Below are 72,089 nucleotides of genomic sequence, written 5' to 3'. Positions count from 1 at the left end.
TGCAATTTGAGGCATTTCCCATCAGTACTCAGTCACTCTGTCTCCCCACACACAGGCAGATCACTTTTTACTGTTGGGTTGACTCCAACAACAAGCTACACTATGTGTGGAAATTAGCCAATGAGATGGTATCTCTCTACATTTCTTTCATGGTCAGCACATACAGGCGGAGGATTTGATATTTACCCAGGGACTTCCCTATCTGGAGCTGCTGACAGGTCCTTTTGCCAACATACACACACACACACATTTACGCATTGTTTGAGTTCCTGCCTGCACTGGGCTGACAGTAAGAAAAAACTGTATTTCTTACCTTGAATTAAGGGAAACAAATTTTTTTTCCAGGTCAGTGAAATTGGCTTTTTTCCTGTACTGATTTATTTAGTGTGTGACTTTTGCTCTGCACATATTAATGTGAGCTTGCATGTACTGTGTGTATGCATGCCTGTATGGTTTATTGTGTGGGTGTGACTGTGATTCATAAAATATTCACCTGTTCCTCTCCTACATAATGCAGTAATGTTCTTGCACACCGAACTCATTGCCTACAAACAAGCAGTTTGTCACTCCTGACCACTGTCAGCTTTCTCTCCTTTTCAACTGAAGTCATGCATAATTACTTTCAATTTCCACTTATGGCAGATGTTGTTCCAACTAATTATACACTTAAACAACAGCTGTCCATCTTAAAGTAGGAGACAAGTATGGACCTCAACTTTTATCGCACGAAAACCCCCTGCGGCTTAGCTGTCTTTTCATAAATATAAGCACGCTATAGAGAATTGAAACATTAGAAATAGAACAGAAACAAGAGTTTTCCGTCATATTCTCTCCCTCTAGTAAAACACACGACGAAACAGTCGAACAAACTTTGGTCAATATAGCTTTTATTTCAGCAAATCATACATACACTGTAAAAAATGCATCTGTATCATAACTTTTAAACACTATCAGAGCTGTGATGACAGTGTGTGATTGGCTGAGAGTGGCTACAGTGTCTGAGGTCATTAAAATGATTTGCATGTCATCACACTCATGAAACGGCAGACTTTGAGACTGAAATGTTTTCCAGTTCGTAAAGTGAATTGAAATTCCAAGTTAAAAGGAATTAGGGGAGCAAAAAAATAATAATTATCATAATAATAATGATAATAACAGGAATATTGGACAGTTAAATGGCACTTTTCAGGTCTTAACATGGAATTTCAACAGATGTCTGATTCAAAATGACAGCAGATTAATAATTGAAAATTAATATAGTACAGCAGGTCCCAGGTCTGCATAACCAGTCACAGGACTTATCAAGAATACACAAATCTGGGATGGGTTTTTGTCATCAACCCTGACAGATATACACTATAAGTAGTTAGAGCAGATCAGGTACAAATCAAGCTTTTCAAACAAAAGTAAAAGCAAAAACACTGTAAGATGATAATCTTTTTTTTATATAAAGCTGTCTAAACCAAAGCTTCCTCTAGCCAGTGTACTAATATATAAAACATTTTCAAATCCAGCAGAGTCTAAGTGTTTACTTAACTGCTAAGTATCTCTGTGCTTCTCTACATTCTAGCTATCCTATGTTGATCTGAAATCTGGCCTATGTAACACCATCTTAAGAGAGACCCAAAACACAAGCCATACCAAAACCCAACAAGTGTCTGAGCTTGACAGTAAAGCCACTCTTTATGCAGTGTCATGACAAGCTTAAGTCTGTCAGGTAAGCACGCATCTCCAACTACTACTGCCATCTGTCCTCACCAGTACAAGGCACACCTTCCCCTTTATCCCCGGCCAGACATTATCAACGGTATCTGCATGGCTCTGTGGTTTTATTACTGTGCAAGAGATTTGCTCTGTTACTGTGTGCTCAATTTGCGCTCAAGTCCAAGACTTTAACTGTATATCTGAAAATGTAAAAACACCATGTCTTCTTCTTTCAGCTCACTGACATATTAAAGGTCAGTAAACATTTTTATCACACAGATTTGTGGCTTAAGCAGTTTATGACTATATAAGCGTAGTTTCATCTGTACACGCTTGGGGAAATTTTTTAACCTCAAGCTCCGTTGTGTTTTTGAGTTCCACAAAGGTTTAGCCTCTGGTTCTACAGACTGAAACAACATCACACAGTATTAGACATGCTACGACAAATCTGTTTCATCTTCTGTATTCATCCAACGATGGATTAGAAAAATAGATATTCTTTTTTTTTTTTTTTTTCCCCCAAACACAACCGCCCAAGCAGTAATTTGTCTTTCCTAGTTGCTGGGCCTTTGAGATGATTTGACTTGATCTGTGTCTCAGTGAAAACAGCTAGCATGTCAGTTCTGATTGTTATCCAACTTGCACTGTCTTTTTTTTTTTGTTGCCTTAATTCCCCTAATGAACCATGTCTAACTCTTATCTTGTTTTTCCACACAGTTACAGTCACAGTTACAAATCGAAATCAAAAGAAACCTAAAGAGTGCAATATTCTCTTATCTACATCATCAGCATCCCACCTATACACAGGAGCGTTTTATAGGAAGGATAAGGAGGGTTGGGTGGGGGAGGAAGAGGATGAAGGAATGAAGAAGGGTAAATCTCTTTAACATTGCGCCTCAGGCATCAACACACTCAGGCATTGGGGTGCTGCACAAGGACAGGACACACTAGAAGACATGGACTGTCCAATGAAGGGAGAGGTCTTTGCACAAGTGACCAAATCCAAAGCACCGGAGTGGTTGTCGAAGGTAGTCCTTGTCATAATTCTCTGGTTGGCTGACACACAAGTGAACACGTGCCATTAACCAATCATATTTTATACTTAGACAGGAAGAGAAATCATAAACCTTTGCCAGGATTGTTTTTTTGTTGTTGTTGTTTTTGTTTTTTTTAAATATGAACAAACAATACACAGAGAGGAGTCCATAGGCTGTTAGTACGATTAAGTATCTGCCTGGGGAGTCACCTAGAAACGTGCAGTTTGACCAAAAAAAAAATCAGTTTTCACTTTTTCTTTTTTCTCATATATTTTTTTTTTTTTTTTTCTTTTTTTACAATTACGACAGGTATTCATCATTTTCGTCGTCATCATCCTCGTCCTCATCGTCCTCATCGTCCAGCCCAGCATGGTCGGTGAGGACAAATGAATCTTCGTCGTCATCGGTAAAGAGCGAGTCTCCGCTGCCGAGGTCTCCGGAGGACTCCAAAATCACTCCTGGAGATGGACATAAACCACAAATACAACCATTAGCTGGTTATCTAAGCCCCATACAAAAAACTGGAAACAGGACAGTACAAATACTACATTGTGGTAGGCTATATAACAGATTTAATGTGACACATAAATGAAAATATATAATATCTCTAAGTTATTTCCCCCATGATGCTTTAACCACAAAAACACACTGCATGTCTTTATTCTCTTATACAAACACATAAACATGACTCCACAGTGTTCGACCTACCACAGTCTGCAGCGCCATGGGTGCGTGAACCAGCCACCTCGTTGCCATAGCGATCCACACACCAGCACTGCCCACTGCTGCTGTGACACTGGTGGGACCTGTAGTAGCCCTCCTCATCACAGGACGGCAAATACTGGCCTACACATGCAAGCCAAAGCACACGGACACACACGGTGAGTCAGGATGAATGCTCCTTTGTGTGTGTGTGTGTGTGTGTCTGTGTGTGTGTGTCCTGCTACGTGTGCGAGGATGAGTGTGTGTCTCACCAAGGAGCTTCTTTCCTGCTTGCTTCTTGTTGATACTGGACAGCTCTGCTTTACAAGGGGAATCTGAAAAGAAGAGACAAGAGACTCTGGTAACAAACTGCAGAAGTCTGCTGTTCTGTGAATGCATCTGTTAGTGTGCGCTTCGCCTCTTTTGTGTACTTTCTGCTTTTGTCATGATGTTTGCTATCCTGCTGTCTGTGCTTTTACAAGTACAGCGCCAGTGACTCATCACTAAATGCTGTTTCTTTAGCACCCAAAGAAAAAAACAAAGAAAACTCATTTGTATCCTATCCTTGGCGTCACACAACATTGTTTCAATGCATGGCTTTCTATTGTATTGTGCTGCATTTTACTGTATATCACAGATTGCAGTAATGTGCATTTCAAGGAAGAGAATGACATGCTGATTGGCTGGAAGGTGTCTATAAATTTAGATGAAAGTTCTGGTTTATTGCAACCTAGGATGTCTTTTTTCAGCTTTGGCCGTGGTTCCTGTTGGTATTGATACCACTGGACTCAAAGTAATTGCTGAAATCTGGTAAGAGGATGAGTCTGCAACGGTGACGTCTGACACGGCAAAAAACAGCAGCACTCAGATCAGACGGGTTGTAAATCTGATCTAAACCACCTTACTTGGTAGGTTTTTTCAGAAAGTTACTGTATGCTGATAATAATTTCTCATTGTGCAAGACAACTGTAAGTATGACACCAGCTATGATCCTATAGTTGGTCTACGTAAAACTGGAAATATGGGTGGAAGCTGTATGTAGTGTGAATGTCCAGGTGTGAATGCCTTTAAGTCTTAGGGATTTTGCGTGTGAGCACATGTGGATTCCGCACCTGTGTACCTCTGGAAGCACGTGCACCACTCGGAGCTGGTTATGACTTTGTCCGCATGTGTATCACAGGACCTGAAGAAGGCATCAGAGCAAGGCTCGTTCCTGTCCAGGTAAAGGCTCTTGATCTCCGATTGGTCCAGCTGGAGGTCGAAGTTTGTGTCCAAGCGGGAGAACATCCAGCCCAGAGGGTCCTTACAAATAGGCGATGCCCCCACCTCAAACTCTGCAGACAGAAGAGAGGGGTAGTCAGATGTTTAGAGTACGAGTGTGTCGATGCATGATTTCCTTGTCGATGCTGATGCCATGTGACTCACTGTTCTTCTCTGGCTTCTGGATCTTAACTCTCTTGTGGTTGCTGTTCTCATGCAGCACTCTGAACCAGTCTCTCAGACGACTCACCACCTCCTTCAGGTCCGGCTCACTGCACACTGAGGAATAGTAACAGTAATGATTAATGATGATGAAGTGATACTTTATTGTCCCTCTCCTCCCTTATGGAGATGAGAAGTCAGAGTCAGCTACACCACAGCTGCACTGAAACCTTGCCACGGAAGGTGTTATAATTAAGAGGAATTTACTGTTTATTTTGCAAAGTATCCCGGCTTGCAGGGTTCAGACATGCGTGCCAAAATGTGTACCTTTCTTTTCTGCAGAACTCTGCTCAGCCTGAGAGGAGCACGGACACATGCCAGGACACTTCTCAGCGATCTGCTTTCCTGTGATGCACGCCTGGTAGTCAAGCTTACACTGAGTAAGGGTGACAGAGACAGAGGCAGAGACAGAAGGGATCAGACAGAAGTGAGAGAAAAATGAGGATGTGTGTCTCATCAAGAGGAAATGAAAAATCTGACATGTGGGTTCAGCTGTCTCTGTGATGAGCTACAGATGATGTGATGGTGTGCATGTGTACCTTGGTGGAGTAGGTGTGGCCATCAGTTCCACAAACGGGAGAGGGGTGAACCACAGGGCAGGGTTTGCACTTTGACCCTGGACTCTGGTACAAATTGGGATCCTTAAAACTAGGAGGAGATTCAAAAAACACAAACACACTTGACATTTCACTACATTTAATGCATATGAAACAATTACAAACAAAGCTTCGTCCTTCATTGCAACACTTTATTCTTCCACGCTTCATTCAAAGCCTGCGTTTTTTGCCTGTGAGTCTTGTGTAGCTGTGATTTATCGTCTTGTTCTTACATCAATTTCTGAAATGAGACAAGGATTTAGGATTTATATGCGATTATTTTCCGATTTGCTTGCAATGTGTATCCATAATTGTGTTGTTGCTAAGAATGGGAAATGAGGTCAGTATGGCGTTACTGTCCTCTGTCCAGTCTGCAGTGTCCCAGACAGACACACACACGCATACAAAGCCCATTCATATCACTTGGCAGGACTTTGTGTCCATTGTAAGGCGGTGCCAATGCTGGGGTAATTGGACTAAACAGTAATGTCACACAACAGTCACAAGAGAGCAGAGCAACCAGTAGTCAAGCTGGAAAAGGAGAAAAACAGCCGGCCCTCTGGTGCTGTGGCTTATCATCCAACACGAAAAAGTGAGCAGGGAAAAAAAAAGATGGAGGAGGAAAGTGATTGTGAGTGATGCGTGTGTTCTTACCTAACTCTCCTCTGACTGACACAACTGGGTTTCTTATAATCCACAGCCACGCACACCTTGTGGCGGCCACATTTCACCTTCAGACACGGGTCCTTGGATGGATCAAGGCCTTAAAAAAACAAACAAACATCCATATTGTATAAGATCTCTTTTAAGTGTATTTATGTGTATTGTTCATTGTCTACGTGACCAGAGCGTAGCCTCCCTATTTGAAGAGCTTTTCTAGAAAGATGAAGCCCATGAGCACAGACAGAGAGAAAATATCCCCAGGTTACATTTTATTTTTACTCTTTGAAATTGTAGATCAATGATTCTTTGTCGAGGCATGTACGTCCTTTCATTTCAGTGATGTGGACATCTGCTAGAGATCTGTGTGTGTGTGTGTGTGTTACTTCTAGCCACAACTTACACCACACTGGCAACGTCTCTCTCACGGTGAACTCAAAGCCATAATACCTTTAAGTATCCTCAAAGCTAAAAACAGATGGAGCTAGTTATAGAGGCTCCTTCTGACCCCACATCAGCTGGCGCTAAGTGTCAGTCCCACTGCATGCTCTTACTGAGATCCTCAAACTGATCTGGTATCAGATCCTGCAGCCAAGAGCCACATTGGGCTTTCAAGGTAAGAGCGGATTTCAGATCTGAATCTCAGGCAGAGGGTGTGATCTTTGTTGTTAAAGATGAGCTAGCTGTCCCTGGCCGCACGTCAGCGCTCGCAATGGCACCTGTGAGCACAATCTAAGACCCTCAGCTGATCTCAGAACAGTTTGTGAATGACCTCTGCTCTAAAGAACCTTACTGTAATCCCTCGGCAGCTTTGGCAGATTATCCTGCCTCCATCCTCCAACGCACTATCTAATGCTATTGTTTCCCCGACATGTCTGTGTGTGAGTGTGTGTGTGTGTTTGTGGAGACATGTGCGAGTGTGTTTGAGGATACAGTGATAAGTGAGAGTGAATGTGCTTGTATCCTGGCGTGGCTAGATGTGTGTGTGAGCTTATCAGAGTCTGTAATACAATGGGAAATGACAGGCGACCAAATAGAGAACCATCCTGTGGTGTGTAGCTACAAAACATAGACACTCGTGTGTGTGTGAATGTGAAATGTTGTCCACAAACTCCTCTCTGTGCTATTTTATTATTTATTTTACTGTCGTCCGAGTCTTAATGTTAATTGGTCACCACATGTTTCAGGAGACATTTTTTTATGGCATCTAAATTCCAGGGAATAGACAACATTTAAGTGAGACACATGGTTGTTTGAGGAAGGTAAATCAAATGCTGAGCAGATTTCAATGAAATTTGGTTAGTTACGCAACGCACCAGGAAACAAGTGATTAGATTTTTAGAGATGATGGGTGATCATGTGGCATCTGTCAAGATCTTAACTTTTTTGCTCGTGACTCCAATTTTTGTTTCAACTGTTACTCTTCTGTTTCATCCACTTTTAATTGAATTTAGTGCATAACATATTTATATATATTTATATTTATATATATATATATATATTTATATATATATATATATTTATTTTTATTTTTTTTTACTTTACTTTTCTAATATGTCACACTGTGTTCTTATAACTGGTTGCCAAATAATTCCTTTCTTGACCTTTCTGAAATAAATTTCCATAATTCTTAAATGCGATAAACAAATGAAAAACAAAAACCAAATGTAGATGCTCGTCTCTGAGCAATCCTGCAAAATTTGATGGTATTTCATCTGTGGGTGGTATTCAGGGTGCCATTACTAAAAACTTAGGTGGCAACAGCTCAGTATCAGTAAGTGTGACTCACTGTGAAACTTTGAACAGCCCATGTTGATTCAGCCCTGATCTATCCTCTAGAAATCATGACTATGGCCAACCATAACTGTTTATCGCCACTGTTTATCCATATGCAGATGAAACCTAATTGGTTTTTTTTCTTGTGTGTGTGTGTGTGTGTGTGTGTGTGTGTTCATATCACAGCAGAAACACACCCACCTTGATCGAAGGGCTTGGATGGAGTCCATGTGCCAGGCTCCTAAAACAGGGTAAACCAATATGAAATCATGATATTACCAATCACCTGACACCCATAGTAAATAATACATGACAGATACAGGACCATTAAGCAGTCATACAAACCTCCACTTCCTTTAGAAGAAAGCATTACGGAAACAGAACAAGAAATTCATTTTCATTAGGATGTCTTTTTGAGTGAAAACTTTGCATAATGAAATACACAGATGGAAACACACCAACACACCGTGAATTACAAACACATGGTGCATCATGCATATATTTAGTCCAGATAACACTGATGTGTTGACGGCAGTTATGTCCTGTCATGTGCAAAATAAGTGTGACCGTGTGTGTGTGTGTGTGTGTGTGTGTATGCATTGCTCATCCCTGATGCCACCAAATGGAATTGTGGGTATGTACCATTCATGGCATGTGCACACACAAATGAGAGAAGCTCTGAACTGTAGAACAGACTAAAATTTTACTAAATCGCTTCCAGGTTTAGGTTCAGGTTTCAAAAATGTAATTTGAAGAGGATTTCAATTACTGTACTGGCTGTGACAGTCTTTCAAAGATAAATGAATGTGTTTAGCTATTTACAGTCAAAGTAATGGTTTAAAGCTTTCAGTGTTTGTAAAGTAGAATTTAATGCCAGGCTTATGTCTGACAAAAACCTTTCAGATTCGAATCATGGTTAGCCAATAAAATGTACATCGTGTTACTGAGCAGAAAAAAATGTATTGACTTTTTGGAGCCTAATTTATTGTAAGATGTGTTTGATTGACTCCTTATTGTTCTTCATTAACACTAAAACAACTCATGTTCATGTGACAATTTTAATCAATTTGAGTTATCAAAAGCTTAAATATAATATAGAGCAAAAAATAAGACACTACATCGTGATTCACATCAGGATATTCCTAGAGATATGTATCACTCCTCCATGTAACAAGGCTGTTTCCTTTATTCCCTCAGTTTTAAAACATTCCTCGTCACAGTAAAGCGACTACGTCCTTTGCATGTGGATGTGTTCTCACAGTCTAAGGAGTGCTCACATTAGAGGTGAGTGATTTGGTGTCTTTTAATAGAAGGACAAGATGGAGACACGCCCGTCCTTTCCTCTGTGTCTGTATCCACCGTCTGAATTTAGAGAGCTCACTTCTGCTTTCTCTCTCCGCTGTCTGTCTCTGGTTAAAAAGACACTGCCCTGTCTTCTCTCTCATTCTGTCACAGTGATTACCTCTACTTGTTATCTCATCTGTTTCTCTATTCACTACACACACTTGTTTTTTGCCACTTGAGAAGCAGCTTTGACTTGCAGTCACTTAACCTGCTCATAACCCCAAGTCTTACACAGAACGACTAAGTCAGACTCTGCTGTATGATAGTTAACATTAAAAGTAAATGACAAAAATAAAAAATGAAAACCCATGTGAGAAAATGAGTCATGAAATAGTCACAGCACAGTAACTTGCTAAAAATTAAAAATGAATTCAAATATACACACAATTACTTGCTTATTTCACTAATCTACTTTCTGGTACACTTGTAGATTATTATCAAAATATTACTTGAAATTGCAAGCATAAAGCTTTGGCAGCTAGTTATTGTAAGTCATTCTCCTTCTCTCTATATACAGTAGCCTCATTTGTCTCTGTCTTTTGGTGAGTCTATTCACTCGGTGTGTGGTGTGTGTGTGCGTGTGTGCGTGTGTGTGTGTGTGCATGTGTGTGTTGACTCATTCAGTTCTATATGCCAAAACAAATAGGAAAAAGGAGGGAAGTAGGGAGAGATTTTGTTTTTATCAGGATAAATCCCACACTGAGTGAACAGTGTTTTATCCACCCAGTAAAAGCTCTGTATTGTAGATTTGCACATTCTGCTGTTGTGCGAATCTCCGCCGACAGCATGTATGAAATTCCAATTAAGGGTAAAATTCAGAACTGTTACTAACATTGACAACTCTGTCTTCTGCCTTTGGTTTTCTTTGGGTACGGTTCAATAATTTCTATTATTTATGCTACAGTATGTGCTGCGGTAGCAGAGACAGAAGAGATATGAACTGTGAATCAGTCATGGCACAGGGAAGCAAACCACAATTATAAAGCAGTTGTCTGAAAACTAATCAGCCAGGTCTAGTAGCGGTGTGAATCATTCAAGACACAATTCAGTAAATGTCATAGCAATGCTTTTACTGCAGTGATCACCTCTTTCACTTTTGTAAGTCAAAACAGAATTCATTAGGTATGAGATACAATCATAATGTATGTATATCCTGCAACTACCAGGTCCACTTTTCAGTGCCGGTAGTAGGACAGGAAGTGTGTGTGGGCATGGTTGAGTGGACCGGTCAGTGAATAAACAGGGGTGTATGATTTTATAAAAAATGCACTACTATATTGTCTTTGGTTGGAGCAAACTGTAGCAAGTGTTGTTCCTAGGTCCTCAAGCTTCACCAGTTTGCAGTGTTACAAAAATTCAGCAATTGAAATTAGGTTTTATGGACTCTTGCATAGTTTTATATATTTAAACGTATATGTTTTTTTTTTTATTATCATTATTTTCTAACAAGCTGTCAATTTTTTTCAGGAAGCTGAGGTACATTAACACCTTGTCTGCATGAGTTTGTGAGATGCAGATTGAGAAATGTCATTTCCTGTATTGTCACCCTCCGTGGAAACAGACACAATGGCATAATTACTGATTATGATATAGGAACTTTTTTTCTTCTCTCTTTTGTTGTTGCATATGTGGTAGCTATTGTTGCCTAACCAAAAGTAATGGATTACATTTTCTTTTAGCACATCAGTACAATTAAATCTTCATAATTTATAATCAATACAACAATGCACTAAAATAATTGCTCTACCAATATACCTGCTTCCTCATTTAAAAGACTGCATGTTAGCTTTTTACAACTGGAAAAGATACACGGTGACATGGTACACGAGCCAATCATTTTTCAATAAGCGTGATTTGAACTGTCATTGATTAATTTCTGACCATACCTTCTTTACGGATCTACACATTGCATTCTTCAAGATCTAAATAAGAGGGGAGACCATGTTTGTTTTGAAGCTGAGCAAAGATAAAGCCAGACAGTGAGGTACTTTTGTTTCTGTTCAGGATGGTTCCCTTCTAGCAATGCAGACGGTGGAGACTGAATAATGAGAACATTGCATTAATGGGGCCAGGCCCTCTAGACCAGTCAAGACAACAAAAGTGCTTGCAGTCTGATTCCCTTAATGGAATCAACAGATACACACAAACACAGAAGCACAGCAAAACACACACATATGCCCCCACTACACACACACACACACACACACACACACTGAGTTCTACAAACAAACAAATTTATAACCACAACAATGACTGTAGTGCCAGAATCTGTCAGCACTACAAAACATCAAATAACTGGATGTGCACTTGACTGCACATGTAACCAGCCACCCACTTTTCCACAGAAACCACAGAAAAACCTAAATTTAACAATAGGTCTAATGGCCTCCTGAGTGTACTCTAAAAATAGCAACTTTTCAATTTATCTCTCCATCTCTTTCCACCTCTGTTCTTCTCCCTCCCTCACAGTCATAACAGGCTTTTCCCCTCATGTGCACACGTATACACAAGCAAAACCATGTGTGTGTTCAGCCCTGTTGGCTAACATCCTAATTTTGCTACTGTGCATTAGGGCTGAGCAATTAATTGAAATATTATCAAAATCGCAACATGGCCGAGTGCAATATCTAAATTCCTTTTTTTAATTAAGGTAAAATGTGCCTCAACACACCATCATAGCTGAAGCATTGTGGTGTAAAGAGATGCTCCAGCCTACAATACAGACATGGAGGAACATGCTTGTTGTAGCACACAGCTTGGCAAAAATCCATCATTTCTATATTTTTCATCATTTCATGATCCAGTTGTGCATATTGATTTTCTGTGGCTTTATCTGCATGTCTATAGAAACAAGTCCCTGTGAATAAGCTGTTCCGAACAACCACTTTTCTCACCTTTACTGTAATTCAGATTTTCAAAGCTTGATCCTTTCTAATTGCGTCCTAATGACTTCCTCCCTGTTCCTGGCTCCTTGCTGCCTGCCCACTAACGTCTAACAGGGAAAATATGTGCATGTTTTCACTGTACTGGGTCTACTTGTCTTGCTCAAGCTTGTCGCATGCATGCACGCATGCACAAACACACACAAATCCACACTGAGGTGCTTTGAAGTGGAAAAGGCCTCAAGCTCTCTACCTTCTCTACATCATTCACCCTCCACAACACAAACAACACAGGACAGACATGCATGGAAAAAACAGACAATGAGAAAGAGGAGAGAACAGGATAGGAGAAGATGACATAATTATGAGGGTGGTCTAAACAAGAAGTTAATTTACTCTTATACCATACAATTAAGCATCGCACACATCATTCATTGTGTTTTCCTATCAGTCACACATATCTCAGCTTATCTTTTCACTCTGTGCCAGTGCTACGCTAGCCAAGGTCCAGCAAGACGAACAGAGTGCCTAGAAAAAGTGAGATGGCACTGGTGCAGGACAGACAGCCCCAAGCTGCTCCGGCCAGCCTAACAGGACTTACGGTAGGCTCCATCAGTGGCCAAGATCCTATCTAGTGCACTTAGCAGGAGACCCACTTATGGCTCCCACTGAAATATGAAAGTGACAGTAGCCTACATGCCTAAAATGCAAATTTTAAATCATAGTTAAGCTAGGTTTGGCACCGATGAATGAGTTAAAAAAAAAGAAGAAGAAAAAAAGCAGGTGCATTGGATTGAGAAAAATGTATACGATCCATTTTGGGTGCAGGATTAAGAAAGTGGCTTGGAAAATAGCTTTGAGTTCAACTAAAAATTTTCATTTTGAACAAAGATTTGCTGAAACACATTACTGACTGTAGGAATACGCAAAGCAATGGATGTTGTCACATTAGCAACAGTAGGAAAGTTTGTGTGTAAGGCCTAAGCCCATGCTAATAGTGCAGCTAGCTTGTTTCAAACTAGTGATCTGCTAAATTGTGCTGCAACATTAAAACTTGAAGAAATGTCTCAATTACTGAACCCTGTGTAACATCTTGGCCAAGTTTGAAATTCTTGAAAAATAATATAGATTGTATCTAAAAAAAAAAAGTATAATTGACATGATTTGTTCACAGGCTGTTCAGCATAACAATCATTTGCAGCTTTCCTCTGAAAAATGCCCGCCTCAGCTGTGCCTTCTAGCCTATGTAACAATATTGTAACAGTATGATGTATGTTTGTTACACTTATATTTGTACAGGGGATATATGGCCTCTGTGCCAGAGGAAACATTGTAGCTATAGAAATGTAATTGCCAGCAAAGATGCATGAAAAACAAATAGGCTGTGTTTGCAAGACAGTCTGTAAATGCTTCTTTTGTGGCTTAGTTGAATACATTTATATACAGTTAGGCCTATTGATTAATTCCTATATGAAAGAATGCAAAAACACAGTTGCATACAACAAACTGGGACACAGCAGTAAAACAGGAAATGAAACTCACGCATACATACAGACCACATAATGCTTGTGCTCTACCTTAATCTCTAATGTTTTAGCCTCAAGGTTAAAACACACATATAAATGCACATAGATCCTTCACTTTACTGTCAATTATCCCACTCTCTTTCATAATTTCATTTATTACTGTACCTTTCTCTCAGTTATCTATCTATCTATCTATCTATCTATCTATCTATCTATCTATCTATCTATCTATCTATCTATCTATCTATCTATCTATCTATCTATCTATCTCTTATTCTCAGCTGTCTCTATATATGTCATTCTCTCTCTCTCTCTCTCTCTCTCTCTCGATCGATTGAACACACACACACACACACACACACACACACACACACACACACACACACACACACACACACACACACACTTACTGTATATATACCTAAACAAGTACAGCTCATCTTAAATAGCACAGCAAAAGGCCAATCACATTCCCTCACTAGCATTCCGTCCTGACACCCTATTTGCATAATCCAGATCCAATAGCTGGACCTGAGGTCCATCACATGGGTCCACCTGAGCTGATGGATTCAGGCGCTTATGTGTGGCAGGCAGGGAAAGCGAAAGATGAAAAAGCCTGTTACAAGCCAAGTGAAAGACAGGAAAGGACTCTGATATCTGAAAACTGTAAAGAATGTTGCTCATGTTTTTCTCTGTCTGACACCAAACGTATCAAAGATCCCAATCTTGAGGAAAAATCTATGGAAGTAACCACTCATTACATAAAACAAGTACTACTGTACTGATCACTACTGTCCTTTATCTATCATAATATACAGTATATTTTATTATTCCCTAAAGAATGTCTCAAGGAATCTACGAATCCCAGCAGTATGTAAGGGCCACACACACACAGCAAAAACAAACATTTTATCACTGAATGACTGATGTTTAATGTAGAAAAGGAATCTTCATGACACAAAAACATGACTACATTAACTCTGGCAGCCTGGCTACATGATCAGAGGCTGTATGGTATGCGTCATGACAATTAGCAGCAGCATTACCGCACTATGTGGCCTTATATAAACATGTCAGGGTAATGGTGGCTGACAGCACCTTGATGAAGTCCACTAGTGAAGATGCTCACCAGCAGCATAATAAACGACATCAGGTCAAACCCAATCACTGGTTGGGAGAGGAGACCACTGAGACATATTTAGTTTACAGTGGCATCTGTTACAGTAACATTCCTTTACATTTCCACAGTAACACACTCTGTGGGTTTACAGTAAACTTGTTTTTCCACTTTTTGGTTTTTGGAGGCTACCATTTTGTTTACATGCCGTTATATTCCCAATTGAGACCTATATAGCTGATAGACAAGACACAGATTTTAATATAGTGGTAAAAAAACAACGACAACCCAAAACACACAAACTACCTGGCCTGACTCTTTATTGCTTTGCCCTTCATCACCTCCTAGCAGGTGTTTATTCCTGACTAAACAGCACAACCAGACCAGACCAGGCCTAACTGCTGCAGACTCCCTCCATGTACCTGCACATAATTAGGCCCATTTCGGGGACTCGGCTCTTCCTCTCTCGGACAGCCAGGCGGTGCGTATGTATGTGTGTATGTGCGTGTCTCTGTGTGTGTGTGTGTGTCTGCAAGGCCTCTGCTATCTCAGTAAAACGGGGACTGCTACCGCGTATACACATTCACAGACGGTGATCGTTAGTGTATTTACTGTATTCACGGAGCGGGTAATGAACATGTGACAAACAGCACAACGGGCCCCGTGACGCGTCGCCTGGACACAACGAGAAAACGAGGAGCGCATGATCACAAACCAGCAAAAGGTGGCTATAGGGAGACAGGGGGGGTGGGGGGGGTGGTGTATAATATGGTGGTGAATAATATATACCATAAATATTACTCACATCTCTGAATTTATCCCATCTCCCAGGGATCCACTTATCATCCAAGAAATTGTCGGAGCGAGCAGAGACGTGTCCAAAGGCGACCGCGCACACACACAGCAAGGCGACGCTCAGCATCTGCGGACACATAACAACAGCACGGCGAGAGAGAGAGAGAGAGAGAGAGAGGACATGGGATCAGGTTGTATAGGACGCCGCAATCGCATCGCAAAACAAAGACAGTTTAATGTAAGCTGCTGCATCACGTCAGCGATGGACGATGGATATAAAGATACGAAGGTGTTTTTCCACCTACCTTGTCGCATCAGCTGCTCTCCAGACTGTATGTGCTCGCTGCCGTTTTCTGTCACTAGTAATAGCAGCCCTCTCTCTCTCTCCCCCACCTCTCTCTCTCTCCGTCTGTGCGCAGCGGAAAACGGGAACGCGCATGGCACCGTGCGCGGGCCCTGCGCTGTGTTTTCATTTTTTTAAACCTCTCTCTCTCTCTCTCTCTCTCTCTCTCTCTCTCTCTCTCTCTCTCTCTCTCTGTGCCTCTCTTCCTCAGTGCGGTAGGAAACGGTCCTGATGGCTCGCTGTGGGCCGTTATCAGGCCACCGCTTAAGTGTTTCCCACTGATTACCTCTTGTGAAAAAGAAACGGAGCAATCATGTGATAAAGATGAAAGGGAAGAGAGATTCATAACAGGAAAAATTATAGGATGTTTCAAAAATCTTTCAAATTAGGCATGGGAAAACAAAATAAAACGCATAACAACCTAATAGAAAGTCACCATTAACTCATTATGGCATATTATATTAGGCTACACTTTACATATATAGGGGAAAAACCCAAAGTGCTGAGCCTGACCTCTTGTGTTTCCTTTATTTATGCCATGATGTTTCTGCTCTGTTACAACCATCACACTGGAGCCGCTCAGGCTTGTTTGTACAGTAATGACTCATGAAAGAGTTTTGCTCACATTCCTGGCAGAGGTTAGCTCAGGACTGTAAATTGATGCTACAAGATAACATGGTTTCCATCAGAAATGCACCTAAATTGCCCCACTCTGGATGATTTGTGGAGGTGGGTGGAATTGTTCCTTGTTAAGTTGGTCCTTTCTGGGACATGCAAGCCCTGAAAACATCCCTCTTCTTCTTCCTCCTCCTCCTCCTCCTTCTCCTCCTCCTCCTCCTCCTCCGAATGGTGTGTTTCAAGAGGGAAAATTTGTACTTGATTGTACTTGGCTTCAACAGGACACCACAGGGGCTTTTGCTGCAGATTTGGCACACAGATAGACTTCAGGGAATTATTCTTGTATGTTTGAGCGTTACTAGCTCTTTGTGGGTGTCAAATTAAAGGAATAAACAGAACAACTTCAGTGCTCCATATTGGCACTGATTCTCCAGGTCTCTGCAGCTCAGCTGGAGGAGAGAAACTCCTTTCTTCTAAAAGATTTTTCCCTCACATCTGTGTTTTTAACATGTCTGTGGAGAGTGCTATCGAACGTGTTAGGTGAAAATCTCCAATAGACGGTTAACTACACCGCTCCTCAGAGACCCGTATCAACGCATCTTTGTTTTTCCACTCATTTAGTGGTTGAACAAGGTCAAGAAATGGTCAAAAACCATGCAAACACAGAGAAGGCAAGCTGGAGCGTATTCAAATCACTAGGCTCTTCACCGAGAAGTCTGGTGGTCAGGCAGGTCACAATGTTATTGTGTACAGTTGCTGTAGAAACCAAACTTGACCTGGGCTTCGCATCTTCATCTTCACAAAAGGCTGTAATTTAAAAAAAAGAGGAGTGTGTTTGTGTGTGTGGGCATGTGAAAAAGATGACAGGGTGCAGATATTTGAAAGTCAAATTAGGAGTATAAAGTATGCACCACTGAATCACAGAACACGAGCACCATGTGGGGTGTTGCAGCTGAGATGCTAAATGGTCAACTGCTGAGAAGCACGCACAGGGTGCAGGCAGGTTGGGGTGGTGTTTGATGTGTGTTCACTCCAACCGGAAGTGTGCAGCATGTAAACAGGAAACTGATAGTAGAGAAGCTGCTGTGGTTGGAGGAGCAGGATTGCTTTGTTCACTCAGATCAACCCATGGTGGCCTGATCTTGGGTAAGATGAGGTAGTTGTGAAGACGGTGAGGAAGTGGTCTTCTTTCTTTCTTTCTTTTTTTTTTTTTTTTTTTTACAGCTTACTGTTTTATGACATTTGTGCAAATGGAAGCGGTAAAAGAGGTGTTTTGAGTGTTTGTGTGTGTGTGTGTGTGTGTGTGTGTGTGTGTGTGTGTGTGTGTGTGTCTTCCAGCCCAGGGGGTTCATACATTATTCAGTCTCAGACATTAAAGATGTAGATGTGGTCAGAGACATATGCAGGAGAGACACACAGGGTGCTCACACACAGGCAGACAGACACACAGACAGATCTAGACAGACAGACACACATACTCACGCACAACCTCTGTTGTAATGAAAGCCTGCATGGATTTTTCCCTCCACTCCAGTTTAGTTTTCCGTTTTTGTTCTCCTCTAACTACATTCATGGACATCACACATTGTTGACTCGTTTGCTACACAGGCCACTGAGAAAAGGAAGGAGAGGGGAGGGAGTTGAAGAAAAGTAGGACAAAAACAACATAATGTGTGAGTGTGTGTGCCTGTATGTGTAAGCGTGTGTGTGTATTTGGACAGGAGAGCATGACACGTGTCTCAAGGAGTGGAGATTTCACAGCCCAGTGACTCTGTCACTGTGCACCTGCTCACTGAGACGGTGGGAGGGAGGGAGGAAATGAAAGAAAGAGGGAGAAGAGGGGAGAGAGTTTGGGGTAAAAAGAAGTAGAAAATCCATCACGAGAGAATTAGTGTGAGTACACCAAAGGAATTTAATCAGCATAATTGCAAAAAAAAAAAAAAGAACTAAACAGAGAGGTCTTCCATGGAATAGAATATAGCATTTAAATAAACCCACAGTGTATTGCGGCCACTATGTCTACCATTCAAGCATGACATCCTTGTGTGATATATGTGAATCTCTTTCCAAAACCATGGTTAAATAATGTGCTGCTGTAACAGTCTTCATTTCTCCGGGATAGTTTTCCACAAGATTGCAGAAGCTGATGTCAGGGACTTGCCACAGTTTCATTCCACATTCAGCTACAAGAACATTAGTGAGCTGAGGCGCTAACATTGACCTGGACCACAGTGATCCGAGATCATCCCTAAAGTGCTCAATGCGGGGTTGAGATCAGAGCCCTCATCAGTTGACATCTCAACAGCAAACGTTTCTTCATTAGATACTCAAAGGCATCGTCACCACACAGATACTGTAAAAGCAATGTCATCAGCCTTTTTGACATAGACATAGACGGAAAAGTATGGATACTCCTCATAACATTTATGTGTGACAGTGAGTCAGCCTGCATGTGAGCAAGACCCTGAAACTGAGGCAACTAACTCTGACCATCATTCATTCAATTATATAGGCTACCTCTATGTATTGTGACATGTCAATATGTAATCTGGAAGAAAGTGAATTGCAGCACTGTAGCATTGATCCAAGTGCATGAAAAACTGCTAATGGGATGAGTGTCACTCAGAATGATTACGTAAATTACAATGTTTGAAATAATCAAGCCTTATACTGTAATATTGAGTGGCATTCATTCTTTTTCTTTTTCTCCCTTTCTTCATTTGTCTCTCTGAATAATGATGTAGAAAGAAAGGTAACAAAAGGATCAACTGAAGATAAACTCAAGTGTGACTGCAGCTGTAACTGGATTTCATGTAATGTCCATTCTTCAGGTAAATGCAACATCTGTATGGCTGTTCTGCAACAGGTCTTGTGCTAAATGGAAACAGCAGTGTTGCTTGTATGAAGATATTTCTTTAGGTTTGTAAGTCAATTAAATTGTTTTGTCCAGAACTATGTGTGTGTAGGTGTGCGCGCATGGATATGTAGGTGTGTGCGAGTCAATTTAGTTTGAACTGCCTGTGTGTGTGTGTGTGTGTGTGTGTGTGTGTGTGTGTGTGTGTGTGTGTTTAAAGGAGAGAGATGGAGAGCGAGAGAGGAGTGGTGGGGTGGGGTGAGTGTGTTATCTTGCAAAGCAGACGTTTTGAGCATAGCTGTGACTATAAGGTCAGTGTGAGTCCTGTGTTTTAGCCCCAGGATGAAACGCTAATAGCACAATAATGACAGAGAGGGAAACTGCAAACAGAAGATAAGGAAGACAGAGACAAAATGGCCATCGCTGAGAGGGTGATTACAGAGGCAGAGTGGGCATAAGAGAGGAAAAGAGACTTAAGAGAGAGAGAGAGAGAGGGATAGAGAAAAAAGTTGTTAGAAGGGAGATGATAAGCTATATGGATGGATGGATGTTTTGACTTGTGGACCCCTGTAAATTGCATTAGAATAATTTTCCAGATGGCCACCCAGCCACCAGAGAAAATTATATATCTGTCATGGTTGTGTTTATTATGATGTCTGTTTTTTTGAAAGGGAATGACAGCTATTTCTGAACAAAGCCATCACGTCCATGTTCCATGACTTGAAATATGGAAAAGTCCCACGTTTCAAGTGCGGAGGCCTAATAAGAGGTCTTTCATCTGGGTCTGGAGCCTGAATCACATGCTACATGTTAAAGCTGGTGCATATACAGAGTGTCTTTGTATGTGGCTCAGGGAGTAAAAAGACAAATAAGACAATTCCAATAGAAAGAGTAGGGAATGGCTGAATTTCACTTTATACCATGCAGCGTTTGTGGTTGATGGTGTTTGTTTTCCCCCTTGTGGTGATTATTGCACATTACACTCCTGTTGTTCCACTGCAACAGCTTTAAAGTGCAGATACTACAGTATGTACACACTCAGTGTTGACTTTATGTGCCTATAACATTTAATGCAATCCAATCCAATACCTCAGCCATATTCTTTATGAATACAATAATGTTCAGTTCTGAGTGACTTGATTTTACAAGTAGCAGAGCTAAATGTTCCTAATGTGAATTTGTGACTGTTATATTAAATTGTAGAAGTACAGATAATAAACTGATAATTTGGGCTCTAAATCAAGTCCATGCAAACACAATTAAGATTCTAATGTAGATATTGTATGCACCACATAATAACAAATATAAACAAATATAATATACTCAGTCCCTCATGTGGAATTTTGTATTGAAAATCAAGGTTGTGTCATCAATTTTGATTGATTAAGCAACTACAGCCAACAGCCCTGCAATGATGTTACCAATAGGAAGTGGACAATGCTGAGTTCAACATTTTGAGCAGATTATGTTGAGAGGTGTTCCCAAGAGGTCTTTGTTATCTCAATTGTTTTGAGCCCCATATACTCTACATACACGAGGGGCTAGCACTGAACTAAATCACAACACCACATAACACAAGAACACTACAAGACAATAATCACAAAGTTTGCATTTATTAAAAGTCCTTATAGTGTTTAGAAAACAGAGTAAGGTTCATGACCCCATCGCCTCCTTCTCTTCTAAATAAGCCACAAAACGTTACCTCGACAGCTTCCCATTCATTATCATCATTCACAGAACCTCTTTGCATAATAACAGGGGCCTTGTTCCAAATTGTCACAACAATGGTGCACGAGCTTGACTTTCTGAATCCAATGAACATTCTGCATTTAATGCGCCAAACATGTTTAACAAAATAACCAGTATGGTTTCTGCATGGCTCAAACCTCCTATGTCACATGGTCTCTACAACATGTTCTCTCACTAGGGACAAAGAATAAAATAGCACAAAAAAAGTGAAACTGTTGCATTTGGTGTCATTTGGTGACACGGTTGCTCATAAAGTTGGAATCATAGATTAAGTGTATATCTACTCAAAACTATAATGATCAATCTCTTCCAAACACATCACTGTAAAAAAAAAAATTGAACCACAACCACCTTTATAATAGGAATAAAAAGAAGAATATGTCTGAAAACATTATTCAAATTATTCCAACTTTATGGGCAACCATTTTGATGTTTAATTTTCACACTGATGATAATTTTAAATAAACAGTGTCTTGGCTTTTCTCCAATTTTCTGACTGCTTAGCTACCTCTATAATTAGCTTCATTAGCTTCTAAAAACTAACTCCTCCATGATGTAAAACACAATAGGCTATAAACACAACGGTCATCGCCACAGACTTTTATGTTGTCCCATTATAGTCGAGAGGTGTTTTCTGTGTTTTTATTGTGCTGGGTATTTACCGTATCGTTTCAGTAATCCTCTAAGATCTTGGTAAAATATTAGAAAAACACGCTCCAGTCCTTGAATATAATGGATTTTGTACATCCCACCCCTCTCAAGAGGACGGAGCTCTGTCGCTCACTGGGAATTCCTGGCCTTTAAAACATAATGTCTGAATGACTAACATGAATCTTGTGAAGAATCTCAATGTGAGTGAAGACATCTGCGGTTTTCTGAAAAGACCCAAAATGTATAGCTTCAACCTGATCCATTCAGGTTTACACAACACATCCAAGGGATCAGAAATATCAGGATTCAGTCCAGCTCTTTTTTAAAATTGTAGTCATTTTCTCTCTGGATTACAGTCACCGCCCTCATGGGCTCCTGGAACAAGTCTCCAGTTGCTCTATCTAGACGGCTGCAAACTTCACTTGTTAAACCTGCCTAAACTCTCCCATGTCAGAGTGGTCAGCTATGCATGTGCACCCTACGGACATGGCTGTTAGAGGATCAGGACCCCGATCATTTTTTTTTTTTTTTTAATACATATAAGTCACTTTATTCATATTTTTCCACCACCAGCTGCTTGACTGTCCTTTTCCTGTGCTGACCAGGCTCATCACTTCACACAGTCATGACTCCTGACCCCTGGCTTCCCAACGGAGAAATATCCTCCTCCCAGAAAACCCAACCCTCAAACTCTGCCAGAGAAATTCATCTTCCATAACTTTTCATAAGAGCCTCTCTCCTCTCTGTAGCTCTCTATAAAAAATATTCTCCATAAAAATCTCCCCTCTTTCCTTTGGTTTTTTATGAATTTCTTCCCAAATTACTCTGTCTGTGTACTCTCAGTTCTCATTTTATTAGGTAAAACAATGCACTCTAATCCTGCAATTGATCCTCCCTTCCTGAAGTTTATGATGTTTTATTTGGATCAGTTACAGAGGTGTTGATTCAACTGTGTGGTTATGGTGGAGGCTGTGGTGTGTGTTGCTCTTGAATCATATTATGTCCAAACCGTAAGTCACTGAGGGCAGGGAAAATTATAGACAGACCTCCAATCACCACAAACTACAGCCTCCTAAATGACCATAAAGTTGAATCAACACCTTACTGAACAAAAACTATTACCTTCATAAAGGCAGCGGTTATTGCAGAAGTGTGGTATTAGACTGAATTAAGTGCACTGAATATATTTTCAACTGGGTGCGCATAGGCCAGGGACATGCTTGAGATAGTTGATCATGATATGAATAATTAAAAACATTATTTTCCTTCCCATTCTTGTCATCCATTTCACACTTTTAGTGGCATTAATTTTTGTTTCAGCTTAGCAGTGCATTCCACTTATGAGTCCAGGAGAAATAAATGAAATGGAAATTTACTCACTGATATTTTAATATCTGGCAAATGGCTAAATGCCCATTGTGGAGCGTACACGAAGCAGCATCAGCACATTTGCATGAGCTATTTAGAATAAAGTCAGGGACTTCCTGCCTACTTTATTTTTTCTTTTAAATCAGAAATATAATATTTGGCCCCTTAGGGCATCCCGACCCTGTCAGCAAACAGATACCTTCCAGAACATTTTTTTTTTAAGGTCAGGCGTTTCAGGAATGGATGATTGGGGAATAAGGGATTCTTACATTTTAAAGTATAACTTTCAATAACACCAGTCTCATTACTGCAGCAACAACAGCTCTACAGTATGTTGTTGTTTTACAAGTCTGCAATTAATCACAGCACCACAACTGACATTCAAGTTTAACCGGAATACACAAGCATTTAATCCAAGTTTGTTTATAGAACAGGTAAATTCACATCATAACTCATGTCATAAAACAGACAGAGCTTATGTCAGTCACTACCATTTCATATCTGTCACCAGAATGAGTTTGGATAAGGTGTGGTGGAAAATAAACATAACCATGTTCTTTGTTACTGGCAGTGTTAGTCAAGCAAATATGGAGGATCTTGGCATGTTTATGTTTAGGACTCCATAAACCTGCATCCAATACACAACCCCTCTAGAGGAACTGGTCCCATCGGAAAGAATGAGAGGACAACCACAAAAATAATGATGATGAATGGAGATTGATGCAGTTGCCACAAAGACCACCATACATGATCCAGGGTGTAAAAGATGACATTTAGTCATCATTAGGATTTAAAAATAGATGTTGTATAGTATTAACAATATGAGAAGAGCAACATTTTTTGTAAATCCTTCATCTTTTCTTTTTTTTCCCATCTGGCCAGTGGAGCTCTTATTAATGAATCATGTAGCTAGAGGAGTCTTCAGGTGAATTCAGTGTTATGTGTGTAGCCCCTATCACAAATTTGAGCTTCACAATCTGCAGGGCATGTGGCAGTCTACATCCTTCCTTAGACTCCTTCTAATCACCCCTCACACACCACAGCAGAAAAATGTGAATGAAGAATTCATCATCCTAAGAATTATAGTACCTGTTGATCACCTGCTGTAGGTCAGTAGCTCAATAATATAATATTAACTTCTGTCTAAGTGACATTGGTGCATACAAGATAGAGTTCAGAGCTCACTTCATTGTAATTGCATACTTTGTCCACTAGGGGACAGAATAGGGAAGCAGAGTCATCTAAAGTTTAACCCAGTTCACAAATAACAAACAAAACAATTGGAAGATAGTGGAAGCCTACATAAATAGACTTGTTTCTACTCTCCAAGTAATCCATTTGATTAACTGAGCTGCAATGTTTCTTCAAGTGCTTTGTTCTCCTTTTATAATTCTATTTTATTCCTAATAGACAAGCTCAAAGTAGTGGCATTACAATATAAGATTAATTATCAGTACCCAAACTGTGACCTTATATTTTATTGCGTTGCCCTGAACAATCCAAGCGCCCTCTGCTTCCTCAACATTGTCCATGTTTTTCCCTTTTTTTCCCTGCCATCTCTCTTTGTTTGCAGTCTCCTTGTCAGACTTTGCCTCTCAGCAGCTTTTGACTTCTCTCAAAACGTGCAGGTCTTAGCACCCCCAGCCCCAGCCTGCCCTCACCCCTCTCTCTCTCTCTCTCTCTCTCTCTCTCTTTTCTCACACACGGACACACACCGTGACCCACCACAACTCTCCACGGGAGAGTTCTGCCATGCTCTGTATATTGGGTGTCCCAGGATGATTAACTATTGATACGGAGCTCAGGTAACACACCTGATATCTCGGGGCGGGGGGTGGGGGTGGGGGTGGGGGTGGAGGAGTGGGGGAGGGGGTGGGGTGGAGAGAAAGAGAATAGCATAGCGAAAGCAAGGGTGAGGGAGGGGAGAGAAGAGAAGAGAGAGAGTGAAAGAGAAAGAAATAGCGTATGGGGGCAAAGTGAGTGAGAGTGAAGCCAGGAGCCAGACAAATGGTGAGAAAGCCACAGCAACAATACGCTCCACCTGTACACACAAACACACACACACACACACACCTTTTTGGATTGGTGGGGACACTGAGGCTGACTAACCAGTGGTTGGGTGGCACACTGTATTGTGATGACTCAGGGCATAGCTGAGGAAATGGGATGGTGAAGGCAGTGAATGTATCGAAAGACAAGAACTGTGTGTGTGTGTAGGGCAGATGCATAAACAAATGGATCACTGTTGTAGAAGAAACATCCATTTGTCCTTAACTACACTGACATTATGGCTCCGCTCTCCAACCCCCACCCGGCCCTTACTAATTACTTTGCATCCCCTTCAGGTTAAGTGTGTGTGTGTGTGTGTATGTGTGTGTTTACCATGTAAACAGACCTACTTTTCTGTGTGTGACAGTTAAGTCCCTGCACCAGCATAATCACAATGAACTGACTCCTTCAGTCCTTTATCTCCACCTCTTCTCTGTGTGATAAGCATCAGTCGTCCCCTGGGTGTTTGCAGTAGGGAGTTAACCCAACCCTTTTCCCAACCTTCCCTGGAGGAGATTTACAATGGTGCAACAGCTTTTTTTTTCTTTCTTTCTTTTTTTCCCACTACCACACACCTAGAGCACACCTGATTGTTTTGTGTTTCTGTAAATAAATGAGTGGGTGGATGAATAAAGACGAAGCAATTTATAACACAGTCTTTGTGTTGAGCCACAAAATACACATTGCACACTCAGGTGGTTTAATAATGTGGCTCGGCACAACAGTTTAAAGTGGATAGCTCATTATCTCAGTGATTACATATTACACAGCCTTTTCCAGGATATGGTTTAGGAAAACAGAGCGCTGAATTCCAGCACCATTGGGAACTTTATCTTCTGCCCTGAGTCATCAATCTTTTAGAGGCGCGTGCCGCACACACACACACACACACGGATTGTGAGTGGGTGAAATTAGATAGACAGACAGATAGACAGACAAGTTAGAATTGAGAATAAATAGCAATCATTTCCCTGAATTTAGACTAATCAAATTTGATTCAGAATAGATAGATCTATTGTGGGAAAAACTGGTAGTTGCAACAAAATCATTTACCATTGTTTTTGTTTTTTGTGCTACCAACACCTGGGATATAAAGGAGCAGCCTAATACATTATATATTACATTCACATTTCAAGAATAATCCAACAGGTATGTATGGCAGTGAGAGATGATGAGGTCAGCTCTTTTATCAACAGACCGATGACCCACAGGCTTCACTCTCTCATCCCACCTGCTGACAGTATCAACACGGATGCAGTCAACTTGTTGAAGAGGCAAATAGGACCTGTGGGCCGATACTCCCCCACCCTCACGGACTACCCTATGTAGGTTTGTCCCCCCTGTCTGCCACTCCCTTCCTGTCCATCTTGAAACGCCTCTTTCAGCCACTGTGAAAGACGCTGCGACTCAAATGTTCCCTCTGTGCTCCACACCCTGGACCCGTTTTATTTTGCAGCCGCTTTTTGTCCCCCTCAGTCCTCATCACTTTTTGTGTTTTCCCTCCCCGACACTTTAAATCCTCTCGGAGAAAATTAGGAGTATATACCACCCCTCTCTACTTCTGCTGGGCGACGTCCGAGTAACAAGGTAAGGCCAACACACAAATGAGCGTCGCAACAGGTGGACCGTAAACACAACCTGTTGTAGGCGACTCTACAACATAATAGACGTTTTCTTTCTTTCTTTTTCTTTCTTTTTTTTTGCTATTATATTTTGTCGCTTTTACATTTTCACACGGGTAGTCTAAACTGATATTTATCGAAGAACTGTTCCGTGCAGCTCGGCTATTTTCACTGAGCGCTCAGGTGAGACGGTCGAAACCCCCAGAGACACAGGTTGCTGCGTTGCGTTCACGTCCTTTGCGAATTTGGAAAATTACTATGGGCGATACATTGTCATGATGATAGTTGTGAATTCAGAGGTTGTTTGATCCTGGTATCAAGGAGATTATCTTTAGGATGTCAGTCTAAATTACATGTCACGTGGTCACATTGCATATTGGCAGTAGCTAAAAATGATTCTTGAAGCTTTTTTTTTTTTTTTTCAAACCGGACTGTCAGCATAGCACTTGAGCTAACCTACTGTACATATTTTGGGTGTGTGTTCAGCTCCATCAAAGCAAACATTGTTATAAAACATGCTTTCTTGCCAAGTTGCGCTGTCATAACACTGTAATTGAGATATGGAAATTGTAATCTTTTTGAAATCGGTATGAAACTCCATGTCCTGTGGGTTTTTAAAATATCACAGTATTGTTTTTGGCTTTACCTACTTACACTAAGGACACCTGCGCGGCCGACCATGTTGCATCCATGCAGAACGATCACCTGACGGTTTTTGTGTGTGTGTGCTTAATCTTATTTGACTCTACAGGCCAAAGTTGAAGAAGGTGATCCTGTTGTCTGATAGGTTTTTGTGTACAGGGGTCAAGAATTGTTGCAATTTGCTGAATATATTGTGTAAGGATATTTTATATTTTCATGTATTCTTTTATATTTTACTAGGCTACTTACTGAGACACGGTTTCCTAGGTTTTTTTTTTATTTGCAGTTGCTACATTATGGTTATTTAGATACCACTGACCTGCTCCTGTTTTATTTGTTTGTTGGCTACAGCATGTATTTGCTCATGGAAAGAAAAGAAGTCTGTCCAACCTGTTTTTGTGTGTTGATGGTTGTGCTGTAGCAGAGGGAGGATGAGAGGAAATAGTAAAGTAGGTAAGCTGACATTTCAAGAAGTAAGTCAAATGTAAGGGAGGAGGTCTGAAAGGTGGAATGAATGGGGTTGAAGAATACAGTGAATTTCTGTCGGGTTTGAAGTTTTGTTGAAAACAGCGAGTGATTCATTGAGTTAGTATGGAGGAGCAGAAGGCCTTGTAGGCCCCTTTCCAGTGGCATATCCATTGATATGGGTCTGTGTAGTATTTTGTAACAACTGGTCCGGATGGAAAATGAGAACAATTAATTTAAGATAACATATTTAAACGACATGCACGCAGTTAATGAGTAATGTATCCTCACTGTAAACTTAATCTAGACACCTTTCTGTCAAATGCTGATAAAGCTTGAAGAGATAAGGGCACACAGAGACCATGTTGCTATTATAAACAGCTTCTCATGTGGCTTGACATGGGAAAGTCTAGTGTTTTTTTCCTCTTTTAGTCTGTTTTCACCAAAATTGAAGATACAAAGGATCTTGACTTTAGCTTAACAAAGAAGGATAGTCTCTGTAGATGTTGAGCTGCTGTGCCTTTTCCACATCCAAACACTGTTGCAGGCACCTTGTTGTGTGTTAATATCTTAGATTAGAATTTTATTTTTAATAGAGTTGAATGGTACAGTACAGTTCAGGATCTCGGTAACTTATACAGCCATTTGTAGATTCCAAGTCTGTCTCTGACCTATATGCTCTTTGATCTGACAGCTAATGTGAACTGTGCAGCTAAGCACTTTTACTTAGGTCTACTTACTTTATATTTCCCTTCAAATTACTTAATTTGGGTTCCAACTAAACAAAGATATTTAAGATTAAGTTATCTATTTTAAAAAACGAGACAAAACAGACAACTTGGACTGACTTGTGTTTAATTAATATCAGCTCTTGGAAGTCACAACTCCCCTCTCAACAGGGTGTACTGAGCTAATGAACCCCTGCTGTTTCAGCAGCCAGGCTGGTCCTCCTGCTGTGCTAAATCAAGAAAATGTTAATCTAGATTATGGTATTAGAGAGCAATAATTACTTTATAATTACTATCTTGTGTGGTTTGAATAGGCAAAAAGTCTCTCTGCAGATGCTGTAATTGGTTTGATTTTCCATTATAAACAACAGAAAGAAGCAATGGAAGTCAATTAATTTCAGATTATAACAGAGTTATGGTCAGAGTCGGAATTACTTATGTTTTGTCTGTTCAAAGTGGTAGTTGGTTACACTGAAATTCCCCATTATGTTCTTTTCATTCTCAGTCTCATTCATTTTGCACAATAAATTCATCTCTGATGTAATTTTCAACAAGTGTTGATCCAGTTGGTGTAAAATGCCAGGGAGGTAATAATCAGTATCACAATAGATAGCTTGCATCACAATATGGTACAAGATACTGTGATTATACTATAAAATACCCAATTTGGTGCTGCATTACTGCCACACATGTGTAAATCAAAACTTTTACGGACTATGTTTTTCTACAGTTTGCTGGTAATAATAATCAATACATTGGGCAGTGGTGTGTCCAAATTAATTAATGAATACCAAAAAGCAGCATTATTTATCACACATTTATTATTGTTGATATATTCACAAATTTGACATGATCGAGAGAGAGTGAGATTCTTGGGTGAAAACGTAAATGCAGAGTTTAAATCATCAAAATAACAGCTTCTGTCTGCAGGTGACTTGTGATCTAAGTCTTATGCCTAATATACAGTGCTAATTAATCAGCTGTAGAGGATTGACATTTAAATATCATATAAAAATATTAATACATTGATGTATCTCTTGGGTGTCACCTGCTGACCATTAGCTGCTATACCATGTTAAAGGCTTCTCCTTACAAACTTTAGAATATTTTTTTCTGTCGTTTTAATTTTTGTTAAATCTTGTTTCTCATCCTCTCTTCATCCCCACATTGTTTCGTATCTTTTAATTCTCTTAATCCAGATAATTTGCTCAGCTCTCCCTGTGCGCAAGGTAACCAGACCCCATTGTTAGTAATTTAAGTCATGACGCATCACAGTCCTCAGTAGACAGTGGCTGGTTTCTATAGTTACCATCAACAGTCTGGGCTGAGAAGTGTTTGAAATGATATCCTTGGGATAATGCTAAACAAAATTGTGGCCGCGCTGATTCCTATTCCTATCCGGGCCTGCTGTTTGTTGGGAGAACCTTCATACTGAGCAGAAGCAGGTGGTTGGTATGCTACATAATCCTGTGTAGATGTTATCAGGAGATGCTCAGCAGAAACAATATGCGCCATGCTATTTGATATAGATTGAGATGTAATGAGAATGAGAATGGAGAGGGTAATCATCTGATGATAGAATATGATGTGATAACCGGAGGGACGGCAGGAGAATATAACCACTTAGAGCATTCAGGATGACGGGTACAACATAAATGGGCCACCGGTGAATCATATACAGACGGAGCCATAACAGTCACATCTATATCCACACCCCTGTTAACATGCCACCTGAAAGGGACTAGGTCAAAGTTAATGCAGATTTAAACCTAATTTTGTTGCTTATCTAGCTTTCACAGTCCATTTTAAGGCTCAAAAGTGCTTTGCACACACATTTGTAATGGTTATGCAAGACACTTCCTTGTACCTTTGTACATTTTCCTTGGCTTTGCATGAGATTAAGGCACGGTTTGAATAGTGAGTGGAAGAATGGATAGAAGGATGTGTTCTTTACAAGGAGATGTTAGGCTATGGATATTGTCCAAGTAGGTTGAAACTTTATTCATCTGCTGCATTATATTGTTAGCATTGTGTAAAAAACTGTGTACAACAAGATGAAGGAGCACTCCCTGTTCAGGCCATAGATTTGTTTGGTGCATTGATTACTTAGTTTGTTCATGCGCCAGTTCAAAACCATGATCATGCATTTACTTGTGCAACATTACATTATTTATTTTCCTCCAAAGGTCAAAGCATTCCTTAAGGTGTAACGCCCTGTGGACGGAGAATGAGAGTTAGTCATTGTTGATATATCAAAAAAGACCTGGATAATTGATGGTTCTCCGTCAGAGGTCCAGACGTGTTGATGATTAATCCAAGTAAGAGGGAGAAGGAGTGTAGGCATATAGAGCACAGGCTATGACATGGTGCAATGATAATGGTTCTTTGTGTTTGTGTTTGAGAATAGAGCGGCTGGAGGTTTAGAATGACGCTGGTGCTACCCACACCATGTCAGTGACGACTGTGCACAATAAGAGGGACCAAGAGGTGGAATTGAAATACACAAAAAAGAAAGGCAAAGGTTAATTAGTGTAGGTTGAAGTTGTATTCTCTCAATAATGTCTCAGTGTAAGGCAGAAATTAATTCAATTCAGTTCAGTTCTTCTTGAATTTTAATGTGAAGACTTTTTAGCCCCCATCATGAGTGACAGACAGAGGTAGACCAGAGTGAAGTTCACAGTTTAGATACAGGTTTTAAGACAACAAACCATGAACATCTGATGAACTGTTCTTTTTTTATTTTTATTTTTTCACCTTCTCTGAGTCTTTTTCAGCCACATTTCTGACCCGATGTTAGGCTCTGCTGTATTTTCCCATATAATAACCACTGTTAAATGTGTAATGTATGTATGATGTAAATCATCTAGGATGTTTCTCTATCTCTGGAGCACCACTGGCAAATACTGTACTATTGATGCTTTTTGATGACTGTCCTCTGTTTTCATTTTGAAGTGCTAACTTTTCTCCTTTCTTTATGATTTCAGCCATGCTACTACCTTTTTCACTACTCGTCCTCCTCGGCCTCCTCACCTGGAGTCCCAGTGCGTCATGCTCTAAAGTAATTGTGGTCCCGCCCATCATGTTTGAATCACACCTCTACATCTTCAAGACTCTGGCCACGGCTCTGAAACAGGAGGGCCATGAGAGCCATTTCCTAGTTTCTGAGGGTCGTGAGGTGCCCCCGTCTCCTCACTACCACCTACAGCGCTATCCAGGGATCTTTAACAGCAGCACAGCTGACAGTTTCCTCCAGTCCAAAGTCAGCAACATCTTCTCAGGCCGTCTTACATTTCTGGAACTGTTTGACATTCTTGACCACTACTCTCAGAACTGTGATGCCGTTGTTGGCAACGCTGAGGTAATGACCCGCCTCAAGGAGGCTAAGTTTGACCTGCTGCTGGTAGACCCCAATGAGATGTGTGGTTTTGTGATAGCTCACATCCTGGGCGTGCAATATGCCGTGTTTAGCACAGGCCTGTGGTACCCCGCTGAGGTCGGTGCTCCAGCCCCGCTATCTTATGTACCTGAATTCAACTCGCTGCTGACAGACCGCATGTCTCTGCTCCAGAGGATCACAAACACAGCTGTTTACCTGGTGCAGCGCTTTGGAGTCCATTATATCGCATTACCCAAGTATGACCGGATTATGAAGAAACATGGAGTCAAGCCTCAAGTGGCCATGGCTGACTTGGTGCAAGGCAGCCGGCTGTGGATGCTGTGCACTGACATGGCTCTGGAGTTCCCCAGGCCCACCCTGCCACATGTGGTGTACATAGGAGGCATCCTCACCAAGCCCCCCAACCCTCTGCCACAGGTCAGTACTGAGAGACACACAGACGGCTGATTACCACATCATGAGACAGACAGAAATAGTAGTTGTGTTGTGTCATGTACAAAAGGTTGAACACATCCTTTCACCCCTGAGTATCTGTCTTGTTGAAGTCTTTCCAGACATTGGTAACATCCTTGATAAAAATCCTTACAGTACGTTATTTTAAATCATGCTGTCATTATAGATTACAGTTTATAATTTTCTGGAAAATGAATTGGTTAATTTAAAATGGATAAATGACTAACCTGGCACTGAACCACATCGATTCAAAAGTCATATAAAATTCCAGTGGAGCCAGTCTAACGTTTCCTACAGAGGCCTAATACACCCAGGGATGTTCAAGGGATATAAAAAAGGTTTTATCATCTCCTGTTTAGTAAGTTATATTTCTTTCTCTCTTACATATGGTCACATTGTCCAATCCTTCTATGGAGTCAGTGTCTATGTGTCTGATAAGTTAATGCTCATTTATACTTATACAGGATCCACATGCTTATGCTGGAACATAAAACGACGGCTCTGTTGCACTGGTGACAAAGGTCCTGCAACAACACAATGACCAATTCATAGGGACCGAGTTTGACTATGACATTATGCAAATATAGGGTTTCACAGGAGCGGTCAAAAATCCATATCGTTACGCTTCTTTGGAGAAGTTGATCCTCTTTGTTACTTTTAGCCCTTTTCTTACATTTCCTTATAACAATGCAGTTGTGTGTATGAATAGTTCTGTAAAACTGGAAGAGCCTGTTCCTACCTTGGTTTTTTTAACTTGCATTTATCTATCAATTTTCAGTCATCTGTTTAGTTCAGGTAAACGAATTATTCAAAAGCTATTGTGAAAGAATTCACTCATGGAAAACGTGGTGGCGGCTCTTATCTCATCCATCCCATTCCTCAGAAAAGAATCGTGAATACATTGTGTGATGATGCACACTGAAAGTTCACGTAGAGTTACTGCACATATCTCAGTTCATTTATTGACAGCCTGTCTTGCTGGTTTCTCTTCTATTCATATTGTTGCCCGCTGTAACCCTAACCCCCTCCCCCTTCAGTCTTAACGGATTGACTGTTTCAGTATTTTTTGTATCTACCCTTGCTTGTCCCCATTGTCTCTCCAATCACTTGGTATCTCTTATTATCACAACCTGCTACAAAGCGGGCCTTCATCAAAGATGCTGGGGTGAGGAAGGGTTTGAGTTGAATGGACACGGAAGGTTTTTTTTTTTTTTGAGCAGAGTGGGAGGGGAGCCATGGAGCGCAGAGGCGAGTGGTGACGGGGATTTGTCCAGCATTCGAAAGCCAAGAGCGCGGGCTGTTGGTATCTACTGCAGAGGATTCTGGAATGCCACTCCAGCCAATAGGGAGCATTGTGCCATGTTGTGCGGAGGGAGTCATAATGGAAGTGGAGGGAGAACGAGGCGATTGTTCGGCGCAGGGAGCTGGGGACACTGAGACTCTTTTATGGGGTCACTGAGGCTGCGTTGTAGGGACAGTAGGGTTGCACTGCTGGGACACAGAGCCCAGTGTGCCCCTGAGGCTGCTCCGTGCCAGGGCCGACCTTAGCTGCTGCAGCTGGACCCCACCCCCCATCCCCCCACCCCTCCTTTCCCCCTTCCTCTTCTTATCCTCCACTTCTGTCCCAACATGGCTGCTCTTTAAACCAGGCCCCATCCACTATCAGTCCATACATCCTCACTTACCATTCTCCATAGATTATCTTTATCTTACTACACAGAGCATCTCTGCCATCCTTAATGCACAGACACACACACATCACACACTTTACCAATCTGTTTTGAGCTGTATAGTTCCTCTGTTTGTTTTGACTTCCCCTTGACATCATCTGTTAAGTGACAAACGTTTTTGACCAGCTTATGGCAGGATGTCTTACCTCCCACTATCCCAGTTTGCAGTCTGTTCCAAGAGGCAGGGTTATTAGTTGATGTAGAAAGCTCTTGAGTAAAACCTAGAATAGGTCTCCCGCTTCTGAGAACAAGGCCCTGGAAAAGGAGGTCACGGTTTGGGTTTCCAATGACTCAGTGCAGCACTCAGTTGGTAGAAAACGATCAGAACTGCAGGCTTCCTTTCTTTTTTCTTTTGTTTGGTCTATCAGTGCTATGTTTCACATCAATAGAGCACAAATAATATTCAGGATTGCTGCACTTCATCATGTAAACAGTATTTGTTTGCCAGTTTAATAGTTGAAGAATTCTTCACTGCCCCTTTATCTGTGCAACCCAAATACGGTATAAGGTTTATGTCAATATCTATAGGCTAAGTAGCAACTGTTGCTGTGAGCTCACATTTATCTGATTTTGCCCAAAATAATGGACACTCAACTCAAAGTGATCAATCGCGTGTTTTCTTAGGACATCAACATTCCTTCTTTCACCTTCATTGTCTGAGGTGGCAGCAGAAGCCTTAGATGTCTCAAACACTCAGCACATAAAACCAAACTGTCTACATGGTTGGAGTTTTTTCCTTGTTGAACTTGGCACTGTAATGTGTTGATCATGATGTATTGTGTATAGGATTTTGTCTTGTCTGATGGCTGAATGACTTGTGTTGACATTTTATGGTATTTGGTAAATTATTGTTAAATCTTCCCAACAGAGCCAGTAAAATATATCTGATTGCCCGTAGCAGACCAGCAGTAGACATTTTATACAACACTCAAACTTTGTAAAGAGTTACTGATTTCTTAGGGATACAGTACACAACTTGTGAAGCCATACATTATAAAACAAATAGCTATAGACATAGAGCGGGGCCCAGTGGTCTGAGACCACTTCCTCATTCATGAAATGAAATAATGATGAGACATAAACATTGATGTGACATCATCAGGATACTGTAAATCATGACCAGATTGAATGTAAATGGCTATATTTTATGTATTTTCGTGTGTCTGAAAAAAATCATTAAACAGGAAAACAGGAAATGTAGGGAAATAAGGTCATCGAGGAATGTTAGAGGAAAATGATACAAGCCCATTAAAATTGGTGACTTTATAGGTTATCAGTATTGCTCATTAATGTCATAATATGAAATGTTGATGTATAATGCAGCAGTGGGCACCAGAGTGCAAAATGTAAGCTCAGCACATCCTTGCTTGAAGTTCTGAGGCATTAACTTGCATATATTTAACAGCTTCATGCATTAGACATTAGAGCTGTCTTGCTTTATAAACTTCCACTGTGGACAGTTTTTTTTTCCACGTAAAAAATATTTCTGGATTTGAATGTGAGTAGTCTAGAAATATATTTACAAGTGGTACCAGCAAGAAATTGATTTGTAGTCTTGGAGTTTGGCATCATATCCATAGTCAGTCAGTCAGAGTCAGAAACAAACTCTAATGAATCATATAAACCTGGCTATAAAGTGATAAAAACAAAACAAAGCAAAGCAAACAAAGTTTATGTGAACGGCCTGTTGTTAATGTTGGGTTTTTATCTTTAATGCATTCAATTAATCGAAGTCTGTAATTAGGAGTTATCTACAATTTTGGTCCTTTGAATGCTACCAATACTGCAAAATGTTATCCTTAACTTTTAACATTGTGTCTTTTTGTCATATCTCTACAGGATTTTGAGGCATGGGTGAATGACACAGCAGAGCATGGCTTTGTGGTTGTGTCGTTCGGTGCTGGGGTCAAGTACCTTTCCCATGACATTGCTCACAAACTGGCAGGAGCTCTCGCCAGGCTGCCCCAGCGTGTCGTCTGGAGGTAAAGTATCTATTTTCTGACTGTCACTCTCATTATACACATTTGTCAGTATGACAGATGTGACCTTTCTAACGTGTTGCACTTCAAGTTACAGACTTTCTTCTGCTAGGCACTCGGGCACTAGGCACACTTGTTAGATGGCTGAGTGTGTTGATATTAAGCTTTGGGTGGACCCACGTAATCGGTCAATCTGCTCAGTTGCTCATCATAAAATACACATGATGTTCCTCTGTGACAGGCTTCCTCTTAGGCCAAAGTCCAAGTTCTCACCTTACATTTGCTTCAGGGTATTATTTTAGGTTATCTGGTAGACCAAACAAGATCAAGTATGTTATGAACTAATGGAAATAGAATTAGACCAACAAATCAATCAGGCTAATATAATGGCCAATATTACAGTAGTTTTATTACATTATTACACTACATTAGCCTATATATTTGTGTTTGTGTATGTAGACTGATAAGAAGTAAATAAGAAGAAATTGCAACACAGACCAGGATTGTTATTATGTCTGTGTGCTCGGGGTATAAAACTAAAACTACTGCAGCATCTGTGTGTGCATGCATCTGCCACCACTGGGTGCATGTGTACAAGTTCAGGTTGATTCACTGACAAAAGGTCTTTCACAGTTATCTAAAATATGTGTGCCTGACCAGTGAGAAAGATAGGTGTGATTGAAATCTAATCCTTAGTAATCATTTACACAGAGTCCCACAGCAATTATCCACCGTCTGTGACCTGAGCAGGAAAAATGCTAAAAATAACAAAGAGGGAAAGTGCACCACACGGGCAAGTCTCACAGAGCTTTTAGATTTGATTCATAAATCTGTTAATCTTCTACTCACATCTAATATCTTATTATCTTAATATTTTAGTAGTTTCTTTACTTCTTATAGATTATTCATTAATAGCTAGACATCCAAACTGACTGATGTTGCATGATATTTATCAGACAATAGGATTTATATATAATGTGTAGCTCAATCTATTTTGATAGAGTGGTGTATAACGAATGCAGACTGCAAGAACAAAACCATGGTTCTTGTTCGTAGATACACATTGCCCCCAAGCCTGACCTTTTCTCTTGGGGCTGGGTTAATGGTAATGGTTAACATGCCCCTCTGTGCAGAGGTTGGTTGGTGTGTAACATGTATAAACACACTCTATAGTTGACAATGATTTCATAGTCAGTGACAAAATGGCAAAAATAACCTTTCGTTAGGTGTGTCTCTGTCAGAATAATTACAGTTCCAAAAATGTGTGTTTTGTAATAACGTTTAGTGTTAGTTAGTTCTCACATGACATGTGCAGTGCATAGACTAGTGCAGTTTCAGTTTTTTATGATTTTTCTGTTTTTGTTTGTATTGTTTAATGTTTAATTTTCATTTGATCTCTTACTTCAAAGCATACATCATAATCCTCACCTAATAATCTGGTACTATCCCATGCAAACCTGTGGTTTATATATCTTTTAATAAAGATAACGTTAGATAAGATGAGATAAGGAATTTGCCAAGAACAAAGCAAACACTTAAGATTGCAGTGTGGTTTTAGTTTCAAGACCACACACATGACAAATAACTAACGGCGAGAAGTGCAAGGATAAGGTTCAAAGAGACAAAACCGTTTCTCTGACCCAAGTAAGAGACGTGAAAAGAGAGGTGCAATATAAAGGAAGAGAGAATATGAGATTTTTTTTTTGTTCTGTTTTCCAGAAATAAATGTGTTATTCGTAGAGGAGAAAATGAAGTTGATACTGTATGAATACAAAGCAGTTTTTTTGACCACTTTAATTACACACACCCACAGTGTTTATTTAGCAGAGCATCAGGGCAACATTTTGACTTCAGAGGTCTTCCTTGGTTGCCAGTGCCTTGCCTATTTGGATACGTGTGTGTGTGCAGTTATATTGCATGGGCGAGGTTACGAAACATGTGATGTTATGGAACCACGTTAGATCATGCAAGGAGTTTGGTTCAAAGCAAGTTGCTATGCTACAGAATTTGAGCGGTTGGACAACTCAGTGAAATTCAGTGGCTGGGGCACAGACTAAGAGCTGGGAGGAGTCACTGGAGGGGATCAGATTGTGGTTGCAGTGTCAGTTTGGAAACAGGTAGGCGGTTGTAAAAAAAGAAAAAAAGAAAAAGAAGCTTGCCATGGCTGTGGCAGTCTGTGTACTGTGCTGTAATAAGGAGTTTGGCTTGCAAAATGTGTTTGCAATAATTAGTAAAGAATTATCTTTGCAGTGTTATTGGTCACGTGTCAGCTCTACTTCTGAACACTCTTTAACTTAAAGCCACAAACATTTGATCTCTGATGGCCTCCGGATATTGTATGTGACATAGAATAGGAATCTGGCCTCTATTGGCCCCTCCAAACTGAGAAGATGGAAAAAGGAAGAGGGCTGATGAGAGGGACAGGGACCAAGCCAAATGAATTGTGTCATTGATAATTGGCTGCATGAATGTAGGCTTTGATTGGTAGAACAGTGAATTGGTGCTTTGTTGACGAGAGAAAGAGAGATGAAAGAGTTTAGTTTAGCGAGGGAAGGAGACAGAGATGGACAGATGGGGGTCGTGAAGCAGCATGCATGTGTATTGCACGCTCAAAATTACAGACACTAGTAAACTTCTCGCAGTACTGTACAAGTTCACCAGCAGCAGTGGAAAACAAAGAGTTGAAAGTTAACTCTGTGTGTGAACAAACAGAGCTTTCTTGTTATTAACTTCCTTGACTTTTTGGCTGCCAGGCAACCAGCCAGCAGAGACTTCAGAAAGCCCGCCACACTTGTAACACTGCGACAAGTTGTTTTTACACTTACACGATTTTTGTATGTACTGTAAAACAAACGTATAACATGACATGTTATGCAATGCATGTCATGTTATATCATGTTTCCTTCCCCTCATTATTTCCCTTTTCCCTCCTTAGGTTCTCTGGAGTTCCACCCAGTAACCTTGGCAACAACACCAAGCTTGTTGACTGGATGCCTCAGAATGACTTACTAGGTGAGCAGGCGTGTGAGACGCCACACTGTAAATCTCCTTTCCTTATCAAAAGTCAGATACAGTAGGGCTCAATTACTTTATTATACAGGATTATTACAGACAGGAAAGGGGGAGGCAGAGAGAGGGGGAATGACACGCAGGAAAGCTCTGCCCGATGCGGGACTCGAACTGGGGACGCCTGCGTTGAGGACCGTAGCCTCTACATGGGGCGGCCGCCTTAACCACTGCGCCACGCACCACCCCCAGGATTATTATCATTATTATTATTATAGCACTTGAGAAACCTTTGAAATCAATCCAGATGCTTGAGAACATCTTCTCTAAAATCTGTTTTGCATCTGGTTCAAGGCAGATGTCTGGTGTTTTTATGCAAGATGTTCCTTAGGGTGTGGCAAGGCAAGGCAATTTTATTTGTATAGCCTGTTCTTACAAACAGTTTGTCTCAAAGGGCTTTACATGGCATCACAACAACATCCTCTGCCTTTAGACCCTCACATCGACTGAGGAAAACCCTTTTAACAGGGAAAAATTGGAGAAACCTCAGGGTGAGCAACAGAGGAGGGATCCCTCACCCAGGACGGGCAGACGTGCAGATGTTGTTACATACAAGAAAACAGTTTATAGTTTATGACATAGAATGCGGGAAACATGGAAATGTTAACAAGAGTCGATGAAGGCAGCTTCTGGTGGGTTGGGGGGCAGGATGGCGGCTGGTGCAGAGAGATCGGGCTCCGGTGGATCTGCGGAAACACAGAGACACCAAGGCCAAACTAGATTTTGCGTGTGAGGTTCCCTCCCATGTTTCCTGATCAACCACCGCAGAATGTGGTAACACAGACTGGATGGCAGACTGGTTCATGGGAAGGGAGGGCAGGCCGGTCTAACAGCAGGGGAAAGGGCGGGAGGGGGGGGCGATGCAGATGGCGGCTGGTGCAGAGAGATGGGGCTCCGGTGAATCTGTGGAAACACAGAGAGAGTGTGAGACACCAAGGCCAAACTAGATTTTGCGTGTGAGGTTCCCTCCCATGTTTCCTGATCAACCACAGCAGAATGTGGTTACACAGTTAATACCTGTCAGGAATGATGAATGTGCACCTTAACACCTACCCAGACATTGACAGCTAGCATTGTATAATGTTGCAGTGTAATAGCATCTTGGTTTGCCAAGACTGCAAATATTGACTGCATTATGGCTGTCTGGCTTTCTGGTAGGCCAGTAATAGAGGCAGGCCACCACAACACCACAAGATCTTTCCCTTTAGCTTTGTTGTGTCTCATGCTACCACAGTGCATTTGAATTAAATGTAACATAAGACTAGGGATGCACAATAACCAATACAGATAACCGATAACTATAACTGATAATATATATATATTTTAAAGTATATTTTGGGGGGCTTTTTCGCCTTTAATGGACAGGACAGTTGAGAGAGACGGAGACAGGAAACGGGAGACAGAGAGGGGGGGAATGACATGCAGGATAGGGCCGCTCGACGTGGGATACGAACCAGGGCCGCCTGCAGTGAGGACAAGCCTCAACACATGGGACGGGTGCTATACCAACTGAGCTAAACACCAACCCAACTGATAATATGTTTAATAGTTTATATATACACCTGAGATTAAGAAAGGCTAATATGTAATGAGTAACAATGAATAGAACATTATAGCTCTGCATATGACTAAACAAATAATATAACTGACATCACTCACTACTGTAATCACAACAAAGATAAGTTGTGACTCTTGAAAAATCAACATTTGTTATTGTTTTGAATCAACTTGAGGGGCAAACAAACTGAAAATTAGTGAAATCAAGGCAATGTTGGCTACTGTAATAGATTACTGTATAATTATTGTATTATTATTATTACTGTATTTTGGCTGATAATTATCTGTACTGATAGTTGTTGTGCATCCCTACAAAAGATCAAACTGGCAAGTGGGCTCTATTCTATATACTGCAAATAATCTATAAAAAAAGGTCAAAAAGGACTAACACAAAGCAACATCCCTCATGCTTTCTGTCCTCCAGGCCATGCCAACACTAGGGCCTTCCTGAGCCACGGTGGCCTGAACAGCATCTATGAGGCCATGTATCATGGGGTGCCGGTGGTAGGTGTGCCCCTCTTCGGAGACCATTATGACACCATGACTCGTGTAGCAGCCAAAGGTATGGGTATCATGATACACTGGAAGTACATGACCGAGGAGGACCTCTACACGGCCCTGACCAGCGTCATCAAAGACAGCAGGTTAGATTCCCCTTTCTTAAGGCTTTGTATATTAGCATCATTGTTAATTAGTGCCATCTGGTGAGTAGTCATGGCATCACACAACTCTTATGAATTCTTGGTGATTGGGATCTTTTTTCCATACTCAGTTATTTTCTGATGTTTGTGTCCTCTGTATTGCCCATTGAGACCTGTTGTGTCCCCTCTGTCTTCCTGTGTAGGTACCGCCAGCAAGCACGTGTTCTCTCCAACATTCACAAAGACCAACCAGGCCATCCCGTGACCAGAGCCGCCTACTGGATCAGCTACATCCTCCGTCACCACGGTGCCAACCACCTGCGCTCCGCCGTATACCAGGTGTCCCCCTACCAATACTTCCTGCTGGATGTGATCGTCACAGTGGGAGCTGCCTTGGCTCTGATTGTCTTCTGCTTGCGCCGACTGGTCCGATTGTTGAAGGGGAACCAGAGCAGAGGAGGCGGTACCACTAGGGATGATGGTAACATGGCCAACGGACATTGCCATAATGAGAGCATGGCCAATGGGAAACACAAACGGAACGGCTCCTTGAAAAACGAGAAGAAGATAAATTAATGTTTCGAACGGCTAAGAGGGACGAGGAAGAAGTTGCCCCAGGGACTCAGCTCTAGGTTTGGAGAGCTTGAGGAGAAAGCTGTTCTTAGGTCTGTGTCGAGAGGCAACTGCTACTCAGAGCGAGCAAGAGGCTGTAGGAGAATACACAATGCATCGTGTGAGGACAGAGCAAGGCATTGGGTGCTCAAAATCTGTGTGGGTGTGTGTGTGCGTGTGTGGATATGTGTGTGAGTGTATGTGTGCACTGAGGCGAATTTAACGAAAACTCTTAACAGCAGCAGCTACAACAAAACAACACCAAAATTGGAAAGTCATTGAGGATGAAAACACAGGAAAGACACATTGGAGGACGTTGTTTCTTACATGTTTGTCTTCTCTCCTGCGTGTTCTCTGTTGTCTTCCTGCCTTCCTTACCACTGGAAGGATGATGAAAAAGGGGAAAAAACCTGAGCGCCAACCCCCGCATCCTCAGAACAAAGCAAGAAAACAAACAGATAAAATTTTTAAATATTTAGGATTTAATGTTTTTAACTCAAACTCTGCTTCAGAATATGTCCAGTAAACTGTAAATAGAGGACACATCTATTTATTACTGTACAAAAGCATTTTAATTATGGATCTTTTGTCTTGTTTTAATTTATTTCATGTGTCAGTGATGTGATGGCACGATGGTAGATGTACGCTCCCTCCACTAAGCCAACATCCGCACAACACTGTGTCCCTCATATTGGTGAAATCAACAAAATTAAAAGTATAGGTCTGTGCTTCCCATCCACAGTGTAACAGTGGTCATGCTCGAGTTGAACATATTTTCAGTGTTGCCGTTTTCATGTGGCTCCGTTTCTTTTTCTGGTGGAGAGTGACTTAACTGAGCTGTTTGGCATATTGGTATGAAAAGGGTAATTGTGTTGAACGATATGATAATGAATACTGCTGTGAATACTGTGGATAGGCAGGAGCAAATCAGAAATGTGCTTCAGCTCATCCAGTCAGGTGATCATCAGGGATGAGTCAGAGCACTATTGATTAATGATTACTTGCTTCGTCAGTCCCATGCCTTCATTCTGCACCTCTCATTATTTATTATTTAGTAAGGATTCATCACTTGATTGCCATTTTTAGTGCTACATTTGACTTTGTACATCATACCTCTGAGATTTATGCATTGGATAATTTCTAATATGTTACAAATGACACTGCTCATCCAGTGCTTCTCCTCTGTTGGTTAAAGTCTTTAGCTTTAGACGTTCATGTACAAATTACACAGAGCTTACAGTATATTGATATTAACAAAGAGTGAGTGAATGATTCACATTCTGTATGTGGCCTTTTATAATGCAAATATTTGTGTATGCTTGAATACCAGTGTGTATGAGTGCTTGTTGTTTCAATTGCGTGTGTGTTCTAGATGACTGTACAGCTTTAGTTGGAAGTGCATGGATGAAACAAAGCAGATGAAGTTGTTTTAGCTGCTGAGAGTCACATTTTTGCTTATTCTCTGAATTCATGTCAGCATACAAAGTACATGCACATGCAAGTGACTTTCTCAATAAGACTGAACCTGCCCTCAGCTTTTTTTTTTTTAATAATTTCATATGTTAATTCGCTCCACATTATTTTACCCGTGTTTCTTGGCCAGCGTTAAGCCACCATGTCTGTTTATTCTAAATGCAGATGGAGGAAGGGAGTACTGGGTCGACAGGAAAGGTGAAATCCACTACTTCTACAATGAATAATAATGCATCAAACTGACACTGATCCATGCTGAGAAATTCTCTTTTCTTGAACCCCTGTCAGGGAGATCAAAGTACAGGGCGAGCTCCCTGTTCATTCAGAAGGGCATCTCTGGAGTTTGGAGGGATTCAGTATCTTGCTAATGGACATTTCAGAAGGGCAGGTGCTCGTGGACATGAGACTTCCAGTTGGTTTATCAAATAACCAAACCACACATAACGGCTGCCCTCTATTGTTCCAGTAGCACAGTCCAGACTTCTTTCTAAAATTTGGAGAAAAAAAAATCTTAACTTAATACCACCTCATGCACAGACCAAAAACAGAAACTTCAATTTAAAAGGAATCAGAGAAAAATGCCATCAGTTAACCATTCAGAGTTGTTGAGGACCTAACATCCATCCAACCATGTTCACAAATACTGTATGATAATAGAGAAAAGCTTCATGATCTCTTCTTTCCCTGTGAGCTACAGTTAAGCGCGCACAGCCCGACCCAGCCCTGCTGAAAACAGACACTTTTATACTTGAATCATCATCATCACCAATAACATCTTCAGCTGCTGGGTATAGGAGGGCTTGTGGTGCTCCACAATGCTATGACCAGGGTTAGTAAAGACAAAAAAATAGTTGTGAGGACATATATATATATATATATACTGTATATTTTAGTATTATTTCAGTATTAATGTTCTTATAGCCTAGATAGTGAAATATCTACTCATGTCCATCCTCCTAATTCTCTTGTATGTCACTGTACTTACACTGAAGTCGGTCTCCGTCCTTTTGACGTTTGTATTTCATCAGCTTGAATACACTTCTTTGTTCTGTCTTCTCTCGTGTACTTCCTTGTTCCATTTGTCTGCGTCTTTTTCTTAACTCTTAATTTCCTGGTGTGTTCTGGTGTCTTTGTGCTTTTGTCTTCTTCCTCCTCCCTCCCCTCAAATAGAAGATGTATGTTAACTAGCTTGTGTTTTTTTTTTCCTTGTTTCATGAAATTTCATTTTACTTTGATTTTAAAGTGACATAAAGTCCTCATTTTTCCTGTCATGTGTGTCCATGTTGTAAATAGAACAATGTAAACAAAATACTAATGCTGAATAAAAATGAAATATTTTGTTTGCAGAGATGATTGGAACTGTTTTTTCACAAAGTTTCCCTGCTACCCAGTGTTGTTTTGAATATGAAATACACATTCAAAGAACAATGAAAGTGAATGTGGAGAAAAGGTTATACTATAATTTCCAATGTATGTCTAACAACTCAACATATTTCCCCTCTGTTGAAGGGGGGTGTTTTTGAGACCCGATAAGGCTGATGTTGATTACAGCAGTTGATGCTGCCAGTCTCAGTTTGATAGGGGATGTATAGGTTTTCTGTCGGGAATTGTTACCAGGCAGCAAGAGGTTTTGTAGGTATCAAATGGTAGAATCATCTAAAGTAGCCAATTGCACACACACACACACACACACACACACACACACACACACACACACATGCACACAAGCCGGGTAGGTAGATAGGGTTATCTAATGCTGTATGCGCGTGCTGAGTGAGGCTGGGGTAACAAAACACCCTGCCTTGCTCACTGGCCATGTTAATTATTCATACCACCTGCAGGGGCCCGCAGACCTCACACACACACACACACACACACACACACACAGTCAAAAGCATCTGCAGGTATGTTTAATTTACGTTCCTGAAGTTGTTTTCTCCTTGTTGTCGCTGGTGGCCAAATTGGGCACTGCTCTGTTCACTGAGACAGGAAGAGGAGAGAGGGGGGGTGGGGGGTCAGGGAGGCCTCTGCTGATGAGGAATCTGATATCACAGAAAGCACAGTGGGCATCATTCATGACATCCTCCATTCACTCTCAGCCACCACTCCCTCCTTGTAAGTGCCTATTATTTACCTTCATCAGGAGCAATTAACCACTTAGTGTTGAACCAAGTGGGCTTATGAAGCTCAGTGATGGATCTGCCAGTCGTTTGCACACTGACGTTTGCAGTGTTTCTGTAAAAAAAAAAAAAAAAATTGGCCGAGAAGATATAGCAGGATCTGCATATACTGTACACTACACTGAAGACGTTGGTCCCAGCTTGTGTGAGATTGATGCCTAAGGGTGTGTGGTGCCAATTTTTGAAATTGTTGACTTTGCTTGCGCAAGCTTAAATGAATGATGGTCTCACTTGGTCTGCCATGTTTATTCATCTCTGTCACAGTATATACTGTATATTTCAAGTGCTATGTATCCTATCCCATTCTAACTATAGTACTACATGAGGCAAGAGCTAAAATGACCTTGACAGCATACGTAATGGCAAAAGAGGAAAAAAATCAATTATTTCAGTGGAAAATAAAATTAAGCTCAATTAAGAGTTGAGATCATTACTCAGTGGGAAAAGCGGCTTTATTATCTTCTCAAGGGAGATTGACCTAATGGGCTGTTTGATTGTCCTCACACACTAACTTTCACATTTCCAAATTCAAACTATGTCGCTGTGAAACAATGTGAAAAACAGCCTTGTTCCCTTGAACAGAAATAGCCTAAAAGAAAAAAATCCTAGCACATATTCTGGGATGTGGCTGGTCTTATTACAGCAGAGTGAGGTGCTACAGTGTGTGCAGTATGTACTTTGCTCTTAAAGCTAAAAATATTTGCTTTTGTTCACAGAGCTCTGAACTCATAAGCTTTGCGCTGCGTGTTGCCCTGTCACCCTCGAGATAAGGACACAAGGAACAAGTACAGTCCTCGTGCATGTAATGAGAGGACTCGTCGCCATCAGAGAGGCCTGCTGCGACATACTTGACCAACGGCTTTCCTTTGGTCCTCGTGTAGGCTACTCTTTGTCTTTCATTGACTTTCTTTGCCCTTTTTTTAGCCCAGTGAGAGGGGGAAGTAGGATCAGTCATGTGTTTCTGCGAGTCTGAGTTCTGAAAGGTTAGGATCGATACAACCGAGGGCAGTGTCTGCTTGATGGGGGAGAAAAAAAAAAAACTGGTCTGCGTAACTACTTGTGTGTGCAAAGTGGAAAGAGAAAGTGAGACAAACGTTAAGCTGCAGGAAACCGCCACATCCACTAGAGGGTAGTAGTATTCCATTATGAACTGCTGTGGTCACCTCATGCTTCAATTCCTTTTGCTTTTTGCCTCTCTTTATTTTTTATTTTTTTGTCACCCTTCTGCCTCGACCAACAGCTGATGGACCTGTTGACTAAAGTTTAAACCGGCTCTAAGTGAGTGTGCGTGCCTCACCGCTGCTTTGTGTGTTATCATTCTGGTCAGGTAAATTTCCAGCTGTAACTCCCATTACGTAAATCCTCCCCAGCTTTTACTGTAAAGATCTCTGGTCCCAAACTCTGTGTGACAGATGTGTCCTGGCCACTGTTGGGTCAGGATAAACCTTGGTAGAATGGAGTTCAAACACTAGACTAGAGGCCTTCAAGTGCCATGTGTGTGTGTGGGTGTGTGGAGGGAGGGAGGAGGGAGGGGGGGGGGGGGGATGCACAAGACTTCAAAAGAGAGTTAAATGATCCATGTGGAGAAACAGGGCCCTTTTAACAGCCTCAAAGATAAGATAAATCAGAAGGGGATGAATGGAGGTGATAAATTGCAACAAGAAAACATAATTGGCGTGTGCTATATTTGTGCACACAGGCTGTATGAGTGCGCATGCGTTCATATGTGAATTTATATGCATGTGCGTGGTTGTGTGTATGTGTGTGAATGTGTGTGTGTATGTGTGTGTGTGTGTGTGTCAGGGTGTTTGGGATGGATGGAGTCCTGTCACTGTGTCACCATGGAGATAAGAGAAGCCTGACAGCAAGGGACAGAGACTGACAGCTTTTATATCAATCATAGTGACTTATAAGTGTGCATGGCTGTGTGAGTGTGTGTGTGTGTCTGTACGTTATGGGGTTAGGAAAGGGTATTAAGCTGGAATCAAAAATAAATCAATGTCATGTGGTTTGTATGTCAACAGAACAGCTGTTGTCAGTTTGGCCTCACCTCTTGCTGTAATCTCTAAACTCCAGTGACCACACATACACACACAGACACGATGCACTGACATACAAACAGACAGATGCCAGTTTGTGTCACCAATCTCTAAGTGCCTGGACACTGCCCAGGAGGAGAGACTTGGCCAAATGTTGTTCTGGCATAGAGATCTACATCTTTCAGCTTCTCTCTGATCTAATTCTCTCTCTCTAATTTACTTTCTGCTCCTCTCTGTATCCTCTCTGAATTCCTATTCCTCCTCTCAACTTTTCTGATCTCTCTCCCCTCCTCATGCTATTTCTTTCCACTTCTTTTCCCATCCGCTCTCTACATATTCACTCACCAAACATCATCCAACCCAGAGTCTCAGTGAGTCTGTAAGCTGATGCAGCGTATCTGTGAGGAATTGGGAATTCAATTGGAGAAAATCAGGCTTTTGAGTTTTCAGCCAGATATTTAATTATGGGAGTGAATTATGGCTGAGTCGCTGCAGGGACACAACAGAGAGGTAATGTGACTAAGTAAACAATAAATAAGCACCAAATAAACATAAAGTCAATGCCATGCTTGATTAGAAAGGTAACACCCACTGCTGCCCTTGCTAAACCAAACAATGCCTACTTACTTTAGCCAGATTTCCAAGTGCTTTCCATGATGTGGTGTGTGTTGATATGTGTGAACATCTTACTACTTTAATCTGAATCCTCTGCCCCTCTAAAAAGTGTCTCAGATTGTAGCTGAGAGAGAGAGGCCAGTAGATAGGGCGATATAGGGTGGGGTGGGGATGGGATGGGGGGCATAGTAAGATAGAAATCTAACCTCCACTGTGATTAGGTACTGACCTCATAGGCCTGCTGTCTGCCCCGATAAAGGAACAGGAAGACAAACACACACGCACACTCATACACACACCCTCTACCCGGGCGCTTATTTTGAAGCCAGTAAATCATTTGATCCTTATCGGTTGTTCATTCATTTCATTTCTCTCTTGTCTCTTTCGCTCTGGGTTTTCTCGCTTTTCATATTTCTGTCCATTCTCCCAGTGGCTAAGGAAAGAGATAATCTTGCTATGATCTGTTCTTGGGATCTATTGTTCACACAGCTTCTTTCTCTTCTTTTGTCTCCACTGCAAATATGTATTTTTTAGTTCAAAAATAAAGTTCAAACAAGGTAAACTCTGAACATGCTGATTTTTCCAGACTCTACTAATCTAGTACATTTGTGCGTGGATGAAAAAAAACAACAACACTTTGCTGATGTCAATTGCTGATTCACCTATAAAGACACAGAATGAAAAAATCAATGACTGTTGGCATTCTAAGAGGAATGTGCACCTGAGGAGAGACTACAGTGGACACCTATCTGTATTAAGTGATGACTGATAACTTCCTGTCAGTGATAAGACAGTGATACTGACACTAAATTTCATGAGCCATGCTCTTTGCTGCTGCTGTGTTCCTGAAGGCCTGATCTGATGTCAAATAACTGTGTTACAAGACTTGTCAGATATCAGATATCCGTGCTGTCAAACATAACTCATTTTAAAGTCTCAGTTAAAGCAGGGGGATAACGCGGTTATCTTCTCTTATACTGTATATCTGTTGCATCTACGTATTCATGCGTGCACGTGCATGTGCGGACAGACACTTGCACACACCTCCATTGAGTCAGTCAGCGAGCTCTCCATCACTGCCAGCGGTGGCCTGGTGCTCTTTGGTTGGTTGCAGGTTGATGGATGAGTCTCCCTTGAGCAGCTCTGTTAAAGCGCCTCTCTATCAGGCTGCAGCCGCATGGGCCCTCACATTTGATTAGATCCCAATGGAAGCCAGTTGCTCCCTGTCATCACTCATACAGCATAGGCCCGAGATGCAACAGAGACAGCCATTGGAGCACGGAGCTTGACACGCTGAGGAAGCCATTTCGGTGCAAAGAGAGGATATTATGTGACTCATGTACAACTCTGTCTCACATGGGTGGCGCTGCACTTGGCTGGAGAGGAGAGATAGTGTGAGGGAGAGGGATACTCATAAAGAGCAGAGTGTTATTTCCATTCTTCATGCGTTATATTCAGAATGAAAGCCTCATTCAAGATTCTATCAATCAAATTGCCCACCTATTCATTTAAATTACACCTGAATGAGAATCAGGACCATTACAGCACTTCAAAACTCAAAAGGCTTTGACTCCGTCTCTATCTGTCTTTCTGTTTTTACCTCCTTCTCGCCCTCTCTCTCTTTCATCTCTCATCTCCCTCCACTGGTATTTACATGTCAATGACTTCTGTGTAAGTGCCCCCCCCCCCCATCTCCTATTTACATGTCAGTGGCTTTTGCTGCTTGATGGTGCTGCGTTGAAATGAAAGTAATTTGCTCGGTGACAGTCAGGCCATTTTACCAGCTATTACTCTCATCCATTCTGGTCAGTGAATACTGATGACAATGAAACCAGGGGGCTGTGAAGAAATTTTGCAAGCTTTCGAGTTAGTGACGCTGGTGTGGCTTTCATGTGGCGGCAGTCCACCTCTAAAAGTTTTTTTTTTTTTCAAATGCCATGGAATATCTTAGTTTTTTCCTCCCTATTGTCGGTCTATACACGCTCATTTTAATTGTTACCATGTTGTTTATTGCTCCAAAGCTGCCTGGTCACTACAGCCTAAAGTCAGGCCTGACATTCTTTATTAACTGAACAACAATGTGAAAGCCATTCCACTTCCAGTAAATTGCTTTGAAAACTTGATAGTTGCACAAAAAAAAAGAAGCCATTTCAGCATGAAATCGTTGCGCTTCCCAGAGAGGGCCTGGAGATAAGTCTCAACTGATGATGCAGTTTAAAAATAAAGACTAATTTCCTTTTAATCAGCAGCGTAGACTGTGCCGCCCAGAGTGTTAAATCACTGGGGCAGAAGTGATTTGAGGATTGTAGCTCACAAATCATGGAAGATGGGGATGAGATATAGTGATGAGAGGGCGCTGACGTGCCCAGGGTCAGCAGCTCATGTGTGTGGAGGACAGACATGCACACGCACACGCACACACACACACACACACACACACACACACCCCAACTCTCTGCTGTGTTGTTTTTAAGAGTTCCGCTGGCCATTAATGATTTAGTCCTACAGGCAGGACAGAAATATGACTGCTTATGACTGAAATATTGATGGAGTTTCATGAATTATTAATAAGGCTGATTTCTGGAATAAAGATGCAGTTGACCTACTGTAGTCAGAGGTGAGGTACAGTGGTCCTACTGTTTTGTTCGACGGTTGATTTAGTGCTCACCGCCAAGATTTCACCGGGATGTATTCAGCGTGCATCACACTGTCTTGTCTTGTGTTACTGTGTGCAGCAAGTGTCTCACCAAGTGCGACAAATAATCATCTCCTCCACAAGATATGCATGAATGAGAGCGAGTTGTACCGAGGTCATCCTGCCAGTGATGTCTTCATTTTTTAAACAACTACATTGCCCACAGATTGTTAAGATAGTCAGCTAACAAAGTAGCGCCCCAGCTACCGATTCACAGCACTTTCTTGCCAAAACAACCTGTGCGCTTTTAAATCTGTTTGTGTTTGTGCCGCTTCCAGATGAATCTAATTTGGCACCGAAGAGCGGGAGTAGTTAGTGTAAATCTTGGTACGCTCTTGGATCGGATAAACAAAGTATTGGAGTGGAGACATGGCAAATAAACAGTCAAAGAATGGGTTGTTTTGATAGAGGTAAAAATGAATTAGTTCTCGCTGTGAATTTGAGTTCAAATCCTTTTCTAATATCCTCGTCTCCTTGCCTTGCTCCCTTAAAGATTCATAAGCCTTCAGGTAGTCTTTCATCAGGTTGAATATTCACTGTCTCCTCTTGTCTCCTCGTTTCCTCACAGTTAGTAAACCATCACATTAGTTTCACTGCTGGCTGACTTCTTAGGCTCATGACTGTCCTCTCTCGACTCCTCACCTTGTCCTTATTCCTCTCGCACAAATTAGTGAGGCATTGGATTGATTTTTCACCCTCTCGTTTTATCTTAACACGACCCTCTGCAGAGCATTTCACTTTTTTTTTTATGGAGTCATCATAGATAGATATGGAGTTCTGGAGATGAGTTTGACTTGATGCTGGAGGCAAAGGAGACAGTAATACATGCTAATGACTCGCAAAAATGAGGCCCTAGAGGTGCACAAAGAGTTTGGGCAACAGGAAAAAAAATGTCCAGCGCAGGCATGTTTCAAGGAAGGACAAAGAACAAGAGGGATTATTCTTAAGCATTTAGGCCTTAGCTAAGTTTGCTGGCTTGGGCTGCTTCGCCCTTCACATGGGTCAAGAGGACAGCGATGCAGTGGGGGTGGGGTGGACAGATAGTATCTCTCTCCTCAAGGGATGGAGGGAGGCTGAGGGGATAGAGAGGTATAAGCGCTGTGAGGAAATGGAAAGATGGATGGATGGAGATATGAGTGAGAGGAGGAGAGAGGCTATGGAGTGGGGTGAGAAGCAGAGATAGAAACCTGGAGGAGGAGAGAGTGAGTGAGAGAGAGGTGTTTTTTATTTGACAGATAGGATGGTGAAGACTTAGTTATCCATCAGCTCTGATTACATTTGTTTACATTCACATTTTCACCCAAATAGATGGGGCATGTAATGCAGGAGGCGGATAAATATCTTTTCTGCTTACAACAGTCTTTTTGCAGAGCTTAGTGTTTCAGTGATTCAGTTGCATTGTGGGCCACAGGGTGAATACCTCAGTATAGATGGCAGGTATAGATGAAACAGAGTTAGGGCTATAAAGAGATTAGCTATAATCTATTGCAGAGAGCAGGGGGCTTTGAGTAACATAAAGTGCGATGGAAGTCTGCAGAATTTGGATTGTGTGGGGTTGAAAGCAGTGTGTGTGTGTCTAAATGATGAGGTTGGGTCCCAAGTCACCAGCTAATGGTTTCCATAGATTTATTGGCAGCACCGGGGGTACTTTGTTTTGGACTCACGAGACACCTTGCAATATGTCACCCACTCAACCAGCCTACAGTGATCAGAGTTACCACCAGATCTGTCTGAATGGCTGTCAGGATGAACATGTGCATGTGTGTGCAGCAGAGGAATAAAAATGAGAAAAACAGGGCAATCTAGAATCATAAAGTGTTGGCTGATGTGATCGACAGCGAGCAGCATTAAACACTGGTTCAGTGCAACCACGACTGTTGTTTAGTGGTCAATTCCACCCATGGATATTGGATATGCCTCACTATGACCACCTGTACAATCACAGCACAGAGCATTTCAAGCCTGTAGGCAAAGTACTTGTATCTCCAACAATAGTGTTTTCATAACCAGCCAACTGGGAGGAGATCTAAAGAGAGAGGCAGCAGCACTAATCAATAGGAGAGGGCGGACCAGTGTCAAACGGCAAATAAACAAACAAGCCATTATCCTTTCACACACACACACACACACACACACACACACACACACACACGGAGATACACAAAGGGACACTCTTGGTAAACGTATGATAAAAAGTTAATGTGCTCAATTGTATGCAAGTGGCAGAACAGAAACTAACTCATTCCTATTCACACTGACTCCCCGCACCGCTTTTATGTGTGAATATGTTTGTGCGCACCTTTCACATGCAAACAGGCCAAATATTACAGTGTAGCCTATCCGCTTTGCATATCTATGATAAATGTGGTGTATGTTTTTTTATGTGTGTGTGTGTGTGAAGGCAAAAAGGTGGTCAAAAAAAAAAAGTGGGCGCAGAAGAGAGCGTGTATGGTGTAAACACTGATATTACTGTATTGATCAAACTCTCATATCTGGTGGCAGTTAGATGGCCCACAGGCGTGACTGCGCGTGTGAGCATGTTTAAGTCATCTGTGCTTCATCTGTTGTGTATGCATGTGCACATTTGTCTATGTGTGTCTGTGCTTTATCTCGCTCTCTGTCAACAAATTCTGTTTGCGTGTGTGTGTATGTGTGTGTGTCTGGAAGTTTGTTCTGGGCAGCACTGGTGACAGAGCGAGGGAGAAGGAGAAGTGCTATTGATTTTTAGCCCAGCCATGCTACAGAAAGATCTGTTTGGGTGGAACTGTGATTACGCCCACCCCCCTCCACCCCAACTCCCCCACCCCGTCTCTCTCCTACTCCCCTTACCCTTTCACTTAGCATACATGCTGTATCTATCTATCCGTCCACCATCTCGGGCCCAAACAAAGCGTGTGATGTGCTCTCGCTGCTGTCTATTTCTGGATGCTGGCACGTCTGGGAGAGAATATGTTTCAAAGTTTTTGTAGCTTGGAAATGGTGTGTTTATATTCTAAGTATACCGCGTCTGCCACATAGGGATTTTGTGTGCTTGTGTGCATCTGCACGTGTATGTGCATCTGCGTTCCTGTGTGTGCCTAAGTGTGGGTAAGTGTGTGCACTTTCTAAAACAATGACAGTAGTATCTGAGGTTTTAAAAGATTTAGGAGTGAATCAGTTGCCTGGTAACCAGTCTGTTTGTTGGGTTGCAGTTTGCATGCACACAACTGCAGACAACACACGACCACACCCAAATGTATGCATACACGATTATATACTCATACAAACAGTTTTCATTTTCAGACATCATGGAAATGATGTAAAACTTGCCCCATTTCCTTTGCCAAACTTAATCCTGACCGCTCAGGACGACTGGACGCAGTGGAGCATTCTGAACCCAGATCAGTGTGCAACTGTTTTTCTGCACATCTGTTTGCGTCTATGCTCCCCCGGCCTGTCAGTCCTGCTCTTGGCCTGTTAGGATGGAACAGACGGCTACACAAAGGCAATCTGTGTTTCTCAGTGTGTGTCGTGAGATAAACAGATAAATGATTAGTTGCAATAGAGGAGAGGGAGTCTTAGTGTCATCATTATGAGGGAGAGAGGGATCGGGATTAAAAGAGCAGCATTGTGTCTAACAGATTATTGGGTCTGTGTGTGTGTATGTGTGTGTGTGTGTGTGTGTGTGTGTGTGTGTGTGTGCCTGTGCCTGTGTGTGTCTGCATGTGTGCTTGGTTGGCTCTTTTTCTCATTACAGGATTAAAGAGCATCTGGTTCAATGTTCCTACTCAACCCTGCCATTCAAAGCCACAGGGGAAATAATACACTGTTGTCTCATGTAGGTGTACTGCATGTGCTTTGCTCATGTGTGTCCATGTGTGTGTGCGAGAGTCTCAGTGTTTGTGTGTGTGCCACATACATGATTGTGCATGCATGCCAACTGGGAGAACAGATAGGGAGCTGGACATGGGCAGAAATGAAATTGCTGTGTCTAGAGGCTGTGTCACAGAGAGTGGAGAAGCTTGTATTGTTGGCTCTCTGTGTGAAAAACTCTTGACTGAAATCTATTTCTGGTTATATAATGAAAGGTGGACTGCGAAGGGCTTAGCTGGATCTTTTGGTGAGTATACAGCCAGGAAAGTAATGGTAGAGTTAGAGAGAAGACAGGGAGCCAGAACTTCTTACTGTAAGATTACATAGATAGATAGATAGATAGATAGATAGATAGATAGATAGATAGATAGATAGATAGATAGATAGATAGATAGATAGATAGATAGATAGATAGATAGATAGATAGATAGATAGATAGATAGACAGACAGACAGACAGACAACTGTTAGTTATTTTTCTGTATGGGCAATTAAGAGGCTAATAGCTTTACAGATTTCCTGTCTAGTTGACACAGTGTTGGACGTGGCATCACATTGCTTCCCATTATCAGTGTCCAGCATTAGCTCATTTATCTGACCTTAAGGGTATGTCCCTGAACTATGTGTATTTTCCTGTTTTTTTTATTTTTAAATTTTATGGCTGCAGTCGCATCTCAAACAGAATGTGGAGACTGAACATGAGGCATATTACAAGATGGTGCAATGTACGTAAAGAGAATGCACAAATGCGACTGAACATAAATCGATGCAACTTGTCCCTGGCAGTGCAAATTGAGGCAAGAACGAGATGACAATGTCTCATCTTGAGTGAAAAATGGATGCTAGCAAGCACTGTTGTGTTTATACTGTGCACATGTACAAGGACTCACAGGTGTCTCGGTGTACTGTACAACCTGTGACAATGAAAGATGTCTAGTCCATTTGTTAGATTTGGCTAAAACTCTTGTATTTATGTGTTAGAGTTTTGTGTCACGACACCTACCAGTGATGGTGGTGTTGATTTTGTGAACTCCCAATGTTCTGTTCATCTTAAAGTGAATTATAGGAGGATACAGGGAGCAGTGAATGATTAAATGATGACCTAGCCCATACAAAACAGCCTGCAAGAGGCAGTTCTGCATGATTAGTACAAATAGTGCTGGGACCACATTTATGATTAAATGCCACTTCCAACATTTTGTAGTATTGAGCAGTTTATAATCAAAGCATAATAAATGGTTTATAACACAGGAACACTTTGTTGTAAGCAGGCTTTACAGCTTAATAGGCTTTGTAATGTATTGTTCAACAACAATATGGTGCATGGACAGTTTCTGATTGATTGGTAACATAACATGATCATTTTATATAATATTATGTTTTCATGACTCATGAATGATTATACACAGGTTTGTTCCTCCTAAGTATAATCCCACCACTAGAAAAAAAAACAGAATCAATTATTCATACATTTATAATATAAACTGCTATAGGCAGTAAACACATGTCATGCCATAAAAATAGTTTTAGCCAAATGTAAAATTTCAGTTACAGTTTTATCACTGATATATTGTAAGTATTTAGCTCTCAATAACCAAAATTTTAAATTCAGCACCCTGTACTGTTTTTAAATTGTGTACATTTGTTATAAATAGAGAATCAAAGATGAACCTAAGAGATAGGCTAACATTAAAAAAAATCTACAATTAATTCAGTTTGTTTTCCACTCAACCAAAACCTTACTAGGGCAAAAAAATCAACAACAAAAAAACCAAACAGAATAAATGCATACCTTAATTGTATAAATTGTATTTTCATTTGTGACCGACACACCAATAATACATCATTGTGATTGTGTTGTTGATGGTGGTGCTTGGCTAATAAGAGTGTATGTCGGCATATCTGTGTGTTTGTGTATGTGTGTCTATTGCCCGTGCCCCTATTAATCAGAACCTATCACTTGTGCCTAATGGAGATAGATTATCAAGCAGAGAGACGTGACTGTCCCCAGAGAATTCCTGCTCTCTTTGTGCATGTGTGTGTATCTGTGTGTGTATTTGTGTGTGTGTGATATACTAAATACCCCAATAACAGCATCATTTTCTGCTTGACTACTGGAGCCACCATTGTCACCTGACCCCGATCAGCGGGGCCAGGGTGATGTTATGTTTCTGCAGACACAGAGGTTAAACACACTCATTTCTTACTTTTTCAGTGTGTCTTGTTGGTGTATATACTTTACATTGTGAGAATATAATTAGTAGAGATTATGCTTGCTTTGCTTACTCCAAATTTATGCCCCAAACAAACAAGACTTTAAGCGCATCTGTACAGGCTTCTTCTACATGCCTGGGGGTAGAAAAGTTTGCCACCAGATGCAGCAGAAGGCTTTAATCCCTCAGAGACACTTATATTATCCTTGCCGCTCAGGGTAAAATATCAGCTACATACTAATATTCCTCTCCTGCTTCCTTGAAATGTGTCCTTGCAAGGCTCCCCAGGATACCTTTTGGCCTCTTTTGTATCTTGGAAACGTTTCAGGTGTATTCAGCCGAGCAAAATTACCACATCAAAAGGCAACAAACTGCAGATCACATTAATTCGACAGGAGCAATATAACGCGCATGGTTTAGTGACAATGATAGACCTAAACAAACTCCAACTGATCCTTGCACACGCATAATCCCATACTGCCATGCTCGCACAAGGAAACACACACTTGTGTAAACCCATTTTACTTTCATTAAGTATCACTCAAAATGGATGAGAGCTCTCATTTCATGGAGTGCTGCCACGGACTCGATATGAATGTCTCTTTAACACGGAGACACACACACACACACACACACACACACACACACACACACACACACACACACACACACAAACACACACACATGCACAAACACTCATAAATATTCCACAGTCTGACAGTGGTATTAGCAGAGAGAGATATATTCTTGGGGCTATGGGCTGATAATAGATTAAAACACTTCGATTACATGCTCTTCACAAGAAAGAGCAGCTGCAAGACTTCGGATAAAATCTTGCATCAGACAAAAGAAAGTGAGAGATCATGCCAAATGCAATTTTTAGAAGATGCTACTGTGTCTGACACAAAGTGAAAAAAAAAAAAAATATATATATATATATATTTTGAAAAGAAGAGTCAAAACCACTTATTGTTTGTATATTTTAATCTCATTTTGACTTTGATGGAAAATGTAATGAAATGCCCTCCAATGGTATTTGGGCTGCTCATGGCATTTGAAGGTCAGCTGAAACATCAACTAAGTTTTCTTGTCTCTAAGGGAACAAAATACTCAAAATACTGAAATTGCAGTCCTCTTGCTTATTGTTCCATCTTTCCCTTTCTTCTATTGATTGCCAGCTGTCTTCTGTGTAGTCAGACTTGCGGATGACCTTTAAATTCTAGGTTTGTGTGGCCAATGCGCGTGTGTGCCGGAGTGCGTGCACGTATGTGTGTTGTCATTACCTCAATGTCCAACTGCAGCATGTGCTCTCTTTGTGTTCTGTCGTGTTATGATATTTTCTCCTGTTCTCCTCATTGATTACCTGTCATCGAGGCTGAAAAGTGGACTTTTGTTTCACCGAGTTGGCAAATAGTGTGCGCGCTCTTCCTCCCCGTCTCACTCTCTGTCTTTCACTTACTGTCTCTATTTTGTCTGTCTCTCTTAGTTCCAAAAATATTCTCCTGTCGTTGCCAATCTCTGTCTTTACTTTCCCATGTTGCTTTGCAAAATAACCATTAATTGTGATTGTTTCTTTTCTTTCTCTCCCTCTCTCCCTTTGGCTGCTAAAGTTGTCGGACAAAGTTGTGTGACTTGTTAAATACGTCTGAAAACCAGTTTCTTTTTTCAGTGCCACATAGCACCTCATATCCTAGACAGTGAAATCATATCAGTCCTGTCATAACACATCTGTTATGCCTGACTTCATTTGTTTATTTCTTTGTGTGTCTGCTTTCGCATGTCGATGTGTGCTCCTGTGTGCGCCCTGCATGTGTGTTGGTAATGTTGGCGGTACGCATGGCTGAGCACGGGCTGGCTCACTTGCAGGGAAGCTAAACAGCAGAAGAAGAGAAGGTTAAGTAGGAAGGTCAAACAGAGTGGAGTGAGGGAGATATCCATCACAGAAACCAATACATTTCCGCGGACACTGTGGCTATTTATTTTTATTTCTATGGAAAAGAAGACAGTTTCTGCAGGTAAGCTGGCAGCCTGCCTGGGGCCAACTTGACACATCCTCTGCAGACATTTGGAGGAGAACATAGAGCCCCGGAGTAAACAAACTGACTGGGCAAATCAGCTTGAAAAGTTGTTTGCTTTGTTGCAGTAGCAAGTTTATTTATTCTTTCAAATACGGGGTCATTCTGTCAAAGTTATATGTATATCATTGGAGAAACGGTTTTCAGCCCCTTAAGTCCAAAACCTAATGGCGAGGATTCCAACAGATTTTGGTCTGTTTTGATTTTTTTCACCCTAACATCTCACCAATTAGCCAATGTGACAGACAATAGTCTCCCTGACTGCACAGCCACCTGAATGCCAGTTAGTCAAGACACCAATATAGGCATGTGTCGCCTTAAAAGAGAGACCTTGTTAATAGAGAATGTGTTACCCTGTAGTCCATTTAACGTGCCTCACTCGTTGTATTCATTTTTAATCTTTTACCCAATTTCGGCATGAATAAAATGATGTGATCTTAGCATGTTATGACATCATAGTTTCACAGGAGTGTGACTGACAAATTCATGTCAACACAACCTCAGTCAAGGTTTACAAAAGAGACCTAGAGGGAGTTAGTTGGAGAATAACCTGGAAACAGAGTGGCTTGATTACAGCAGCCAGCAGGTACGGATCACCAGTTTACATGAAGGGTCAGTGAATCTGAGAGTGAGATGAGCTGCTTGCACAAATGGTGACTAATGCCCATTCCAGCCAAAGGTGGAATCCATTAATATTCAGTGTAAGATCACAGTAGACTAAGAAAACTACCAAATGTTCCTGTTTGGAGATCTGAAACTACTAAATTTCTGCCATAATTTCCTTAAAAACATGGCAAAACTGCTGGTTTTCAAATTTTCTCTGTTGATCGATTTACTGATTAAATATTAATTTAATCTCTAATATGTACTTCTTCTACTTTAATAATGTGGCAACTCATTGGTTTGGGTTGAATCTGTTTTCTTCAAGTCAAACAACTTATTCGCTCCCCCGTTTCACGACTTCATCTCTCTCCACCTCCCTCCTACATATTCTGTCACTATACCATTCTTCTGTGTTTTTTTTAATATATATATATCCCCTCTCTCTGCTGTTCTCCTCTCCCCCTCACCTCCCGTCTCCTCCGCCTCTAACACCTCTTGTCATTCTGGCTAACTCCTGCTATGACAAGCCACGGCTTGATCTATTTCTATCTCCCCTCAGACAAGTGCTACATATACACCAACTGCTCATGCATGGGTGTGTGTGTGTGTGTGTTCTAGGGACAGAGAGATGGGGACATCTGTGTGCATGCACATTTACTGCTTGTGTGCTCAACAGGTGTTTAAATTTGACCATCAGTGTTCAAATTCATAGCCGGTGTGTGGACGGTGACAGCATCGTCTTTGATGCCTTTGAAAATGTTGAATTGACAACAGAATGGTCCTTCATATGATGAGTATCTAGTACACGGATGTGAACAAATTGATACAACAAACACATTCTTAAAATATAACCACTCTTTCTGACTTGCTGACTGAAATGTCTCTGCTTATTTTAGACGTAATTAATTCCTGTATTAAGATCCAGAACACCTCAAGACATGTTCATCCGATGTGGGCAGGCGCAGGTCAGCAGCCAGCACTCTATACTAGGTATTATGGTGCCCTGTTGCTAATGATTATGTGAATTATATTGAGCTGGAGTGAGAGTGACCTAAAGCTTGTACAAGTAGCCATCCAAACAGCTGGAAGCTCTTTGGATTAAATCCAACACAGTCAGTTCGAAAAGCCTGTTGCTGTGAATCAACAGTTCTTACGTAAGTTTACCTTATTGGTTTTTAGGGCAAGCAAATTGACCGTTTTGGTTCTCTCTTATCCAGACACAGCTGTCGTTATGCAAAAAAGGAGGGTGAAAGAGAACATAGCACAGCGCAAGTTTTACATGGAGCTGTATCACAATATGCATTTTCAGCTCAGGAGGCAGAAGGACCTGCAGATTGTGACTGGAGGAGAGGTGGGAGATCGAGAAAATACAAAACGATAAGAGGAGGAAGAGGACAACAACAAAAACGAAAATAAAATACACCTGTGAATACTGGACTTAGCCAGACAGCCATGACTTGGAATGAATGTTAATGTTGCTGTCTACTGTACCCATGCCATGCAATCTTATTGATAATAGAGTATTGGTGGTGAGAACTACAGATTTATTGATTAGGCTAATTGTGTGGTAACTGTATTCTTGTTTTTTTCCCCAAGTTCTTCAAGCATGTTTGAACATTTGTAAACCATGATAATCAGACTTATATATATATATATATATATATATATATATATATATATATATATATATATATATATATATACCTTTCAAGCTTTTTCCCCTATTGGTTTCTATTTTAAAATAATTAATCATCCGATATTGTCAGGAGCTGATCTGTCACAAAATGATATTTTCTTTTGACAGATGTTTTATGCAGTGTTCATCGCCTGGTGACACTGCTTTGTTCACACCATTTTTAGAAAATCTTGAAAGGCGAGAAGCAGGAAAGCAAAGCATATACGGGAGACTGGAACAAAGCCAGTGTTCCCAGTGCCACACACTGCTGATTGATCCTGGGTAGCTACTTTAAGTTGTTGAGGTCTACAACTTTGGTGTGTGTTTGTTTGCTGTTTGTGGAGGCTATCACACACTTATGTCTTTACTGTTCCCTCTGTGGGGTCATCAAACACTTCAGCGTAATCTCCCTGGAGACCTTGATGTATTTAGTGTCTGTGTATGTGTGTGTTTGTGTGTGTGAGTTAATGCAGGACCCCTGTCTGCGCTAGCCAAAAGATAGCGCGGATTTCTTTTTGACCTCCCCTGTACCCTTCCCTCAGGGGCAAACGATCCAATCAGAGGATAAGCCTATTTCCAGACCCTCCCCCTGGGACTAAGAAAGATCCAATCGGATAAAGGTTCATCTCAGATCAGAATCAACAGGGGAGGTGGATAAGAGACCACACAGACACACAACCATTAAAAGAGAAACAGGAAAGAAAAGGACAAACACACACACACAGAAATGTCTACACAATGAGTGTCAGAATACTCCAGAACAGATGTTTTTTTGTCATATAATGAGTGAGAAATCCACCATACCTTCTCTTAACACGCTCAACGTGTGATGGCAGGCACAAGAGTGGGCTCCTGTTTCTCTGCGTCAGTCTGCAGCAGAACCCCTCTGTGATAATTCCATGCAAGTGGCTCAGCAAGCAGGACAGCATACCCACTAAAATGACAGAAATAAGAAAGCGCAAAGCCCGATGATTAAAATAAACAAAAATAAAACACAGGAGTCTTGGCTGGAACATACAAACGGGGTAAATATCATGGGGATGATGCTTTAATACACACAGAAGTGGCAGCTTCTCCTGCTGTGCGTATCCTCAGACAACATCTATTTGCTTTTTCTTTCATGATCCAGCCCACATTTTCCTGAAACATCTCTCCCTGGCTTTGCTCTTGCATGCAGCAGGTTCAACACGCAACACCATATTGAGTGTATGTGTGGGCTGTGGACGGGTGTCTTTGTGTGCCTCATGGTGAAATTGTCACCAATGTCACTTTCATCTGTACTCTTCACTAATGCTTTGAAGATACAGACGGGACTACAATTCTGTTGTGCTCACCAGTGACACCCAGATGTGCACACAAACACACATTCATTGACTGAAACACTCAGCACTGACGCTGAAAAGCTTCATTTGCATCCATCTTTTCCCCCCAACAGGAACAGTTGTGATCTATGAAGCATCTCCGTCTGTTTAATTGTTTTGTTGCCCAGAGGTTGTAATGATTATGCATGCTACAACATAGCCTAAGTGATTGTCTTTGTGCACATGAGTATTTGTGTGGGTGTGTGTACGTATGTGTGCGAGAGCTGTTGTTGTGCTCCAACAAAGTCAAAGTCTGAAGAGAATGCAGCTGTTGGGGGCTTTTACTTCTTTGTCCCTGCGGTAGCTGCCTCCTGTCAAAGAAGTACATCTTCAAGAATTATATCAGGAGGACGTGGGCGACGTAGAGAACTTCTTTTGTTGCTGTACAGATGTTTGTGGATCCAAATGCTCGTTTTATTACGTTGAGTGTTGGTATGTATTTACATGGCTGCGTGTGTTTTTCTGCATTGCCGAGGGCAACAAATGTCCTTTATCACTGTCAAAATGTCAAATAAGTTATCAGCACCTCCATACAAGCTGCTGTGACATCTATGCCCACACACACACACACAGTCAGCAGGCGGACAGTATTACTCAGACACACAAAAATCAACATGTGCATATTATTTTATCAAGGCATAAGAAAACAATGTGGCATTTGAATAAAAAGGATCATTTGTCATGAATTGTGTTTTGGTGTTCGTGTTTGTACACTTGCCTCACTGTTTTGTATGTGGATATTAACACTTTGGCAAGTCATCACCGTGAGTTAAAAAACAGTTCTTCGGTTTAAATGTATATTTTCACCTGTGTGACACATAAACAATCGCTCAGCTGTACAGACGGGCGTCTTACGTAGAAAGCCTGAGGCAGGTGAGTGGGTTGGTTCTCAAAAAGTTTCTCCCAGGCAATTTTTGATGGCTACTTTGCGCCCTGATACAATGAATTAATTATCAGTAACTGAAAGGGAATTGTCCTGAGATTTGGCAGATTAAAAAAAAAAATGGCGTTCTCAAAGTCATGGAAAATCCCTCTCAGGCAAACAAAACAATATGTGTACAATATAAGCACACGGTTATTGAATTTTAATTTCACTTCTGTCTGTTTTCAAACAGAGCAGAGCAAAGATTTCTGTTGCACCACTGCTTATTCACAAGACAATAAATTGAAGGAATAGTAATGAAACTTACAAAATTTAAAAAAAATGTGTTTGTCAGTGAGAATCCAAACAAACGTCGCCACAGCACCACAGCCTGGAAGAAGACCTTTGTCCTCGGAGCGCAGCGGTGGGGCAGTGGTTTAATTAGTTTCATACTCCAGCGGTAATGCTGGTGCCTCCAAAGGACAGGATGACATGAGGATATTCAGGAAACCTGAGGAGAGGAGAGTTTTGTGTTTTGTTTTGTGTTTCTGTCTCATATGTGTGTTTTTGTCCTTGAGTCTCACTATCTTTGAAATAAAAAATCGCTCTGGTCACAATCAATCTGTTATTGGTCCTCTCTGTGCATTATGTTTTCACTTAAAGGGATAGTTCACCCAAAATTCAAATTTCACTCATTATCTACTCACCCTCATGTCGACTAAGGGCTGGGAGAAGTTTCAGAGTCCTCCGTTCCTTCTCTGAGTTACAGTGGGGCTTTGTGCAGCACTGCATGTCCATATGACGGTTGCGAATGGGCCTCACTTTTCTTCGTCCAAAAAGACACACCAAAAAAAACATCCAGATATCTCCATAGTGCTCGTCTGTAATGTCCCTCTTGTATTGAAGCCCCAACATGAGAAATTGTTCCGAAAAAAATTAAATAAGTATATGTTTTAAGCTTGATTGTAGCGGAAGCTCCCAGTGTTGCTCTGCTGGAATCTTGCGCGATTTGTGGAGCCGTGAACTGGGCGCGATTTGCATTGACACAGGAAGAGCAGTGAACTGAGACACTGGGAGCTTCCGCTACAAACAAGCTTAAAATATAGACTTTTTTTTTTTTTCTGAACAATTTCTCATGTTGGGGCTTCAATACAAGAGGGACATTACAGACGAGCAGTATGGAGGTATTTGGATGTTTTTTTGGTGTGTCTTTTTGGACGAAGAAAAGTGAGACCCATTCGCAACCGTCATATGGACATGCAGTGCTGCGCCGAGCCCCCCTGTAACTCAGAGAAGGCACAGAGGACTCTTCTCCCAGCCCTTAGTCGACATGAGGGTGAGTAGATAATGAGTGAAATTTGAATTTTGGGTGAACTATCCCTTTAAAGACTTAACAGAAAAATCTTTACAGTAACAGTATTCCTGCAGGTATGGCCTGTACACACATGCTATTTCCAAACACAAACACACTGGAAACTTTTGTAATGGAGGGTCTTCACTTTTTCACTCCCTTGGCAAAGCTCCACAAATAAACACACAAACAACAGAACCACTTTTCTGTCATATTTTAACAAGCAGTGAAGCCATTAGAGAGAGAGTATTTGTTCATAAATCCCACTGGTCTCCAATGAATGGTCATTAAAGTGAAGTAAATGTAGTAATGTAAGTAATGTTATAATGGATTATAAATAATATAATAAGCCAAAGTGATACTGTAATATTGCATGTAAGCAAGTTCAGTGATAATGGAGTTAACCACAGTGTTTTACATTTCTTACCATAACAATACATCAACTATAGTTTATTGGTTTCTCTGACTTAAATAATGATGTATAGTTAAAGGTCCAGTGTGTAATAATTAGCAAGGTTTATTGGCAAAATCTGAATATACTACCCATAAATATATTTGAATAAGTGTATAATCGCTATAAAATAAAATTTGTTTGGTTTACACAGCCTTACAATTATTCCTTATATATATATATATATATACACACACACACACATAGCAAGGTTCTTGCAGTAGAGAGCATTGCCATATTGTGCCGCCATGTTTGTACGGCAGCCCGAATGGAAAATCCAGCCAGCCAGAGAGCGTGTTTAGTGAGTTTTGTGTTCATTGATAAACCAACAAAGAAGAAGGCAGATGGAAAGAAGAATGACGAGGAAACATCAGATGTAAAATGGTTTAGATTTTCACCTCATCACTTCATGCTCCTGAAATACTCCCAGTCGTCCCAGTTGCGGTAAACAAGTTTTTTTGTCCTCGGAGGCCACCGTCACTTTGCAGACAAGAGGGGTGCATGCGAGCGAGCGAGTGTACACTGGAACCTAGATTCTGAACGCTAAATATCATGTTTTTCCCCCCATTTTACACACTGGACCTTTAACATCCATACAGCTTGAGAGAGAAAAAAATACATTAAATAACACTGCCTTGAGTGTATTCCACAGTTTGGCAGAATAATCCTAGGGATTGTGTGGTTGGTAGGTGTATGTGTTTCTTGGCATCCTCATCAGAAACCACTGTAGTGTAATTCATCACTAATTACCCGAGTCTCATTACTCATCACAGCTTAACCACAGAATTACATTTAATTACAAAGCATTTCCTGTAACAGTTTTTCAGTTTTATTTTTCTTGCTCCTGCGCCTACTCACAAACTCTCCCCCTCTGATACCAAAAACTCAAATTACTATCAATGATTTAAAAAAGAAAGGCAGATTCACCAAAGCACAGCGGCGTCTGACCCGTGTTCAACCATGGTCAGCAGAACGTTCATGAAGTCTGGCTGGACAACATACCCTGCAGATAAAGCATTAATTCCAGACAGTCTGTTGCCAAAGAGCAATATAAGAATATAAAGGTCAAAAACATGTAAAGAGTTGGACTTCCAACATCTTCACCCTTATACCTTTAGATTTATGCTAATGAAATGCAAATGTGACACAACGAAAAATGAGGTTGTGTTCACATGTAATACAAAGCATGGGTGGAAAAAAAAAATCAAGTTAATATTTAGTGTAAGTGACCAAGTTGTTTGCCTTTAAAACAGTACCAGTTCTCCTTCAGGCTGCCACAGTGTCTTCTGTCTCTTCATGTAATCCCACACTGACTCCATGGGGGGGCAGAACATCTGTTTCAAGGCTCCTTGTTCTTCTTGTCTGTGAAGATAGAGCTCTTAGTGTGTGTTTGGGGGTTGTCATCATGCTGCCGAATTAATCTGAGACCAATCAGACGTCTCCCTGCTAGTTTTGTGCATTTGATAAGAATCTAAAGAGCCTAAAACCTTTTACAATAATGAACACTAGACCTAACGATGAGGTGTCCAGAACCTGCACCTTACATCAGAGGGTCAACCTTGTAACAACAGGGTAAGATCCAGACATCTTTTGCAGTTTCAGCTCATTAATCCCTGTTGACTGTACTCACTGTAAATGGCCCCATTATGTCTTGTGTCACTTTCCTCCTTCATCTATGATGCTCCTTAAGAATATTCAGGCTGAATATTCCTCCACTGCTTCTACAAACACAAGACAAATTCATGATTTTTTTTTTCAAGAGTCTGAAATGAACTTTGCATGGTTACGGATTAATAAATCTAATTCTTTTGACATTTTGTAGAAGACCCTTCTGGCTTTGAGAATTATTTCTTCAGTATGCCATGGTGTTATTGAAAGCTTTCCATCAAGTTTTTAATATCTTCTTTCATCATAAATGCATGTGCTTGATGTGAGTACATTAATGAATTAGAATGTGCTTCGTTATTCCAGTGATGCAAAATCAATGTAATACTCGTCTAAATATTTTGAGGGCGAACGAGCTGTGACAATTTGAAAACTGCACACTCACACATACACCTTTTCTCCCTGCACTCACACACATACACATGAGCAGAAGATCTCTGTCTCTCCAACATGTATAATTATCAAGCACAGTGGATCCTGGTCTCTGTGATCATGTGGTGTTTAATTTATAGACCTCTTCACCGTGTGTGTGTGTGTGTGTGTGTGTGTGTGTGTGTTTGCCTTTGGGGCATGTTTCTGTGGATACAAACTTAATTCATCAAGGGTAATTTTCATTTTTTCTTTACAGTTATAGGAAGTAGTCTCACTTAGTCGTTAAGCAAACGGAAAAAAAATAGTTCCATGTCGTGGTGTGTAATGGCAAATGAGGCAGATTCATGATAATGGCTGAAGCAACTGATAGCAGAAGTGCATCTATGATTTAAATATATAGGTCAGATCAGGGCTCATTAGCGCTTCATATCAAGTGCCTTTACTCTGCGGGGAATAGTAGTAACAGAGCACATGTTTATGGATGAGCTTTGCTACATGTATGTTCAATGTAGCTGCGGCGTGGCATGGGCTGGTGTCCAGCTGTTCAGGCAAATGTGACACTGGTAAATTAATGAAGAAGTGATGCAGCTGGGGTGGCAGTGGTAAATAAATTAGGCCCTACAAGCGAGCTTCCTTAGAGGTTTCAGACTTCAGAAGGAAGGGGAGAAGAAAGGGACAGAGGAAGGGAGGAGTGAAAGCTATCGAGGAGGAGTGGGACCCACTGAAATAGATGAGTACAAAAAATTTGGAGATTTTTCTCTTCTTCCTCCCTCCCTCTCCCTCTCTCTCTCTCTCTCTCTCTCTCTCTCTCTCTCTCTCTCTCTCTCTCTCTCTCCCATTTCTCCAGATTTTCATTTCTATCCCCTCTCATTTTTTCCTCACTCTTTCGTCTTTCCCTCTCCTTGTCAGCCCCACATCCCTCCTCCCTCCTAAATAAATGCTTTTCTGTTTGGCCCAGACTGCACTCAGAGTCTGTCAGTTCTCCTTTGAGAAACCAGGAGGTGAAAAGGAGGAGGGAGACACAATGGGAAAGAGGGGACAAGAAATGGAGATGGAAGATGATGGCTCTCAGAATGTAGATACAATTTCAATATTAAGATGGGTTAGGGTTTCAATAATAGAATTTGACCTTAGATCTCTTCCTCCCTGCCTCTCCCTCATTGAGCCTCGCTGTCATGTTGTGTTTTCTCTGTGACGGGTTAAACTGGGGGCTAATCCATCTTGCTCCTCTGAGGACACACACGCACAAACAACATAATCTGACATCGCGCAGCCTCTTGAACGCTTGGAAATTCAGATGAAGATGCCTACAGCTGAGAAAGTCAGTTCCCTCCTCTGAGAGTCGGTCCTGACTGTCTGCTAGAGGAATAAAAATAACGGTTGGGTTGTGCACACACAGTCAAGGTGACTTACACCTTGGTGCACACGGAGCACACACATACACACGCTGCACTGTCTTCTGAGTACTTCCAGGATGGTCAGTGTATTTGAAAAGTGGTTTGACTCATGTGGTGAGACTGCTCTTCATTTACACTTCCTGCTCTCCATATCACGGTGTGACAGAAATGCCTCTTCTCTCCACTGATGTTTCATCCCAGTTTCTCCTCGTTGGCATTCTAATTCATAAGTCTCCAGTTTTTGACCAGCTGTGCTATAAACCTCATCTGCAGGTGCAAGCTGGCACTAATGGAGTGAGGAGCTGAGACTAATTTAAAATAATAAGTCACTGTGCTAACCCGGGCCCTGTAGGAGGTTGTACAGTGGTCTGTGTGGAGCTGTATCTGTGTGGCTCAGGTAAAGTCACCATTGCCCTATTTCTTCCTTTGTAAAGTGTATGTAGCTCAATTTATTAGCATAAGTTAAAGAAGGAGCACATTTGCATACAAACTAGCTATTTCAGGTTATTTCTGTATGCATACAAACATCAGTCACACTCTACAGTATTGTATCTACACAGAAATTCTGTTTGTTTAGTTTGATTGATTATGAACAGAATTTTATTTGTACAAAGGGAAGAAACCCTGTTCAGTCAGTTCAGCTGTGCTTTGGTGGGTGTGGCTTGTACTAGCTGCCCAGTAGCAATGGGGTTTGGAGCATCTACAACCAGCCTGGTGTTTAATATTTTGTCTGGTAATCAGATGAGGATTATTCCTCCCTATATGCCCTTTATCTAAAATTTATGGGAACTCCTCATGGTTTTGTAGAACTGAGGGGGGCCTTTCAGATGATAGGTGAAATGTCTTCAAGAGTCCCAAGTCCTGTTGCCTACGTAAAGCTCTCATATATACCATGACCTGGATGGCTGAGATCCATAAACTGGTCCATAAACTTTTCTTTTAGCCGAATATAACGACATTTTAGATCTCTCAAGATACACAAAAAAACATTCACATCAACATACAGCTCAGTTAGTTTGTAAGTAAATAATTACGGTAATTAAAAAATCATATGGGGAAACACTGCTTCAAGTATCATTTCTTTTAAATTAGGAAACATCCCATAACCTCTAGATTACCTCATTTACAGTATTTTATTCCTAAAGCGCCTTAAAAAAAATTAATTACCTTCTACACAGTAAAAAAAGAACAATGATTAAGCATGAAATGCATTATTGATTACATCTCTGTGTTATGTAGGCGGCAGAAGATGCATTCTAATATACTGCGGGACTGCACTGAAAATGTAATGTTACCCACCACCAGTATCTCGTAGCTTTATAGCTGAATTTCCAATACTTGGATTGCATTATCCATTCGAGGCATAAAGAAGACGTTTTTACAAGGCCAAAATGAAGAGGCACTTGAGAAAACCTGCACTTTATAGCCTGCTTGTTCTGTTTGTGTGAAAGACACATGCATTACCCTGGTGGGAAGTACCATAAACAAGTACAAAAAGTCATTTGAAGCTGGAGCTCTACAGTACATTTACATTGTGATACTTGAAGTTTTCATGATCAGGTTTCCACTGAAATCCTTAACATGATCTGAGAAAATGAAAAGCAACAGATGACATCAGGATGCACCAACCAGTGGAACAGTAAACACACACAAACACACACTGTGAACACCGGGATTGTACGAGCTAATCGCGCCAGTTTACCACCATTACATCAGCGTCCATGTTGTCCTCTTTCATCCTTTCATCCCATTTGTCCATTGACTCCCAAAGCAGGAGCCAAGAATTCCCCTCTAACTGGAGCAGAAAATTCTGACTGTCTGCCTTATAGCCCTTATCCCCCCTACCTCGTGCTCTCAAACCTGCACACACTCTTCCTTTGCCCTTGCCCTTTAGAGCTGGAAATAGTGTGTGTGTGTGTCTGTGTACATGAGTGTGTGATGCAGTTTGTGTGAGTGTGTGTGTGGGTATGTATTTAAAGTGAGAATGTCTGTGTGTGTGTGTGTGTGTGAGGAGAAGGAAAATGAGGACATATGGCTGTGAATTCCCTGAGATCCCACCTAAAACACTGCAGTATTCAAAGCATAAATCACCCAGATTGCTGAAACACACAGGCTAAGGCTGTGCTTAGGTTTATGCATCTGTGCGCACACGCGCGCACACACACATGCACACAAACACACAAACACACACCTGTACAAAAGCCTGTGAGCATTTCCCTGCAAGCACACTTTGGTCACCACGATGATCACATACACTCATTTGCATTTACGTGCCTGCACACTCAGAGAGACATTGCGTGTGTGTTCTCATGGACTCATGTGTTTTATGTGTGTGTGTGTGTGTGTGTGTGTGTGTGTGTGTGTGTGTGTGTGCATGATTTGCATACCTGTGTACCATAATGGGACTGCTGTACAAATCCTGGCCTGTAGCTGTGGTCCACCCTACCCCCTCTATCTCCCTCTGTCTCTTTTTCAGGTTCAGCGCAGGTTCTCTAATGCTATCACTCTAACCATATGGTGGGAGCATCAGTTAAATTGCTGCTGTTTCAGCGGTGCCTGGCCTGCGTACAGATCAAACACTTGCATGCACACACACAGCTGTAGGCCCACACACACACACACACACACACACTCTCTCACATGCACACATTCTGCCTGGCCTGTGTACAGATCCAAACAAAGCCATATGGCCCTTCTCTTTCTTCATTTACTGTACGTAACCCTAGCGCGGCTGAAGGACAAGAGGAACCAGCAACACCTGTTTCTGCAGGCCGTTCTACACAGGAAGAGGGATAAAGTGAAGCTGCACACACGGGACTTTCCATTTGGTCTAAAATCAACCCAGATCCCTGGCCTCCTGCTACCCAAAAGCCACTTATCCTCCACTGCCAGCTACACAGGAAGAGAGAAGAATGTATGAGATTAAATTATAACATTAAATCAAATTCTGCATCTTATCGGCACTGCAGTGAGCTGCAGATGCGTTTTACGGAAAAGTTGCCTATGCCTGCTTCGTACTCATGTAAAAAAGGTCAGAGCTGTGCCCTCAGAGGCCTGAGTTGATTC

At 41.3% G+C, this 72,089-nt stretch overlaps 2 protein-coding genes across 2 annotated transcripts; one reads left to right on the top strand and one right to left on the bottom strand.

The window, feature by feature from the left end:
- Positions 1–1,827: 1,827 nt before the first annotated feature.
- spock3 (SPARC (osteonectin), cwcv and kazal like domains proteoglycan 3) lies at positions 1,828–15,959 on the bottom strand. The gene is made up of 11 exons (XM_085778661.1): positions 15,927–15,959; positions 15,632–15,748; positions 8,159–8,198; positions 6,176–6,284; positions 5,465–5,573; positions 5,193–5,301; positions 4,869–4,982; positions 4,556–4,777; positions 3,716–3,778; positions 3,450–3,587; positions 1,828–3,199 (listed from the first exon to the last, which is right to left on the bottom strand). Exons 2-11 carry the CDS (start codon positions 15,746–15,748, stop codon positions 3,042–3,044), a joined length of 1,179 nt encoding a protein of 392 aa, XP_085634787.1. The 5' UTR covers positions 15,927–15,959; the 3' UTR covers positions 1,828–3,041.
- Positions 15,960–26,487: 10,528 nt separating this feature from the next.
- On the top strand, positions 26,488–44,969 carry ugt8 (UDP glycosyltransferase 8). Its single transcript, XM_085778646.1, has 6 exons — positions 26,488–26,840; positions 31,695–32,524; positions 36,130–36,272; positions 39,205–39,281; positions 41,317–41,536; positions 41,737–44,969. Exons 2-6 carry the CDS (start codon positions 31,697–31,699, stop codon positions 42,107–42,109), a joined length of 1,641 nt encoding a protein of 546 aa, XP_085634772.1. The 5' UTR covers positions 26,488–26,840; positions 31,695–31,696; the 3' UTR covers positions 42,110–44,969.
- The last annotated feature ends 27,120 nt before the right edge of the window (positions 44,970–72,089 follow it).

The sequence above is a fragment of the Trachurus japonicus genome, chromosome 1, assembly GCF_045865225.1.
Source record: "Trachurus japonicus isolate A0001 chromosome 1, Traja_1.0".
Classification (NCBI taxonomy): domain Eukaryota; kingdom Metazoa; phylum Chordata; class Actinopteri; order Carangiformes; family Carangidae; genus Trachurus; species Trachurus japonicus.
Note: the sequence above shows the minus strand (reverse complement) of the source record. Positions and strands in the feature narration are given on the sequence as shown.

Coding starts and splice junctions, on each gene's coding strand:
- spock3 (XM_085778661.1), bottom strand. CDS start 15,748: ATGCTGAGCGTCGCCTTGCTGTGTGTGTGCGCGGTCGCCTTTGGACAC. Junction 3,779..4,555: donor GTGCTTCCAGAGGTACACAG/GTGCGGAATCCA, acceptor TCTTCTTTTCAG/ATTCCCCTTGTAAAGCAGAG. Junction 3,588..3,715: donor AGCAGGAAAGAAGCTCCTTG/GTGAGACACACA, acceptor TTGCATGTGTAG/GCCAGTATTTGCCGTCCTGT.
- ugt8 (XM_085778646.1), top strand. CDS start 31,697: ATGCTACTACCTTTTTCACTACTCGTCCTCCTCGGCCTCCTCACCTGG. Junction 36,273..39,204: donor CCCCAGCGTGTCGTCTGGAG/GTAAAGTATCTA, acceptor TTCCCTCCTTAG/GTTCTCTGGAGTTCCACCCA. Junction 39,282..41,316: donor GCCTCAGAATGACTTACTAG/GTGAGCAGGCGT, acceptor TCTGTCCTCCAG/GCCATGCCAACACTAGGGCC.